General features: G+C 35.2%; 3 protein-coding genes across 3 annotated transcripts; all 3 read right to left on the reverse strand.

Moving 5' to 3' along the window:
* Positions 1 to 2,914: 2,914 nt before the first annotated feature.
* Positions 2,915 to 5,462, reverse strand: LOC130946379 (uncharacterized). The gene is made up of 6 exons (XM_057875105.1): positions 5,042 to 5,462; positions 4,694 to 4,960; positions 4,071 to 4,225; positions 3,729 to 3,834; positions 3,530 to 3,652; positions 2,915 to 3,430 (listed from the first exon to the last, which is right to left on the reverse strand). The coding sequence occupies exons 1-6, from the start codon at positions 5,231 to 5,233 to the stop codon at positions 3,293 to 3,295; spliced, it is 981 nt and encodes a 326-aa protein (XP_057731088.1). The 5' UTR covers positions 5,234 to 5,462; the 3' UTR covers positions 2,915 to 3,292.
* An 8,804-nt stretch (positions 5,463 to 14,266) lies between these two features.
* Positions 14,267 to 16,029, reverse strand: LOC130945154 (transcription factor bHLH96-like). The gene is made up of 3 exons (XM_057873849.1): positions 15,492 to 16,029; positions 14,714 to 15,145; positions 14,267 to 14,487 (listed from the first exon to the last, which is right to left on the reverse strand). Exons 1-3 carry the CDS (start codon positions 15,927 to 15,929, stop codon positions 14,380 to 14,382), a joined length of 978 nt encoding a protein of 325 aa, XP_057729832.1. The 5' UTR covers positions 15,930 to 16,029; the 3' UTR covers positions 14,267 to 14,379.
* A 35,860-nt stretch (positions 16,030 to 51,889) lies between these two features.
* On the reverse strand, positions 51,890 to 53,573 carry LOC130945467 (uncharacterized). The gene is made up of 2 exons (XM_057874180.1): positions 53,391 to 53,573; positions 51,890 to 53,218 (listed from the first exon to the last, which is right to left on the reverse strand). Exons 1-2 carry the CDS (start codon positions 53,571 to 53,573, stop codon positions 51,890 to 51,892), a joined length of 1,512 nt encoding a protein of 503 aa, XP_057730163.1.
* Between the last annotated feature and the right edge of the window lie 18,516 nt (positions 53,574 to 72,089).

Consider the following 72,089-nt stretch of genomic DNA (forward strand, 5'->3'; position numbering starts at 1 on the left):
CCATTGGGAAGGTATGAAGTCAGATGTGATGGAGTTCGTAAAAAATTGTGACGTATGTCAGAAAAATAAACATTCCACCCTTCAACCGGCAGGCCTACTCAAACCTCTTTCTATACCCACAAATGTACAAGCTGACATTTTTATGGACTTCATCAGAGGTTTACCACAATCTAAAGGGATGGACACAATTTTAGTAGTGGTTGATTGACTTTCCAAATATGCTCATTTCTACCCGCTTGCACATCCCTTCTCAGCAAAAGACATTGCTCTCTTGTTTATTAAGGAGGTTGTTTGCCTCCATGGGTTTCCATCCTCCATTGTCTCTGACCGCGACAAAATATTCATGAGTGTTTTTTGGTCCGAAGTATTCAAACAGGCTAGAACCTCCTTGAAGATGTCCTCTGCATATCATCCACAGACCGACGGCCAAACGGAGGCTGTTAACAAGTGCTTAGAGACCTATCTTCACTGCCTCACAGGCTCTAAGCCAAAACAGCGGTCCACTTGGCTGCCTTGGGCCGAATTCTGGTATAATACTACTTATCACGGGTCCATTCACATGACCCCTTTTCGAGCTTTATATGGGAGGGAGCCGCCTCCATTATTAAGAGGGGGCTGAAATCTACAGTAGAGGAAGTTAGACTACTAATGAAAGACCGTAATCAGATGCTCGATGAGTTACAATTTCAGTTGAATAGAGCCTAGAATTGCATGAAGCAAGCTGCTGATAAAAAGAGGAGAGATGTAACTTTTGAAGGAGACTTTGTGTTTTTAAAGATCCACCCATACATGATGCAGTCTTTTGCTACCAGACCAAATCAGAAGCTCGGCGCCAGATTTTATGGTCCATATGAAGTATTAGAGAAAATTGGTCCGGCGGCTTATAAACTTCAGTTACCACCCTCTGCAAAGATACATCCTATTTTTTATGTTTCACAACTTAAGAAGAGTTTGGGACTTTCAGTGGAACCCCAAAACTTACCTGAGGCTCTCACTGAGAAAGGAGAACTACTAGTAGAATCTGAACAAATTCTGGACAGCCGTATGAGAAACCAAGAAAATTTGGAAGTGTTAATCAAGTAGCAGAATCTTCCCGAATTTGAAAGTACATGGGAGCTGGCCGACAAACTGCAGTTTGCTTTTCCATCCTTCCACCTTGAGGACAATGTGGCTCTTCATTGGGGGGGGGGGGGTATTGTAACAAGCTAGGAGAAATAAAATCGGGATTTAACTCCTTTTAAAATTACTTATAGTAGAAGGAAAAAAGACATAACTGATTGAAACTTCAAATTATTGTTATTTCACATGTTTAGGGAAGTAGTTAGGATATGGATATTATAAATAAGAAAGCTGAAAAGCTTTTAGGTAGGGAATTAGTGGAGTGACTTTTTAGTAGAGAGTTTGGCCTCTCGAATGCCAAGTGAATCTTCTTTCAAGACTCATTCTTCATCTTTCTTTTTTGAATAATATTTCTTGAGAGTATCACATTAATATCTCAACCTTTTTCTACCCTATTTTCTATCTCTCACCTCTTATTATTCTAATTGTTAATTGTTATGCTACTGTATCTCTTGATATTCTGGAATTAGTGAGAAAACCCTTAACAGTATCTCTGCAATTTCATTCCCTGCACGACCACCCACGAGACCCTATAAAGAATATAATTGTGGACATATGATGGAAGATAAGTGACTTACCTTTCATTGCTAGTAGTGAACATTGTAAGGTTACCCAAAACAAGAGCATCCTAAGAAAGCACAAGGGAGTCAAGAATTTATACCAACGTTTATCGTTGAAAGGATTAAAGCAACAAGGTAACAAGAAAACACTAATACCAACAAATAGTTAAAGTACTAGTCTAGAGTCTTCACCAGTTGAAAACAACATATATTTATGTTTAAGATAAACTGATCAAGGATCAAACAAAAAGCATACACAATCATGTAATTTTCTACTTCATACAAGATTGTAAAAGATATTATAAACCAAAATATCACATTACAATGTCACATGTCCACTTCCCTTCCTTCCTTTCCTTTCGGCCCAACTTTAAACTATCTTACATAAGAGTCTTACAACAACATGCTATATTGACAAGATAATTTTTAACATAAAGCAAGAACAAGGTACCTCATATCCTTCAAATTCAGAACCTTCAATCACCACGATTGTAGGGAACATGGTCAAGAGGGAGCTGTAGTAGGCCTTGAGCCTCTAGCCAAGTAATCTTCAGCTCTACCAAAACTTAAAATACATTAAGTCAATAGATATGCATACAAATTGAATATATTGAATCGAACAAGTTTGGTGTTTAAACTGACATATGTTTTGGATAACAGGATTAATTGAAACTGTTCAAACCCTTCCTAAGGAAGGCTAATCTATTTGATTTTTTCCAAAGAAAATATATGCGCTCTTTAGTTGTAAGTAACATACTATTCATTGCAGAAACTTGGCCACAAACATAATAAAATTGGTCAAATCAAAGGTTTCTAATAGTTTGTTACAAAATTCCAGATTGGTGTTGGTTTAAAGTATGTGAACAAGCTATTGGAATCAATGATATAGGGTTCTATGCATCTGAGTCTTTTGTAGCTTCTGGTAAGTGAGAACAAATAATTCAAGAATAATTCTGTTTCTTCCTATCATATTTATTCATCTATGACTTGATTTGTTGCAGGGACGGAATATGTTATGGACAGATTGATACAAAAATGTAGTGAAAAAAGGGTGAACAGAAACCTTTGGCAATTTACGAAATATTTGGTAATTGCAAATGTTTTGAATGCCGCCCTAAAAACCGGCATCTTCAACAGATTTATTTCTGAATGCAAACTCAGTTTCTCAGCCACTTTCTTTATGTACACATCTTGCAAAGGAGGAAAAAAATCACAGAAGTTAAAGCTCCTAAACCTTAAACAAATGTAACTTGCCCATAATTTTATTTAAGTAACTTGCCCAGTTTTCAACTATGAAACAATTTAAGAATGTATATAACAAACCATAAAACCTAAAGCCACGTACTCAATAAGGAGTAGTTATGTTGAAACCTTATTGACGCACACACCCCATAGTCCACTTAGCCTTCCAAGAGAAGCAGTAAAATATTTTCATGCTTTCTTTTCTCTGACCAATTATGTTAGTAAATTCCTTTTTAAAACATCAATGGCAAGAATGAAATAAATCTTCCTCCCCGCCTGCATAGTGACTATTAGTATTACATACCAAACCCAAGACCGTTCTAATATTTGGGACACATACACTGGCAAATCACTAAAAATGGTCTATTTTGTTATTTCTTATTCATTCTACAATCTGGCGAGTTCATTCGCAAGGGCGACAATGGTTGTCGTGTTGAATCTATATCATCAAAATCAATCTTCCTGTCGATCGGGTTACTTGTTCTGGGACTAGACTTCCTCTTGTTTGACTGAAAACAAGAGTTAAACGAGAGATAATTAGGTCAATCATATAGTGCATATCACAAGTATAGTGAAAATGAATAAGACTGAATTTATTAATTTATTACCTTTGCAGATGCACTGCTGGTATGTTTCTCGCCAGAACTTGGATGGTTTCTTTCCTTGTAATGCTTCAATAGCACTTTGTTCTCTTTCTCCAAGGTGTTATTTTCATTAAAAAGTAATTTGACCTGTGCATACAAAGCTAGGTTAGATACTAATGAATGATAAACATCCAACAATTACAAAAGGTCAACCAATCATTACCTCCTCCTCAGCTTTGAGAAGATTGGTTGTCAGATGCTCCTTATCTTTCTCAAGTGATTTGACTTTGGCAACTAGTGACAAAACTTTCTGGCTTGAGGGCTTTAAGCTACCAAATCCATAGTAAAAAAATCAAGCTAAAAAAACTGAACTTGCAAAAATGAAAAGGTAACTTCAACAGTATGTGAGTCCAATATTCCAATACCATTTATGCTGCATGTATTACTAGAACGAGCCACGATATAACAGTTAAAACTGGCTACAGAGATTAATGACTAAAGAATTATGAGAAAAAAAAGGAAACACATATCAGAGAAGAATGTGTAGAGGAGGTTTGGGGCTCACCAGTCCCACATAGTCAGCAACTTCTTACAGTATTCATCCTTAGAATTTGCTTCCAAAAATGTGTATGTACAGTAATCATCTCCACTAGTAATAGTTGCCAAAAGAGAGTCAAGTAGATTCTCTTCCTCAAGTGTGAATGTAGAAGAAGTATCAGCCTTCATGGGAAAAGCAAATATACAGGTTAAACATTGCCAACCAAGGGAACTAGAACTAACAATTTGCAGAAGGTACTAGAGTTTCACCATTTAAGAACAAGAAAATTAGCTGATTTCAGTAAGATTGACTAGTACACATAGGTTGTATGACACATTGATAAAGCACATTAAAATGATCACAAGATTGTATCATTGCAGCAACCCAACTATGAATGAATGATCATTTAGCCACCAACCACATCAGAAATTTAAGGAACCATCCACACAATTATACTCACATCTCATAAAGTCACAGCTGCTATGATTGAAAGAAAAAAATGTTGTTCAGCACTGAAATCCCCTACAGTCCCGTTAATTAGCATTAAAATATTTTCTTGATTAGGATTGTTAGAAGGAAAAAAGCATACCAATGGCTGAAAGATTCAACAAAAAAATTCTATATATATACAAGAGAAAAGTATTAAGTACCAATTCATGGTAAGTCTTGTATTTCCTAATTTCTTCCTGCAACAACAGCAGCTCCCGCTCTAAATCTAAGACACGTGACTGAGCCTCCCTCGCCCTTCCATCGGCATCGTTCCCAAATTCCATTAACGCCTCTCTGTCGTGCTCAAACAGTACACACTCATTCTCCAAATTCTGGCATTTGGCCAGCAAATTCTCACACTCCATGGCCAACCTCTGATTCTCCTCAACGAACTTCTTCAGGGCTTGAGCATTCATACTCGATTCACACTGCTCCAAACCAAGAAATAAGTAAAAAATAGAAAACAGTAAAACTTATTTTATTTGGAGAGAAGATAATGAAAATGAAACCTTAGTTCGTTCGACGAGTTCGTCTTTCTGCTTCAATTTGGAGAGAAGATAAAGGTTCTGTTCTTGGAGTCGCCGTTCAGACTCTCGCGATGCTCGGAGCTTTGTTACTAGGGTTTTCGACGAAATCGGTAGACCCAAGCAATCATCTATGGTTTCTTTGATGTAATCATCTACCTCTCGCGGAAGATCCATTCTTCTTGTTTCTGGAATTTGAAAAATCAGTGTGCCGATGATTCAAACGAGAGAGTAGAAAGGAGAAGAGCGAAGAACACCAAAGCCCCAAATTCTAGGGTTTCTCTCAATGTGAGAGACGAACTTTCAAAGAGACGTTGAAGAAACTGATGTTGAAAAAGCAACAATCCTTGGCTGTGATCGGAGAATCAAACTCTTTCTGTCTCTGACATTGTTTTTCTCACTCGATTCAAATTGAAAATTCTAGCCGTTGGGACCACTTTTTTGTATCGCGGCTAGTATTTAATTTCTCTAAATTTTAGATTTTAAATTTTATTTTAAAAAATAAGGTGTAATTTTTTATTATTTATTTTATAAATTAAAATAAAAAAATAATAAAAAAATATTCAAAAATAAAAAATTACACTTTAACCTTTTAAACAAAAATCTAAAATTTAAAAAATTTAAATTTGCCTGGCTAAATTCAAAGGTAAATTTTTTTTTGGTGGGCTCTCATGGGTTCTTGGACAAAATGGGCCATCCATTCCACTCTTAATTATTGGGCTTAACAATTTTTTAAAGGCCCAATTATAGATATAACAATAAAAACTTTGAAGAACGTTCTCCCTCCTGAATCCTGACCAATTTTCCAAAATTTTCCATAGATATTACTAACAATTAATTTAATGATATCTCTTTTAAGATATGATACTAGCTACTCCTTGGAAGCTGTTCTAAGATTCTTCAACCTTTTAATGATTTAGAATATTCATCATTTCGTTAGAGAAAAATTTTCAATGTTAGTCGTCATAATAAAAGTTGTACAAGTAACCACCTTAAAGTAAAGGGAATCTTCCTGTCACAGCCAACATAATATAATATAGTCATAAGAAACTATTAAATTAAAAAAATATAGGTAAACAATAAAAATATTAAATAATATAAATAATAAATATATCAGATGTTCAATTTATTAAATGTACAAATAATTATTCAAAATTTTTAATATTAAGATTTAAGTACATAATTTGGGAGTGTAGTATATTTTTATTTTATTGGATCAATTTTAAAACTCATCATTCACGTTATTTACAAAAATTATTATCTATCTAACAAAGTCTCTAAATTAAATAACGCATATTACACATGGCAGAAATATATGCGTGACAAATACTATATTTTAGTTTTATTACTCGTTCCGACAATAACCTACCTAGGTATACTTTTTAGTTCGACAGTCACTCCTGTCTTGCAAATATACCCTCCAAATTTCCAATGGAAGGTTAAATCATTATTCCACCCTCTCATCTCAACAAGCTAGCAATTTTGTGTTGCAAATGGAAAATTAAACATAAAGACGTCAGCATTCAGCAACTATAATATATATATATATATATATATATATATATATGGGACCCCCGAAGGTTCAAAATGATCAAGAGCATATAGAAACTTATTATCACTGCTGTTGCCAAACTAGTTGCAATTAGATAACAATATAATAAAATAAAAGATAAATTATATTTTTTATTTTTAAAATTTGTTAAAAATTTTAAAAATATTTTTAAGTTTTATTTTATTTTAATTTTATTCTAAAATTTTTTTATTTATTTATATTAATGGTTATTTTTATAAAATTGTTATTGAATTGGTTATAAATTTTTTAAAAAATTAGTCATCATAGATATATTTAATATAAATTAAAAATTAATTTTTAAAATAAAATTAAAATAAAATAAAATTTAAAATATTTTAAAAAATTTTATCAAATTTTAAAGATAAAAAATATTATTTATCCTAATAATTTGTTTGTATTTATTCTGAGACACTACTTAAAATTGAATTGGGTTTGGGTTTAAACGTGAGGTCAAACATTTTTTATTGAAGGTTTTGATTTTTTTGTTGGTAAGATAGATTTCTCAGGTTCTACTTAGACACTAGTAGAGGTATATGCAAACAATTCTTATACTTAAAATAAGAAACCAACATTATTAGTACACCAAAATTTAAATTCAAATACAGTATATTAAGAAATATATGGTTTAATCAGTTAAGGTTTAGCTATGAATATAATAAGGTTAATGAAGGAGAAGTGAGGTCGCCTCTTAGAAAGGTTCTTAAGGCAAATAGTGGGGGCCTCTTTACTCTTACTAGTTCTTTTTTTTTTTTTTTTTCCCTGAAGTGACAATAAAATCTAACGGATCCTTCACGACTTCGATGTGAAAGTTTATTAAATTGGTTAATAGACATCATCATCCGTGTAATTTGTTTTGGTTTTAGCATTATTACAGTTTACGCCGAAATTAAAGGACAACCAATATATAGAAATTAAAGACCCATATAGTAGGGGGTGCATGGGTTGGATGAAACCGGGTTTGATGTGACTTAGATCCGGTCCGAAATATATATCGGGCCTATTTGTTAGATTCGAATTTGATCGTAGACCCGATAAAACTTATACACTTTCGGGTCACAATTATACCGGGTAAAAACTGGGCCATTAATATTTCATTACCTTGATACCTTCTAATAAGCTAGCATGTGAAAATATCCAAATTTTTAATACTCCAACTATTATTTGATATGGTAAAATTCACTTAGAAAAATATAACAAGAACCAACTCTTCTCTAAAATTAAAGCATAACCATAATCAATACTAATATTATCTAATAACACCAAATATTTAAATCAATACAATAACATAATATTATGCATTAGTCTAAAATCTTATGCATTTTAAACATAAAACATTAACTTATAGTTTTAGAATAACTAATAATATAAAATATTAAGGTTTATAATACTTAAACTCCACATAAGAATAGCCACCATCCATCACTAATAACACAAAATATTAATTGTGTATAATGATCGGGCCACCGGGCCGACTTCGGGCGACCCGAGCCATGGCTCGGACCCGACCCGAAATAATGACTGAATCTATTTTTGAGACCCTTACCCGACCCTAAACCCGATGAAATCACACCAAATTAACCTTTAAAGTGTTCGAGGCCGAGCCAGATCTTCAGACCGGGCCGGGTCATGTAGAACCCTACCATATAGTAGGTACCATATACAAATAAATAATCATACATATAAACTTGTCCAATACCCTATTCAATCTTCATGACAGTGAAATTTAATTTGTCTACAAGTAAAGAAAATTACCACAGCAGCAATCACGACATTCTCTTGAACTTGTCACATATTAATTAGCATGACAAAGACACAGTAGTTCATCACTACTGGTGATATGTATCTAGTCATATATATGTAGCGGTGGCACATTGCGTTATTCATAGTGAAAATGAAAGAAAAATATTCAGATTATTTTATTATCTGTTCTCACATTATATATTATTCTATCACTAGCAAAACATGCAAAAAAAACCAAGCTATTTAATGGTATTTTTGCTTCTTCAAGAACCATCCAGTCATCAATTTTCCAACTATTAAATGAATAATTTTGGATTTTTAATTGTAAACAATATCGATGCCAAATATATTGAGAAAGTTTAGGTAATTAACTAATTATTTTAAATAATATTAAAAGATAATAATATAAAATTATCTTATTTAATTTAATATCTATAATTTATGTATGTAATATTTATAATTATATTTTTATTACATCTAAAATTATTTATTGAAGATAATAATTAATAAATATAAAATAAAAATATCTAAACTACTTTAAATTGATTTTTATTGTCCTTTAATCAATATATAATTAATAATTAATAATAAATCGGTAAAGTTTTCTTTATCATCACTTTAAGAGAGATAATACATACTTCTTTAATTAGCTTTGTGATAAAATTATTTATTTATATAGAGACTATTTCGTTAAAAATATTAAAATTATCCTTTTTTAAAAGACGTTTACGTGTCATAGTATTATTGGACATCTTTATTAAATCGGTTAATAATTTAATTTTTAATAAATTAGAACAAAATTAATTTATTATAGCAACAATAATAAACCCAATTATTCGCATTATAATTATTATACCCGATTTGATCCGATTAATTTATATAATCTAAACCGAATCATATTTGAATTTTTTGATAAAAAAGATAAATATATTCCTGATTTTTATTTAAAAAGAAAAACAAAAAAAATCTATGATCCATTGAGTTATATAAATTGATCGGTTCGACCGAATCTGATAACAATTGAATTTATTATTACTGTTATAAAAAATTGATTTTATTTTAATTTGTTAAAAAATTAAAAAATAATCCATTTATTAATACGACCAATAACAATGCGACACATAAATGTCCTTAAAAAAAGATATTTTACGCGTCTTTATAGAAGCATCTTCTTATTTATATTATAGGAGACTTAATTATTTTTTTTTAGATAAACTACAAAACTATTATCAGTTTAGTGACTACTCATCACATGTGTATTTCTGCAAAAATAATAATTAAAAATTATTAAATAAATAATTATAGTTAATTAAACTATTTTTTCCATAAAAATACAAAGACAAATTTACATGGTACGGTTATTATCATATTTTCCATTCGATATGAATGCGTGCATTATATGTTCAATGTACAAAATTATGTTTACTATATATATATATATACACCCCGAGATCTCACTTATCTTCTCTTCTCACTTGCACTATATCCTTATTAATATATAATACAAGATTATTAGTAAAAGGAAAAATTATTTGTAAATAAACCACTTATTTTGACATTCGTCAAGTTTTAAACTAAAATATTATTTGTTTGTGATATATATAGGAGGGGATATTGACGTTAAAATTAGCTATTAAAATTAATTATTAATATAAAATATATATTAAAAATAAATTAAATAATAATATATTTATATATAAAATATATAGTGATTAATTTTAATTTGTTGATTAATTTTAGTAAAAAATAGTATTTTCGTTAGACATACTATATTACTATATATATATATTTAGTATATTTTGTTGAAATTATGAACGGTATATATTAAAATTGTCTTTGCGTAGAGGTGTACATGAGTCGGACCACACTGAATTTGACTTAATTTAGATTCGGTCTGAAATATAGACTGGACTTAATTTTTAGACCTTAACCCGACTCTAGATCCGATGAAATATACGCACCTTCATGCCGGGTGAAAATCAGATAAAAATCGAGTTTTTAGCATATAAAAATCACCTAATCTCCAACCATTATTTCACAATTCACATAATAAAATTCACTTAAAAATATAACAAGAACTAACCATTCTCTAAAATTAAAGCATAACCATAATCAGTACTAATATTGTCTAATAACACTAAATATTTAAATCAATACAAATAACACAATATCATGCATTAGTCTAAAGTCTTATGCATTTTAAACATAAAACATTAACTTATAATCTTATAATAACTAATAACACAAAATATTAAGGTTTTAATATTTAAATTCCACATAAGAATAACCATCATCTATCACTAATAACACAAAATATTAATTGTGTATGATGACTGGGCCACCGCCGGATCGAGTTCGGGTGACCCGAGCTATGGCCCGGTCCGACCCGAAATAATGACCGGATCTATTTTTGAGATCTTTATCCAACCCTAGACCCAATAAAATCACACTAAATTAGCCTCTAAAATATTCGGGACCAGAATGAGTCTTCAGGTCAAACCAAATCTTCGAATTGGACCGAATCTTCAGACCGAACCAGACCATATACACCCCTATCTCTGCGTGTGTGATTGGAGGAAATTAAATGAAATTGGTGACGATCTAAACAAGCAATTTTAGAACTTTTTAATTTCTTAGCAATGCCAATGTCATGGAGAACCCACAATGATACGAGATGCAATGCAACTAGATCCTTAATGATGACCGTTGACTCTTTGGGCGTAGTTATTATTTTCCTTTTGCATTTGCAAGGGTTTTGTGCCATATTCTGCTTCTTGTGAAGGTTGGTTGATCGAGAAAAATATCATTGTTTTTGTACCAATTATTCCAATGGACGCAGCAGAAAATCACGATTCCTATCTACCATATATACCCATCATTATTATAGTTGCATGGTGAAATCGCGAAGAAGAAGTAGACAGAGGTAGAAAAAGTGTTAAAAAGAATATTCACACGTGAAAGACCATATATATATAGTTAGTATAGTAGTACCAAAATATATAAAAGTATATATAATATAATATATTTTATGAATCAATAGGAAATTCTATGTTTTTTTATGGTTCTGCAGGGTACTTGATTATTTATACTGCTAATAATTATAATGGTAAGCAACTAAGCATATATATAGTAGGTTTGACTCCTATTTTGTTCCATATATGTATATATGTATATAATTTACTTTTCGGCCATTTGAAGTAAAAGCTAATAAGCTATAGCCACGCGATATAAAGAGGTTATTTGAATAATAATTATTAATTCATAAAAGGGTCAAATAATTTTAATAAAATTTATAGAATATGTAAAGATAAAGAAGATTGTACTATATATTTTTTTAAAAAGAATTATAAAAGATAAAATTAAATATATAAATTGAAATTATAATAAAATTTATATATTTTAATTTATTAAACTAAATTTATGAACCACTGTAAGTTTTTATTATTATTATTATTATAGATTAGAGTGAAAGAGTAATTTAATATAATTAATTGCATGTTGGAAGATTAGTTACTAAGTTATACTAATTAATCACAAATCATCATATATAGTGTTATTCTTTAGAAACAGTTTTGTTGTCTCTCTAGCATGCTTTTACTAAAAGAAATAATGTTGAGAAGGAATGGAACGGTACATACATATAGAAAACCAGCTTGAATGCTTGACTACAATAAATCAATAATTGCAATTTGCACAAGATATATATAAAATTATAAATGAAAAATACCATGATAATTAGAGGTGGCAACATATATCCTATTTGCGGATACCTAATTTGATTTGTATAGTAGGTAGGATAGGATGTGGATATGGTTCTTGTGTAGATCGAATAGGACATAGGTTTCTATTCGTAGCGGGTAGAATAGGGTGTGGGTAGGGTATAAGTTGAGCCTCAATCCTATCCGACTAACCCGCATCTTATATATGTATATAAAAATATGTTTTATAAACTAAAGATCTCTCACTAAATGTAAAAAATTCTTAATCACTAATAAGAGAAAATTATTGATTAATAATTTAATATTTTTTTATATAAAAATCAATTTTATTTTAAATTATCATCAAGTTATATAATAATATTGTATCTTTTTTGTAAGGGTTATGTTAGGTAACCAATAATTTTTTTGAACAACATGAACAACTACTAATCAAATCAAAACATACTACACCTCTAAATTACCCATCTAAATTTTAATATTAGAATAACCATCCGCAACTTAATGAAATAAACATCCTATATATCCATTGTTCACATTATTTAGTATTTTCATTATCTACTTATTTTTTTTGTAACTTGCAAGTAGAATCGGACACTTACGGGATAAGAATGAGTGAGGAGAGGATTGAGATATTATCAACCTGTAGATAGAATAAAATTAAATTTTTATAAAAATTTCAATCCATGAATAGAATTAAGATTGAATTCAAACACTACCTTATCTTATTGGAGACTACTTCGCTAAAGACACTAAAAATATCTTTTGTTAAAGACGTTTACATATGTCATGATATTATTGAACATTTTCATTAAATTGGTTAATAATTTATTTTTTAATAAATCAGAACAAAATCGGTTTATTATAGCAATAATAATAAACCCAATTATCCGCACTATAATTATTAGACCCGATTTGATCCGACTAATTTATACAATCTAAATCGAATCATGTTTAAATTTTTTGATAAAAAGACAAATATATCTCTAATTTTTATTTTTAAAAAAACAAAAAAACTCATAATACAGTAGATTATGTAAATTAATCGGTTCGACCGAATCTAATAATAATTAAATTTATTATTGTTATTATAAAAAAATTAATTTTATTCTAATTTATTAAAAAATTTAAAAATAACTAATTTATTAATATATCCAATAATAATATCACATATAAATATCTTTATAAAAAAACATTTTATACATCTTTACCGGAGCATCCTCCGAATTTATTGTCACCCTAATGATAGCTGCTCGTGACTAATACAGTAAAGTAAACAAATTTCTGTCCTGGAATTGCAAGGCACCCAACCAATATGTATGACTTCTCAAAATGCGTGTTGTTCTGTTCTGGAAGATATTAATATGCTCCAATTGCGAAATTTTGTGGTGTTTAAGTGCTCTTGTTATAATTTTTTAAAAGAAATATTAGAAAGTTATTAAAATTAATTATTTTTAATTATTAAAAATATATGTTAAAATATATTGTTTAATTATTAAATTAAAAAATTGAGTTAATAATTAAAAATAAGAATAAAATATAATAAATTCTAATAATTTTTTAATATTTTTATTTTTTAATTAAATTTTATATAGGTCTCTTTTTTTAATTTAGTTTTTTTTTTAATTAGTAAAATGAAAACTAATGTTAGACCAATTCACAAGAGTATTTAGAACATACAAAAAATTCTCCGTACAATTTGTTTCTTTCAAGAAATTAATGCATGAAACTTATGTTGTTTAAAATGAGCCACATGAGCAACAGTTTCCTCAGCTAATTAAATTCAGTTATTTTATGAGTCATGTTAGTATAAAAGAAAATGTTTGGCTAAAATCTTTTATTTTCATTTCAATATATTAACTACATCCAATTTTTTAAAAAAAATTAACAAAAATGAGATAAATTTCGGTTAATATAATGAACAAATTAAAATTTAGAAGACAGATCTTTCAATATCATTATTAACACGATCTTTACAAAGCTGGTTTGATAGAATTTTTATTTTTAAAATATATCTTATCAAAGTAAGTTTTTAAAAAATAATTTTTTAAAAGCTCCCTAAAAAAAAGATAAACAATAGAAAAAAGGAGCACATTAATATAAGGTAGTTTTGCACAATTGCTAGCTAGGGTGAACAAAAATAAAGAGCAAAGACATATAAACATGCATCCAACACCGCAATGGCCAATGGACATAGTCATATATATCCCAAATTACTCACAAATTAGAGAAATAGAGATTCTTTTTTCAAAAATAGAAATAAAGAAAAAGAGGGGAAATATGAACTTGGAATTCTAATTAATTTGGTTGAAAGATGATGCCTCTTGTTGAACTGCGCATAATAGTTGATTCACAGCAGCAGCTATTTCATCCACCGTATTCAGCTGGCACCCATCCTCTGCCTGTGTTCCAACCAATTCACACACATCATTTCTAAAATTACAAACAACAAAAATCATCTATTTCTTTTACATTTAATCAACACTAATCAATTTTTATTAGTATTTTTCAATACACTGTTAAATATATGTATGTAAAAAATAGAAAATCTTGTGCTCAACTGTTTTTAATCATTTTTTGACTAGCACAATTACTAAATTTTAGTGAATGAATAATAAAAAAAAATACCTTTACGCTAACAGAGTAAAGGACGAAGTCATGGAGAGTGGTAACATTAAGGTGGAGAATGGTGAGGCTTAGAGATTGGAGACCAACAACCATCTTCATCAGCTGCCCATGTCGTTTCTTTGATAGAATCTTGAGGTTCGCATGGCTGTCCACCATTGTCACTTCTATGTCCGCCACCGCCGCCGCCCACTGTTTCTGTTGCTGCTCCGCTGCCATCGTCTTTCCCTGATGATGACCACGAGTTGTGTACTGCGGAAACGCGAAGAATTCGCCAAACGGCGATGATTGGCCACTACTATTCATTCCGGCGGCGCCACCAGCAGCAGTAGTGTCGTGGTGGTTGGGTTTCTTTTGACCCTCCATGGACTGCAAAAGCTGCTCTAGCTCCTTCACAAAGTTAATGGCGCCTCCAATAATAGACGCTTGGTCACCCTGTTTTTGTAAATAATTAGGATGGTATTAATTATTGGATAATAAAGAAAAGAAAAGTATCAAAGTATGTATGGCGTGTAGTAGTAATTTCCATGTTTGATTAGTTGAGAACTCGTGTCATGTCAAGTCAGGTAAAGAATGATTAAGGTGTAGAAGTAGAAAGAAAGCAAATTAGTAAAGAGATTCTTTTTCTTTGTTATCCCAAAACTGGAAAAAATAGATAGAAGCATACACCGTTAGACTTTTTTATTGTTGTGGTGAGACTTCTTTATTATTGTGATGGGTTAAGATATTATTGTGATGGGTTAAGATAGAAGAATGGTTTAATAAAGAGAAATTTACTGACTCTTTGAACATAAGAAGGAGGCATCAAAGAACGAAGGACGGCGAGGTAGTCGTTCATCTGTTTGCGGCGGTTGCGTTCAACAGCAATGTGAGTCATCCTCTGGTTCTCGATGTCCTCCTTGTTCTTCGTGGTTTTGGTGCGGCGGCGTTTGCGGCGGCCAGTGGTGGTGGGGAGAGAAGGTTGATCGACGGTGGCAGCGCAGCAGTCAGGGGAGCTGGAAGAAGTGGCGTAGTGGTCGTTGTTGGAAGGAGGAGAAGAAGAGTCGGAATTGTTAGTTGCTTGGTTTTGTTGAATGATGTTGTTGTTTATAATTCCGATGAGATCGTGGTGGTGGCTGCCGAGAAAGGATGAGTAGAAATAATCCTTGGTGGTGGTGGTAGAAGAAGCATATGATGAGAATAATGGGTCTTGTGGAAAAACCACAGCCTCTAGTGCCATTTCTATAACATAAAAAGAAATGAATTGAAGGAAGATCAGATCAGAGGAATCAGAGGAAACAGAGGGTTGATGATGGATATGAATTGAAGGAGAATCAATATATAATGCACACCAAGCTAATTAAGGACCAAACAAACACACCCTTTTATCAACCCCAAACCATTTACAACCACCATTATTACTTTACCAAATTTATTATTATTATTATTATTATTATTAGAGTTTAGCTATCATGTATCATAATAAGAACACATATTAAAGTTTCTACTAATAGAAGATTTTAGATGGAAATGAGTTATAACTCAAATGATCTTCTCATACTCATTTAAAGAGTTATGTATTCAAATTTTTCTATCTTTGGTAGAAAAAATAAAAATTTTTAAATTTTTTATTTTAATAAATGTATTTGAAACTAAATTTTTAATATTTTTGTATAAAAAATTTCTTAATCCATAACTTAAACTTATGTCCTTAGAATATATATTAGCCAAATTTTTATTATAGTAGTAATTAAAGAAAAATAGTTAATTTTTTTTATCTATTTCGCTATTAATTAATAAAAAAAGTCTTAGAAATTAATGTTATAAGTTAATATTTAATATAAAAATTTAAAAATAAAATATTTAAAATTTAAATTCAATAAAACTCAATTTTATTGACTTTTATTATAATAAATTTATTTAACAACCTTCTATGGTGCTGTTGTTGGCTGAAATTAGTGACTCTCGTGTTGGTTCAGTGAGATTATTACTCTAATTAGAAACTCATAACCAGCCAGCTTCACATTAGCATTTTGGTTATTAGAGCATAAGAATAAAAATTGTGCAAAAAATATAAAATAACAATCAAGTTAAATATGAGACCCTTTTTAAAGAAAATAAATATTGGAAAATGGAATCAGCAAAGCAACTTGAGAGCGTTGATGTAAAAATGAATTAAATTAAATTAAATTTTTATACAAAATGTGGTATAGAAATGAAATTACTAATTATTATGATTCACATCTTATTATTATCATAAAAAACAAAAAGCTACAGAGCACTGCACGTGAGGTTTTCAATGTAGACCACCTCCTTGACCATGCTGCAAACTCAACCACTGGAGTCAGGAAGACACAAACACAGAGAGATTCTCGTGGCGCTTTCTTATTAAAATTCCTTAATTTTTGTGATTGCAACTAACGATGATGGGTTGGTGCTTTTTTTTTTTCTTTAGTTTAAAAATATCCCCTTTGTGCCATCGTAAATAATTGAGAATTTTTTATTTTTAATATTGGAGTGGTAACGGTGTTTTTCGTAAATGTGGATTGTTGGAATGTTTTACTCAAATGTGGGATCGTTTAACTAGAGAAGCAGAAATCGGTGCGACCGATTTCTGAGAGGTACACAAATCGGTGCCACCGATTTCTGGGAGACACAAATCGGTGCCACCGATTTCTGGAAGGTATATAAATCGGTGCCACCGATTTCTGGGAGGTACACAAATCGGTGCCAGGGATTTGTGTTAAAAAAAAATTAAAAAAATTTAAGTACAGAAATCGGACCCAGCGATTTGTGTACTCCCACATTTTTTAAAAACACCAAAAATTACCATGTTAAAGTATATCACCACTTTTTTTTTCCATAACAAAAAAAATTAGCCTTGAAAAAGGTCTCAGCAACATTGTCAGCTAAATCTGCATTACATTACATGTACTATTTCTGTCATCTTGTCCTTATTTTTAAAGTAGTTGTATATATTCAAAACAACTTCCTACCTTCCTTTTTGTTTCCTATGTTATAAAAATCCCCATTTCCTTCCATGCTATGCTTCATTTTTATCTTAATCTAGCAATTATTTTTACCAAAGTCCGTGTGAACAAAAACAAAATAAAACTCTATGTAGAACACTCAAACATACATTTTATTCTTAATAGTTGCTTTTGTTGTCGAGTTTTTTTCAATTTGATAGGATAAGAACTAATTTATCGTGAATTTGAATTTTATTTAAAAGTTTATCAATGAAAAAATGTGTTATTATATATATAATGCGAGATTTTATTTTTAGTAGTTAATGCAAATAATTTGTAACCACGCTTAGGTGGAGGTACAACTAGTTCAATATGTAGGTATTCTCTTTAAGATTATTTTAGAATAACTTTTTTTGATAGTTCAAACCTTTACAAAAATCTAAGTAAAAAGTAAAAACATAAAAATCACAAAAATCAGAATATGCACAAGAAAAGACACATTAATAGGATAAAATTAAAAAAACACAACACAATATTACTAACATAAAAAATAAAACGAATGAAACAAGAAACAAGAAACAAGAAACAATGCCACTGCAACTCCAAATAATAGTCTCAATGCTCTTCTTGATTCAGATTAAATTTCCCTACTTTTTGTAAGTAGTGTAGTGAAAGAAAGTTTTGAATTAACGAAGTTGTCTTTATGCGATCTAAAGATTACAGATTCAAGTTATGAAAACAATCACTAATATAATTATTAAGTTAAACTACGTACATTATACTCTTTGAATACGATTGACCCAGCATTAACGCGTGATATTTGTACATAAGACTATATTTTTTCTTTTCAAAAGTAGTATAGTGTCTTGATCTTGAGTGAAATAAAAATCACTTATTTTGATGTACTTATATTATTACAAATTACAACCTTTAGATTATTAATTAAAATAAACATTTTCGATCTATATAACAATGAAAAATGCAATGCAAGAAATGAAATATTTTACGAATTAAAATGGATGTGTAGTTTCATTTGGTAATAATGTGGTCGGAGACTGAGACATGAAAAAGAGAAAGGTGACGAAAAGCTGGTGATAACTTTCAGATTCTGAAGAAGATGCATGAGCATCAGAAGGAAGAAGGAACGAAAGGTTACGTTGGAAAAATAAAAAATATATAATGAAAACAGCAATCAAACAGCATAGGGTGCAGGCATGAAGACAAAAACTACAGAGATCAGAGAGGAATCCATGTGACCACACAAATAAAGAGCCACTCTGTAATATAATCTCCTGCTACTACGAACCATCATCATCATTTTCTTATTTTAATTATTTCAACACTTCATGCAAGTATTAATTAATAATTTAGGATTTTTTTATTTAAATATATAAGGTATTAATATTATTTACCGCATAAACGCTCAGGAAAAAAAATATGTTCTTCACTTTTTTAAATATACTACTGACATTAAAAACGAGATAGTTATAAACGTATTTTTTGTTAATAATTAATAATATTTTAAAAAATAAAATAAAAATATAGATATTAAGTTTTTATTCTATTTTTTGTGTATTTTGTTATTTAAATATTTTTATAAAATTTTAGATCAAATGTATAGACAATTCATCAAATATAAAAATTGTTTACCATTTAAAAAAATATTTTTTTTAATATTTTTATCACGTTTTTAAATTATTTGATTATATTTTTTCGATGATAAAATTCAAGTATATTTTATTAACAACAAAATTATTCTAATGCATTTTGATAATTTACCCAAATTTTAAACATGAATCTTAGCTTGTTTGCTCACGAAACAAGTTTTCAAATATTTTTAAACGTACATTCATAACTAATTGCCAATGAGATAAGTTTATATTTTGCAGCACGATTTGGATCAATTTAAAAAAAATTGATATAATATATTTTGATTTAATTTGTATCATAATAATTTTATTTTTATTTTAAGTTTTATATATTTAATTTTATAAAATTATCTTATAAATAGTGCACATCAGATACGTTTATAATTATTTTATTTTTTAAGGTTAATGAAATAAGTAATAAAAAATAGGCTCTTCTACTCTTACTTGATTTTATATAAGCCAGGCATAAAAACGGTAGCTCAATCCTAATTATCTGAGTAATTAATTAATTTTTAAGATATTTTTTATTTTTTTAAAAAAGAGATATCATCAATTTTTTTTAAAAGGGAAACAATTATCCACTAATAAACGTGGAACTACTTTAAAAGGTAGTTCAACATTCTATTATAAATACATTGGTACCTTCAGGCATATTTAAACCCAATCTATTAAAAAATTTGTTAAAATTCTTACTAAATTAGGCATCGGAGTATCTTGCAGGTACCACCCCCACTTCCTTACGAAGAACACGGACGACAGTACCTTAACGCTTAAAGAAGTCAGACGCTGCCATAAAAGGAGTCTGAACCTTACGTCTCGGCCCAATAAACAACTCAATTTCAGGTAACTTTCGAAACATTGGCGTTGTTGCTGTAAACCTGGGAGTCTACGCCCACACATGGCGGAAATCAATTTGAGGACGGTCACACGGTATCCGAATCGGAACCAAAGCCTCACAATGATGATCGAATACTTGCATTACCTCCACCACGGGATAGAACAAGTATCCCCACGGGGAAGAAACGTCAGAAAACCCCCAGCCACGGCAAATTCACTCGGAAGTCTACCGACATGAGGACGAAGAACCTCCCAATCCGATGGAGATATTAGGACTAGTACACGGGCATCGCGGCCGATTGGAACAACTCGAGCAGGAGGTTAAATGACAATGAGAAGCAGAAAGAGAATTACGAAAAGAAGTACGACAATGAAGAGAGTTGGAGGAAAAGCTCTTGAAGTTAGATGCCGACCTTCGAAGTCAGAGCAATCGGATGGATCGGGAAGAAAGCCTTCTCAGAGGAGATTATCCGTTCATTGAAGAGATCATGCAAGCCAAGGTTTTCAGAAACTTTAAAACCACTGACATGAACTTCTATGATGGAACCACCAATTTGAGACATCACCTTAGCAATTTTAAAAGTCGGATGTACTTAGTTGATGCGTTCGATGCGACTCATTGCAAAGCCTTCCCGACAACACTGACAAAAGCAGCAATGAAGTGGTTTGATAACTTACCACCTAAGTCAGTAACTTGCTTTGATAAAGTTAAACATGCTCTAAACCTCTTAGGAGTCAAACAAGAAATCGAGGAGACACTCCGAGATTATATAGGAAAATTTAACACAGCTTGTTTGGAAATACAAAATTTGCCTCGTGAAGCAGTAATAATGGGTTTGGTTAATGACCTTAGAGAAGGGTTGTTCTCCCATCAATATCCAAGCGACACCCAACTTCTTATATGAAATACAAGAACGGACTGAGAAGTATATCAATATAGAAGAGAATTTCTGACTTAGAGAACCAGCCTCAAGATCAAACTCTATCTACCAAGTTCGGGACAAGGAGAAGGATACTAAGAAAAAGGAGGAGTATAACTCAGAGAAACCTTGGAGATACCACAACTACACTCCCCTCCGAGTTTCTCTTATCGATGTTTAGAGGGAGATCTGTCACACTGAAAAGCTTCCGCCTCCTTGCCCCATCAAGCATAAAAAGGCTGAAAGTCAGATAGAATATTGTGAGTAGCATAATTTATATGTGCATTCTGTTAATGATTATTATGACTTAAAAAATATTATAGAAAAGCTGAATAGGAAAGGTTGGTTAGAAAGGTACCTGACTGAAAAGACGAACGACCAAAGAAAAAGAAAAAGAGATGACGATAACGGAGGACGACGAGATCGACCCTCACAAACTTTTGAGAGGCACATACACATGATAAATGGAGGATTTGCAGGAGAAGAAATTACTAAATCCTCGCGTAAAAGGCATCATAAAAAAATGTACTAAATTGGGGGAGATAATAAAATTTCCGAGTTACCAACAATCTCATTCACCAAAAAAGATGCACAAGGGGTGACATCAAGTCACGACGACCCTGTGGTAATTACAATGATCCTTACTAATGCTAACCTACATAGAACTTTAGTTGATCAAGAAAGTTCGGCTGACATATTATTTTAGCTCGCTTTTGACAAGTTTAGGCTAGAAGAAAATGATTTGAAAACGTATCCAGATAACCTTTTTGGATCGGGTGACACACTGATCTGACCTCTTGGTTTTATATCGTTGTACACTACTTTTGGTAAAGGCACAAGATCCAGAACTTTAAGCGTTGACTACATCGTGGTCAACGTCATATCCACTTACAATAATTTAATAGATTGAACCACTTTAAATTGACTAGCTGTAGTTATCTCCATACCTCATTTATATATAAAATTCTCAACTACAGAATGAATTATTACTGTAAAAAGAGACTAGAAACTAACAAAAAAATGTTACAAAAAATTTTTTAACATAAAAAATAGTACAAGTGATAAAGAAGTCAATATTATTGAGTTTAGCAGTATTCGAATTTAGAAACAACTACGTCTCCAATCCAAAAAAAAAAAGAATAGAAAAGGTGTAAATCTTAATTATTATTTATATAGCTAGTTTTATTATTTATCTTCCATGTTTGTCACACGTAGAAAATCTTAATTATTATTAACCATTTGACCACATCTCGATAAGACATTCTCAATGTTCTCTTCCCTATTTTCTCGGGTATACCATAAGAGGAATATCACAAATTACCATTCTAGCTAATTAATTAGTTTTTAATTTGTGTTATTCCATGCATCTATCGGTGTTTAATTAACTAATATAGTAGTTCCACGGCTAATCTTTGAAAGACGTGTACAGAATGATTAATCTATTAAAGAAAAATCCAAACCCCAACTGGCATTCCTTTGAATGTATCACAAAATATAGTAGATTATAGGATTCGATGACTACTTAATTAAGTCTTAACTATAGAGCAATATAATTAACTAGCTAGGTTAATTAAGATCTGCTGGTACTACTACATAGATATACTACTAGCTCTCCAAATAATACTACTGTTAAATTATTACTATAATAGAACATGAATTTATTATTTTACTAGGGGCTTAATTAGAAAACTATTATACTGTTAGTACTCTCCTTTCTCCAATGAATGCTTTATTAAGAAAATATAATTATATATATGGATCAAACTCATTCATATATGCGTAATTTATTATAAGCTTATAAGTATATTTATCATTTGGTCTACCAACAGAATAATTAGCTCAATAAAGAAGAAGTTTGTCTTTTGTGCATATATATATGCGTAGAATAGTTGTTGGAGATATATAATTTGAAGTTTTGCAAATCCGATCCCGTTCAAAGATTTTAATGAATTTATGATCGATAATACAGTTCAATATGAAATTATTATGAGTCACATGCAATGATTCGTCAAGTACTCACTCGGATCTTATAGGATATAAAAATATCATGAAATAAATGCCTTATTGTATAAAACTCATTTAGTATTATTAGCTAGTGAAAATTAATTAGTATCCTTATTATAGGAACTAATTACCCAAGAGTTATTCTTCTTCAACAGCGGAATGTTATGTATTAATTCATACTTGCTTGATTATTTAAATTTTTGAGATGTCAAATATGGATACGTAACCCTATTCTATGATCTATAAAGAGTAAAGAGAGATATAAGGGATTTTTGTCGTTTTGTGTGGAACTCAACACACGGCTGCACCTAAAGTCCTCATACCTAATGAAAAACAAGAAGATAATCTAGTGTGTGTGTCCCATTAATAACTCATCAAAAAAATGTCTCAGTTGCTTAATTGCATGTGCTTCCACCATAAAACACGCTATAACCACCATTAATTATTATTATTATTATTACTATTATTATTATTATTATTTCCAACCGCGGTATCCGGCCACAAGTACATATAATTTATACTTCATGCCCAATTTATTAAACTCCATTTGTTAACACTTACAAGTTATGAGATACTAACCAACTTGAGTTGGTCGAGTGGTCAGCTCACTCGTCCACTTAAATAAGTGTCGGGAGTTCGAATCCTGTCTTGTGCATGCAGCAACTCATTGGCCAACGACAGACCCTTAAATGGAGCTCAGATTCGTGACGGATTAGTCCTTAACCTGTCGGGTTGGGGAATACCGTTTGGGTAAACAAAAAAAAATTATGAGATACCAAAATAAGTACATATTATTATTATTATTATTACTTATTATTATTATTATTACCGGCGAAGTTTATACTGTCGGATTTAATTCGATGGAACATCCATCGATAATCATAGTACTGGTGGAATCTTTTTATTTTTCCGTCAATAATTCCGACGGCACTCAATTTTTTTTTTTGTAATGAACACTATTACACTACTATAAGTCATCGATGGCCATTATGTTCCCTGATCGAATTTGGAAAGTTTTCAACTGTATGACCGTTGGTGCTAGAGATCTTTGTTCAACACATTCCAACTCTATATCAATTTGTAGACACATTCATTAAACCTTTCTTGGCACCAGTATTTCTTAAGTTCAGAAATTTGCTAAGAGTTTTTGAAGTAGATCCTTGAGAGATCCTTAGTTTAAAAGGGCATGTTAGTGTAGTTGATATGAGACTTTCTCTAATTAATTTATTGTTAAAGTTGTTATGACAGCTCAACAATTAACTAGTTACACTCTAACCAATTTGTAATCACACACATCGTATTCACTCATCAACTATATGTTTGAACTGTAAACGATGTAACTATCATTGATTCAATCACTAATATAATGCATCACAACATCTCTCTCTCTCTCTCTCTTTCTCTCTCTCTCTCTCTCTATATATATATATATATATATATATATATATATATATATATATATATATTATTATATCTTATTTTTTTTCTTGATTTCTCAAGCTTACTTCATTATCAAGCTACTGATACCTTTTATGTTATCAAAACTAGGCTCTATTCTTATTCACGGAGAATTTCACATCTTCTGCAATACAAAATTCAATTGTTCAAGCTTCACAACTACGATCAACCACTTTAATAATCTCAACTGCTAATTTTTTAGCAAACATCAAACTCGATGAAGGCAATTTTAAAGCATGAAAGCGTCAAGCACTCACGTGCATCAAAGCCAACAAGCTACATAATCGCATCACTACACTATTAATTCCATGAAAGTTCAATTCAGATCAAGATCGAGTTGAAGAAAAGGTCTCGTAAGAGTTCAAAAAATGAAAACAATGAGATGAATGTTTGGTAGTTGAATGCTCTCTACTATGAGTGAAGTCTTTATGAACAAGGTAGTAGAACATGAATATGTGCATGAAATCTGAGAAGCATTGGAGGAATACTTCACAGTCATGCTCAAATCAAAGATAAGGATATTGAAAGTTTAGCTCAAAATGATCAAAAAGCAAGGTGCAATTCTTTATCTTCTCTTAGTGTTCCATTGTTGAAAGACGAAGAATATTTTGAATGTGTTTTTAGAGGATTAGATGAAGAGTTTAGTGTCTTTATCACTATAATTAACTTAAGAATACACTAAATTACTATTAATGAGTTTGAATCATAATTTCTTGCACAAGAAGAGATAAATAAGAGGTTTAGCAAAACATATTTAATTATGGTCCATGCAAACTTAGGGCACACGGAATCAGGCTCAACCAAATAGTGCCTTTCATTAATAAAATTAACATTCTTAGTAATCCTATCAAAAAAGTCAGCCACCAAGTAGAGTTAGCCAAAGTTTCTCTCAAGCATTACTCACTACAAACAGCTGTAACATAGGATAGTGTCTTGATTCAGGAGTCTCTCACCACATCACCTTTGATCTGATGAACTTAATTAACAGCTCAAAGTATGGGGGACTGAGCATGTTTTGAGGTAATAGAAAAGATATGAGTATTGCCAATATTGAAAAGGTTTATCATGCATGCATCTATGTTAAACAAAAATTTCAAACTCCAAAATTTGCTTCATGTACCAACTATTTTAAAAAATCAAGTGATTATCTCAAAATTTGCACTAGACAATAGAGTATTCTTTGAATTCTAACTTTAGTTATGTGCTATAAAATACTAGGAATCTAAAAATATTCTGCTAGAAAACAAATTTAAAAATAGATTGTATAGATTTGATAATATTCAAATATTAAGACTAATTTAAAATACTGAGAAAGCACAAGTCTTTGATGCTGAGAAAAGAAAAATTTGTACAAATATAGTAGTGAATAGAGTGTTAAATGAAAAAAAAGAGAAAAAGTAGCAACAACGTGCTAAAAAATAAAAAAAAAAAGAAATAGAAAGAAAGAAAGAGAATAATAGTGATAGTTAAGAAAGTAAAGTTACATATAAAATTGTTGGTAGCAATGCAAAATAAGTCAAGAATAACAGTAGCTATAGAATGTGTAATAGGACTACTGAAAATCATCTAAACATGCATTTTATTATTGCTACTGCAAATAAATTTGATATTTTAATGCAATCTTTAATTTTGATGTTGTGAGTGCCTTAAATGCAATATTTTGTTCTGATGATGTTAAATTCAATTCTAATGTTTTTGGTGTTTTAAATTTTTTTAGCACTGTTATCATTCATGATGCTACAAATAACAACCAAAACTAGAAACAGTTTCCAAACCAACCAAAAAACAAAAGTCAACATTGTTATCATTTATGGCACAAAATACTTGGCCATCCCTCTAAAAAAATCACCAAAACAATACTCACCAAGCACAATTTTTTTATCAAGCCAGTTCTAACAACATACCTACACCTCATTAACCTTGCACAATCAACAAAATTCATCAACTTTCATTCCATCAATCACAAACTCAATACACAAAATTCTTAAAATTAGTGTTTTCTAACCATTAATTGGAGATTAGCACCAATAACAAGCAGATGAGTCTTTAAATATTAGGCATGCTTCATAAAAGCCTATAGTAGATACACTTATATTTTCCTTCAACAAACTATCTCAAACTTTTGCATCTTTTTTTTTCAATATATTAAAAACAAATCAATTTACACAATTAAAGCACTACAAACTAACAATAGTAGAGAAGACCTATCTAAAACCTTTAACCAATACCTTAAAGATTAAGAAATCCAACACAAACTTACTTATTTTTACACACACCAACAAAATGGGTGTTTGAAAAAAAAAGATAGGCATCTAACAAAAACCTCACTCATCCTACTATCCCAAGCAACTCAACCTCTCTCTTTTTGGAAAGAAGCTATTCTAACCTCAACCTACCTCATTAATAAATTGCCTACCCTTCCTATTAGATAGACTCTTCAACATCTCCCTAGACTATAATACACTAAAATTTTTTTTGCTGTGCATGCTATCCTTGATTAAAGCTATAAAACATATATAAATCTGATCACCGATCCATCAAATGCATCTTCATAGGTTACAACCTTGACTATAGAGGTTACAAGTGTCTATCTTCATCAAGAAAAGTATATATTGTAAGAAATGTCATTTTCAGGGAGCTTGAATTCCCTTATCCATCACTATTTAAAACATAACATATCTTGCTAAACACCAAACTAGAAAAATCAATAACCGTACCACGAATCACCTACACATTTCAACCGTCATGCATGGACATCCATGATAAATCTTTCACTAATACTAATATTGTATCTGATTCATTATAAACTACACCTATTCAAGTCATTCGTATTAAGTTTGGAACTGGTATTCTTGAAAATGTAAATTCTTTTTGAAACTGTTCCATTACATGTTGAAATTGGACCATATATACAATTACTGCTAGTGCTACACTTCAAATCATACCACATCAGTTCAACATCTAGCCCTACAATGTTCTAACCACTATTCAGAATAACCACTGCAAAAGTAGAATTACCAAACCAAGAGTGTTCACTGCTTTCTTGACTTTAGAATCAGATTCAACCAACAGTCTTCCAAGGTCAATTGCTCAAGCACTCGTTACTCCACACTAGAAAAAAATTATGGAAGAAAATTACTCATCACTGATGAAGAACAACACTTGAAAATTAGTTGATCTACCTCAGAACTTGGAACTAATTAGCTACAGATGGATATTCATATTAAAAAAGAACCCTGATGGCACCATTCAAAAGTATAAGGCAAGACTTATAACAAAAGACTTTTATAAAAAACAAGGTATTTATTATGACTAGATCGTAAGTCTTGCAATGAAACCAACAATAGTTCAAATCATGCCCGGTATAGCACTTGTAAAGTGATGGAAAATTCACCAATTCGATGTCAATAATGTATTTCTTAATGAGAATCTTCATGAAGATGTGCATAGGCAGCAACCAGAAGGATTCACTTCTTCAAATTCACAACAAGTTTGCAAGCTACAAAGATTTCTTTATAGAATGAAGCAAGTTCCACAAGTTTAATTCACAAAACTCAGCTCTTCACTACAAAAGTTTGACTTTACAAGTACAGGATTAGATATTTCTATTTTCACAAAATTTAATATATCTTCAGCAATCTACATTCTAGTCTATGTAGATGGCATTTTAGTGATTGTAAATTCATAATCTAATATTAATTAAATCACTCAAGGCCTAACTGCACAACACCTTTTCTCTAAAGAGTTAGGTAAGATGAACTACTTTTTTGGAATTGTGGTTAAGCACAAAACCAATGGAACAATGACGTAAAATTAAAAAGAGTACATAAAAAATATCCTCAAAAGAGTTAAAATGAGTAATGTAAAACTAGTGTCCATTCCAATGACCTCCTTCCTCAAGTTTTTGGCCTTGGCAATCCTACACTGTACAGGTTAATTGTTGGTGGTCTACAGTATGCCACAATCGCAAGAATCTCCTTCTCAGTTAACAAAGTTGCACAATTTCTTCACAATCTTTTTGAGTCTCACTAGAAATTAGTTAAAAGAATTTTTAAGTATTTTTCAGACACAACATAACATGATTTGAGGTTCATAAAGCCCACAATTTTCAGAATCTATGACTTTTGTGACTCGAATTAGATTAGTGACATTGATGAAAGGAAGTCAACTAATGGATATAGAATCTGTCTCGGTCCAAATTTAGTATCTTGGGTAAGCAAGAAGTAAATTGTTATAGTATCAAAGTAGTACAAAGACAATTTTTAGAGACATTTTAAATACAGTGACTGAGATAGTTTGGTTCTAGAACCTACTCACTAAAATCAGAGTACCATGCTCCACTAAGCGTGTGATTTGTTGCAATAATCAAAGTGCAATTCTTTTATCTGCTAATCCAATTTGGCACAATAGATCAAAGCACTTTGCTTTCAACAACTTTTTGTAAGAGGATATATATGTCACTAGAAAAGAGATTTTTGTTCAATATATTCCAGTTCAGGATCAAATTGCAGACACACTCACTAAACCTATCTTAGTAACAGCATTTTCCAGATTCAGAAACTTACTAAGAGTTTTTGAAGCAGATCCTTAGGAAACCCTTGGTTTGAGAGAGTATGTTAGTGTAGTTGATATGAGCTTTTCCTAATTAGCTTGTTAAAGTTTTTATGACATTTTAATAATTAGTTAGTTACACTCTAACTAACTTGTAATCACATACCTCACACTCACACATCAACCATACATACCTACATTGTAAATAATTGTAACTACCATTGATTCAATCACTAATACAATGCATCATAACATTTTATTTTCTATCTTTTCTCTCTTTTATTCTTCTTTTTTATTTCTCAAGCTTACTTAATCTCCAAAATATTGATACCTTTCGGTCGGTAATGGACGATGCCGTTGATAAATTGAGGAGAAATAATTTTTAGAAGGACACAATTGTTAGATTGTTGGTAATTATTGGATAGTTTATGAAGCAAACGACGCAAAAAATGTTGGCAATGATACAAATGATGGTTAAGTCGTCGCTAAATTTACTAACGTCCCTCACATTGGTAATTTTATTCTATAATTTGTGCAAATAAAATAAAATTAATTTTTAAATAAATTATCAACCATTCAAGCATCGATAATTTTATTTATTAATAATTAATTTTCTTAATATCGAAATAATTTATCGACATTTAAACTGTGATAAATTAGTGAAGGATACTCGATGATTACATTTAATCATGTTAAAAGTTTAGGGTTTATTAACGGCATTGGATATGGGTAATAGGTAATAGTATCACATTAATAAAAGTAATTAATTTTCAAACCTACTATTTCAAAAGCCTTTTTTTTAACAACGAGCTCAAATTAAGCAAAAATAAATAGAAAAAACAAGATAAATGAAAATAAAAGATGCAACCCATTGTTATTTTCGGTTTTGCATCATCAACATAATATATAGGTCAACACCACTCCATTTTTGGTATTTTTTAGATGGTAATAATATCCACAATTCGTAACTCTTTGTTATGTGAAATATCCTTTGATTATATTTCTTTCCAACCAAATATTTTAAATAACGATAAAAAATTCAATCAACTACTTTTTTCCATCTTCATTTTTATAAGACAATTTTGTCTAATTCTCAAAATACAATTTAATTATATTTGAAACAGTCTAAAATCTATTAAAAATACTTAATCAAGCTCACCATATATACCTACTAAATAATCTCACAACTAAAAAATAAGTAATAAATATTTTTCAAATATTTTTTACATAATACAAAAATTTTATCATCCTAATCAATAATATATAATCTACACAATCTCTCTTAATATGAACTCTATCAATTAATATTAATTAAGTAAATAATTCAATACTCTTGATAATACAAATCATTTCTATATAGTTTCAGTAAAAACTATAAGTTATGTCCTTTGAAAGCAGGAGCGGAGCCTGGTATAAAAAAGGGGACAATAACCCCCTAACTAAATAATTTTTATATAAAAAATTATTTATTTTACCGTTTAATCCTCCTAATTTTATTTTTTTTCTCTCTTCTCAAGTTATATATTGTATATATGTTGGTTTCCTCCATGAAAAAAATTTTAGTTCCACCCCCTGTTTGGAAGAATTTTTTACTTTAAAATCTGCACACAAAAATTAATAAAATTATATATATATATATATATATATATATATATATATATATATATATCACTTTTTCACATAATTCGATTTCTTTTCTGTGTACAAAGTCATCTAAATATTTCACTTGTGGTATAGGTCATAAAAAAATTTTTTTAAGACAACAAAATTTATTATTTTTGACTAATATTTTTAGTTATTAGTCTACTTTTTTTTATTTAGCAATTCAACAATATATTTTAATTCATACTTTAAAACATTGTTAGCTAACTGATAACAAAAATAATAAATTTTATTGACTCTTTAATATTCTTTTTTTTGTACCGATAATTCATTTGAACTAAAAAAATTTATTGATGTGCCGAACATTTTCTGCATTATTCATGCTGGCGAAGACAGTAATATAATGGCGACAAACGTATGGTCAAGCATCGGAAAAACATATGGTACGGCTGATGAGTATAATTATTTTGTGTGTATATATATATTCCCTAAATTAAGAGAAATTTCCTCTCTGATCTCTAATAATGTGCTTAGAGTTATTTATCCTTCTTTTAACTTACCATATCTCCTCTATGAAATTATACCAAGTTTTAACAACTTAATACAGTTCTTTCTACATATTATCCTACACCAAGATGTTAATTAAATTTGCCAACGAGTTATAATTTAAATGATATAATTTTTTTGTATTTATTTAGAAGTTGTGAGTTTGAATTTCATTTCTAATTTTAAAAAAGAATAAATTATCATTTGTATTTATGAAAGATATAGACAGTTAGACACTGACAAGTACCCATATAAGAATAAAACGACAATTGTAATTATAGAAGATGATTTATGTGTGCCAAAAATATCCTAACAAACCAATTGTATAACTAACATCCGAATACTTTTGGCATATGAAGATCATTTTTCGTGGTTATAATTATCGTTTTATTCTTATATAAATACATTTGTCAGTATCTATATCTTTCATAGATACAAATAATAATTTATTCGTTTAGAAAAATAAAAAGTTGATTAAGCACTCTAGCTAGCTAATAGCTATGTATACATGTGTGTGTATGATACATCAACACATAATTTCATTGCAGCAGTGCAAATAAAGTTAAGAAAAAGCAGATTCGCGATGGTTCATGTGGCAGTCAGCATCGTACAGACGCAATGGTATCATCAATTGTCTTTGCAGAGATTCGCTTGTTATTAAGCCTACTTGACGTGCCACAATATTTTCTCATCTCATTCTTCGCAACAAAATAGTCTTACTATACTATTTTAGTCTACGCCTAAATAATTTCAATCACATACTAGGCCTGCTAATCATCATAATTATATATTATATTTACAATCATTCATGTCATTCATAATTATAAAAGTCTAGAGCGTTAGTTTGGGTGTTTCATTAGAGTTTATTAGACTAGATTAGATGAGATTAGAGCCTACGTGTGCCTCTAATTTAATTTAATAATTAGCTGGATCAAACTTTGCTACCTACAGTAACACGTGCCTTCGAATTCTACAGATTGCTTTCATTCACTTGAAGGCACCAATGATTGGTCATAAAAGAATTCTTGTAAAGTATTAGGTAATATTATAATAATTAGCTATATTACATATACATTAAAATCAACCGCTAAAATTAATATACACATTAAAAATAAATTAAATCATTTTTGTAACATAAATATATTACTGATTAATTTTAGTATATAAATAATATTTTTATATAATAATTTTTAATCTCCTAAACTTTTTCCTTCTTTTGTTAATATTCAGGGTAGAATATCATAAACCTGCTACATTCACATTACTATTGGAAATCGAATAATTTGAGTCATAACACCAACAATTGAAACAATTACTATTTGTGGTTGATTTTATGGTTAGTATTAATTAAAAACCAATGATACATTATTTTTCATAATAGTATTATAAACTTTTTTTTTTTTACGAAATCCAGATATCTTTTTGTTAAAAGCAATTTTAATTCAGGATTTGAAATATTATAACGGCCATATATATGGCTTTTCATGCAAAAAATGGACTCAAATTTAAGAATATTAATTAAGAAAAAGAAGTATCTACTTAATTAGCCGTGTGTTATATGCATTCTCAAAATATTTTTAGTAATCGTCTTATAATTAATAATTTCAAATTTAGAAAATTTTAAATACATAAAATATTAATATACCAATTTTTTTTAATTAAAAACTATATATAGCATATTTACTCTATATAGTTTGAAATTTAGTTTGAAAGTTAACCTTTTAGTATTGGATTTAGCTTGACCGAGTCACTATCACCCGGATCACATACAATATCTATTAATCACTGTTGGTTTAACACTTTTTATTACTTTTTTAATTTAAAAAATACTATTTATACACTAGATATTTTTGACATCTGTATAAAAATATAATATTATTAATTAATTATTTTTTTATTAGTAGAAAAAAAAGAATGCATGTTTAATTATTAAGAGAATACTAACGTCAAAACAGTGTTCATTATAGCTAGCTTGATAGAAAACTTATGTTTCCAAAAACTACTATATAACTAGAACAAAATTAAAATAAATATTTTTTTAAGAAAACTATTATATTAAAACTATTATATTATAAAAATAATTCATCTTACAAAAAATAGAAAAATGTCTTGTCAAAGTCAAACACAATAGTAATTTAACATAAAAAGTTAGACATCAAATTTTAATCAATAATCTTTTATTATGGAGCACTTTCCTTTAACACTAACAAAAAAAACAGTGAAGGTTCTTCCACTTTTTGTCCTTCAATTTCTCATAATCCAAAAACAAATTAAGAGAGAAATGTTGGCTATAGTGAGGAGCTCTCGACTATCAGAAGACACCACACATCCAACTCAAAATTTTAAGGTAATAATTTAATGAATTTTTTATTTTATAAACTCCTCACTCTTTTTTATTTTTTTTATGTGGAACTACTAACTCCTCACACTTGTAACATTAACAAAAAAAAACTGGGTAACGCCATTGTTTGGTTGTGCAAATGATGATCAAAGGAGCCCACAGCACTCCACTAGATTAATATATTTATTATTATCGAAAGGGAACACAAAAAACAAAGGTGATATGATGATGATAGAACAAATCAATTTTGATTAATTCCAATTTAAGCAATTGGATTGTTGTGCTTTGTGTGGGCATATAAGCGAGACAACGTTGTCCTTATGCATAATGTGTTTTTAAGAAAGTCTAAGATGTAAAGGTGTAAACGCCATAATTCAAACGTCACTTATCACTTTGCATGTCGCCACGATGCTGATTTATCAAGACATTCACCGAACAAATGCAATGAACTTATGAATCTTATATGCCTTAAATAAAATGTTCTCTGTGCTAATCATTTGCTTCAAACGATAAGGCCAGGCCACATGTATTAAAATCTTGAAAATAACATCATTATAATAATATATATTCCAATATCCTTAATGGAGTTTGAACATGAAACAATTATATCCACAAAAAGTATACGAAATTAACGTTAATTCAACTCATTTAAAAATTAATTAGCCAATAAATAAAAAGAGATTAAAAAAAATAAGAAAAAATCATCCAAAACTAAAAACAATAAAAATATCTAAAATTTAAATAAAAAAATTTATAAGTAAAATAAAGTAAAACAAATTTAAAATTTAAAATTTAAAATTTAGAATTTAGAAAAATATTTATCTAAGATTTTTAGAAAAAATATAAAAGGTAATTATTTTTAAAAAAATTACGATGAGGATGTAATTGGACTTTTTAACTTTTAGCCAAATAATTAATTATTGGTTGGAGTTGGCTAATTTTTTATTGATTCTCTTATGAGTTCGTTGTATATAATATATAAAAAATATAAGAATTAAATTTTAAGGAGTGAATATTAGTTAACTTTTTTGTCGTATAATTATTTTTTTATTTTTATTTTAAGAGAATTTAAGATATAGAATTTAAAATTTAGGATTTTAAGCTAAAATTATAAGGTTTAAAATTAAAAAAGAAACTATAATATAATATAGGGTAAAAGACGCATTTAAGTCAGGTTGAGAAATATTTTACGCAAATCAGTCAAAATGAAAAATTTTTCAGCATTCAACCAATGATCATTTAAATGTAATTCGAATCAACATTGTTCGAACTAGGAACATTGAAATTTGCATGTAATTCGAATCAAGTTGGATCGAATTACAATAGAATAATTCGAATTATGTCGATTCGAATTAGCAGGGGAATGTGACACTAAGGAGTTCGAATCATATTGATTCGAATTACACCTGATTTATTTAAAAAATTAATAATTTAAAAATTAAAAAAATATATTTTATTTCATACATTAAAAAAAACTAACAAAATATTTAATTACGAGACTTCTTTAAAATATTAATGAGCTATCAATTTGAATTCCATACAATACTCTTTTGTCCATTTTTAATAGCTCATGAATATTTTTTAATAAAATTTTTTAATAAATTTATTTAAATTATACTACAAAAAATATTTTATTCTATGCAAAATAATTTAAAAAAAATGGTTTAAAAAATGTTAGGAGTATTATAGAAATTTGTAATGTTCTAATGACTTAGGTAAATACATGTATGTACACAAATTTTAAATAAAATACTCTACATAGTCAATAATAATTTAGAAATTAAAAAAATATTTTATTTTAAACAAAATAATTAAAAAATATATTTTATTCTATACAAAATAATTTTAAAAAAATGGCTTAAAAGATGTTATGAGTACTATAAAAATTTGTAATATTCTAGTGATTTAGGTAAATACATGATAAAAATATATTTTCTTTAATTTCTAAGTCATTAGGACATCACAAATTTTTATAATACTCCTAACATCTTTTAAGCAATTTTTAAAATTATTTTGCATTGAATAAAATATTTTTTGTGGTATAATTAAAATAAATTTATTAAAATAAAATTTGTGATGTCCTAATGACTTAGGACGTTAAAGAAATACTCAACATAATTTACCTAAATCACTAGAATATTACAAATTTTGATAGTACTTGTTCCGAGGGTTACCTGAAACTGTAGGTCGATCTCGATTGAGATCTTCACTGACGTGTCCGGCAGGTGTATAGCAACCGAAGCTGGTGTGTCCGACTTGTGGGACTGAAAGTGCTGCTGATCCTTCATCCCCGAAGGGTGGGGGCACTTGCAAGGGACTCCGATGCTTAAGTTAGCAAGGGTATTAAGCAGGTATTGAGTAGAATCAGAGTTTGAGTTATACCTGGGTGCTCCAGCGTATTTATAATGGTGAGATGTGACCTTCTGTGGATAAGATAAGTTAGTTATCTTATCTTATCTTTATCTTATCTTTAAGTGAGGTCATCTTATCTTTTAAGGGAACCGCCCTTCTCTCTGTAGGCTTGGGCTGCCTTGGGATTTGGGGCGTGTTCCTCTATTTGGGCCCTTCTTTGGGCTTTCCGGGGGACTTGACCGAACTCTTTGGAAAGAAGTCGGGTTGTCCTGACTTGAAGAGGTCGGTCGCTTTGTCTGTCGAATATCCCGGGTCGGTCATCTCGACCCAGGGTATAAACAGTGCCCCTGCTTGAGCTCGGTCTTCTTTTTTGAGGACGAGTCTTTGACTTTGGTCCTTCTTTGGTGAAGCCGAACTCAAGCATTTTGTCGATTTCTTTGTAGCAGTCTTTTGAATGTAGAACGTTTCCTCTAAAAGGCGCGCGCTTTTATATCGGCGCTTTGGGAATGTGCGAGGGTTTAATGCCTTCTTTAATTTTAGCATTAATTTCCCCGTTTCCCTTTGGCTCTTTATTTCGATTTTGAAAACCTAGAAACGGTTTCTCTCCTTTTGCCCTTTTCGTAACTTCTTTTCTCTCTTCTCTCTACTCTCTGTTTTTTGTTTGCGCTTTTGCTTTCTTTGTGTTGCGGCATCGTTTGACATTTCTGGAGCCTGGAATCTTGCGTTTCTTCCTGCGACATTGCTCTTGTTCGCGTTCTTTGTGAGAAGGCATTCCCAGATTTCGTCTTCCATCTTCAGCTTCTTTGAAGCTCGCTGCTCTTTCCAGGTTGGTACTAGCTTTCTTGCTTCTTTCGTAGCTTCGTCTTTTAGTTTTTTGGTGAAATTCTGATTTTGCATGTTTGAAAGTTTGAATCTTTTCGTGGTCTTGTATTTGCTTGTCGCTGTAACATGTTTTTCCTATCTTTCTCTTATGGATTTTCTTGGAATTTCCATCGATGCCTTCTAGGGTTTTACTGTTGCTTCTGGTTGTTTCCTATCTGATACTGATAGAAAATCTGCATCTGTTTCTTACTTTCGGAGATTGCTTTTTGTCTGATCTTGAAAAAGGTTGCATCTTTAATGGTCTCTGCTTGGCATGCTTGATGTTTGGGAATGCTTTTTACTTGGTAGACTGTAATGACTTTTGTGTTTTTCTTTGATGAAAAATGTTTGCTGTTTTGAATTCTTTCTGAGAAATGCTGGGGTGCAAGCTGTAGATCTTGCCTGGAAGCCTTGCTTTGTTACTGCCTCCAAATAATGCCTCAGGACTTTGGTTTGAGTCTTGGGGTTTTCCTTTTCTTGTTTCTTCGCCTGTACCGTATTGACCGAGTTGTTTTCTCCCTTTGCCGGGATGTTTTTAGTAACCCCATCTTCTTTTCTTACTTGTAGGATTAGTTGACCTCATGTCTTCTCGCAATAACGTTGTAGAGATGTCTTCCAGAGTTTCCGAGGGGATGTCCGATTGGCTGGACTCCCTTGTTTTGTTGTGTGTTTCTGTTGTGGATGCTGAATTTTGCACAGAGCTGAGGAAGCGCCATAGGATTTGTGGTAACAATGCTCGTGAGGAGGATTACGAGCTTGTTGCTCCTGATTCTGATGAGAGAGTTTATTTTCCGACTTCCATTGAGAGGGAGCGTCCCTTCTTCTATGCCTATGAATACTTCTTCAGCCAGTTGAACGTTACTTTTCCTTTTACTGCTTTTGAGACCGACCTGTTGTGGTCGTGTAATATTGCTCCATCCCAGCTTCACCCTAATTCCTGGGGTTTTATTAAAATTTTTCAACTTCTCTGTCGTGAATTAGATGTAACACCTTCCCAGACTCTTTTCCTTTATTTGTTTATTTCCGCCAAGCTTGGCGGTTCTTCAAAAAAGAAGGCTTCCTGGGTTTCCTTCAGGTCCGCCCAGGGCCACAAAGTTTTTGCTATGTATGATGAGTCTTTTAAGGACTTCAAGAATTACTTCTTTAAGGTTCGTGCTGTCGAGGGGGCCCGCCCTTTTTTTCTTGACGAAAATGATGAGCCTTCTTTCCCTCTAGAGTGGCAGAGGGATGTGAGAGTGTCTCGTTATACTTGGGAGATGCTTGATGATGTTGAGCGTGTTTTTGTTCTTGTTCTTGAGGATCTATGGGGGAAACCGCCCCATCTTGATACAAAAAGATTTTTGAATGACCCATCCTTGGTTTGGACTGTTTTGGGTATTTGTCTGACTTGTCTCTTATACTTGTTTCTTTAATTTTTTCTTCCTCTTGTTTGTGACCGTCTTTCTTTGTTGTGGCTATTTCTGTATTTGTAGAGATGTCAAAGAATAACGACTCCATGAAGGCTTTTAAAAGGGCAAAGAAAGCAACTGCTGCTTTGAACATCTCGGCCAAAGTGGTCGGCGAGGGGTCTTCTCAGATCCCAGTGAAGCCTCCTATGTCGAGTGCTTTCAGGCCGAAGAAAGTAATTCCTACTCCTCGGTTTCATCAGTTCGATCCTCCTCAGACTTCTGCCGTTGCTTCTAGTGTCCCTCCCTTAAAAAAGCAAAAAACATCCGAGCCCTTTAATCTGGATGCCCCGGACTTTGATGCTATCGAGTTTGTTGACCAACAAATTGCTCCCTATGGTGGGCTTTCCATGGACGACGTGTCTCTTCTTCAGCATCTGGATTTTATTACCAAAAGTAGTGTGAAGATGGCTCATATGGGTGCGGCTATTTTTCGAACAGTTCAGGGGATCCCGATTCATGCCACAAAATCCTTCATGGAGGAGGCCAAGTCAGAATTTGATCGGATCAAGGGTCTGAAGGATGAGTTGGAGGTGAAGTTGGCGAAGGTGGAGAAGGAGCTGGAGGGTGAGAAGGCCAGCTCTATTGCCTTGGCTGCTTCTTTGAAGTTGGCTGAAGACATGGCACTGAAGCATAAGGATAGCTATGTCTCGGCTTATAGGGAATTGATGCATCTCCGGGAAGATTTGGAAACTGCTCGGGTTAATTATGGTGAGCTTCAGGGTCATCTTGTGGGCAGCGTAACTGCTGCCTCCGAGAACCTGATGGAGCAGTTCCGGATTATTGCTCCTGATGCCGACTTGACTCTCATCAGCCTGGACAATGTTGTGAGGGATGGTAAGATTGTCCCTGATGACCAGGATGATGATGATGCTGACCCTCCCCCAGTGCCTTCTCTTAAAGTATCGACCTCCTCAGTTCCTCCCGTTACGTCCGATCCGGATTGCCAGGTTCTGAACCGGGATGATGGAACTGTAGATGCTGTGCCTATTCAGACTTGTCCTCCTTCTCCTCGTACTGATGCTGCCGGGAAGGCTCCAGATCTTGGTCGATCTCCTTTAAATATTTGTGTAAATAGCTCAGTTTGTGGGCTTTGAACTCTTTTTTGTGAATGATGTTTTATTTGACTGTTGATACTCCAGTTGCTATTTTTAGCAACTTTATTTTGAAAACAAAATGGTTTCTCTGAGGTTGATTTTGGTGGCCTCTTGAAGCTTTATCATACTATGCTTTCATTGTGCTTTAGCAGGGTATCTGTTGGAATCTTGCTGCTTGGCCTCTTTAGATTGCTTTCGTACTTATTGTTTGTAGCTTGGATCCTTTTGAGGTCGTGACTGTGGGGGGTCCGACTTATTTCTCGGTTTTCTCACTTTTGTTTGTATTTTAGCGCCTCATAACCGATTTCTTTATGTTGGTCCCCTTCTGAGTTATTTTTTTAATCCTCTTTCCTAGACCTTGTCAGGTCTCTTTAAGGGATTACTTTTATAACTTATCTTTGTAGGAGACCGACTTCGTTAGGTCGATCTCTTCTAAGTTGTTTTTGTAATCCTCTTTCTTGGACCTTTGTTAGGTCTCTTTCAGGGATTACTTTTGCAACTTGTCTTTGTAGGAGACCGACTTCGTTAGGTTGATCTCTTCTAAGTTGTTTTTGTAATCCTCTTTCTTGGACCTTTGTTAGGTCTCTTTCAGGGATTACTTTTACAACTTGTCTTTGTAGGAGACCGACTTCGTTAGGTCGATCTCTTCTAAGTTGTTTTTGTAATCCTCTTTCTTGCACCTTTGTTAGGTCTCTTTCAGGGATTACTTTTACAACTTGTCTTTGTAGGAGACCGACTTCGTTAGGTCGATCTCTTCTAAGTTGTTTTTGTAATCCTCTTTCTTGGACCTTTGTTAGGTCTCTTTCAGGGATTACTTTTACAACTTGTCTTTGTAGGAGACCGACTTCATTAGGTCGATCTCTTCTAAGTTATAGCAATTCCTCTTTAATAGGGTTGGCCAGACCTCTTTCCAAGGATTCGCTGATAACTTGGGTTGACTTGGTCCGATTTTTTAGTGTCGGCCAGTCTTTTTAAGTTATTATATAGCAATCCATAAGACCTTGTCAGGTTCATTTTGGGATCACTTTTGATAACTTCTTGAATTATTCTGTGTTCATCTTTGTCGATTTGTAGATGGTGGTTTCTGTCCTGGTTTAATTGACCTTTAGGTGAATCGCGTTTTCACCTTTGTCGGTTGATCATTCCTATCGAGATCGTATAGTGAATTTGTTCTTCACTTTCTATTCGATGCATTGCTTTATAATCGGACGATGAATGCTTCAGATTAATGCGTCTTGAGAATTTGTAGAATATCTGAAATGTATTTTATTTAAAGAAAGTGCAAATATATACAGGCGGGAGTTTTTCATACCCTTAAGTCGGATTAAATCTCAATCTTGATGCCTCATTAAAAAACCTTTTCAGGAAAAAGAATGCATCTTATGATGAGACCTTTATCTAACTATAGTACCTTCTTAGGTTACAGGCGTGCCATGATCTGGGGAGTTCTCGTCCCTCGAGTTCGGACAGTCTGTAGTAGCCCTTCCCAAGTACTTCTGTGACTCGGTAGGGTCCTTTCCAGTTAGCTGCCAACTTTCCTTCTCCGGGTCAAGTTGTTCCGATATCATTTCGGATTAAGATGAGATCATTCTCAGCGAAACCTCTTGGCACTACCTTTTGATTATATTTGGAAGCCATTCGCCGCTTTAGTGCTTCTTCTCTGATCCGAGCTTTCTCTTGAATTTTCGGAAGTAGGTCGAGCTCTTCTTTTTGAAGTTGGGAGTTGGTTTGTTCATTGTAGTGTACTACTCAGGGAGACCCTTCCTCAACTTCTTTTGGAATCATTGTCTCCACTCCGTATGTTAATCGAAATGGTGATTCGTTTGTTGTGGAATGTGGAGTTGTTCAATACGCCCATAGGACTTGTGGAAGTTCCTCGGCCCAAGGTCCCTTTGCTTCTTGTAGTCTCCATTTCAGCCCGGCCAATATGACTTTGTTGGCTGCTTTGGCTTGTCCATTGGCTTGGGGATATTCGACAGAGGTCAACTGATGTTTTATGTTCAAATCGGCTACTAGTTTTCTGAAGCCTGCATCTGTGAATTGGGTGCCATTGTCCGTGGTGATGGAGTATGGAACCCCGAACCTTGTAATAATGTTCCTATATAGGAATTTCCGACTTCTTTGAGCAGTGGCGTTAGCTAGGGGTTCTGCCTCGATCCATTTTGTGAAGTAGTCTACCCCTACTATGAGGAACTTGACTTGTCCCAATCCCTGGGGAAAGGGTCCGAGAAGATCGAGTCCCCACTTTGTAAATGGCCAGGGTGAGGTCACGCTGATGAGCTTTTTCGGCGGGGCGATGTGAAAGTTGGCATGCTTCTGACATGGTGGACATGTCTTTACAAATTCTGTAGCTTCCTTTTGTAGAGTTGGCCATTAGAATCCCGCCCGTAGTACCTTTTTGGTGAGAGCTTGTGCTCCGAGATGAATGCCACAAATGCCGCTGTGTACTTCCTTTGTATTGGAGGTCGGTACGCATTTTAACAATAGTGTTGAGATCCCCCTTTTGTATAGGGTGTTGTTTATGATAGTGTAGTACTGTGCCTCCCTTTTTATCCTCTTTGCCTCCTTTTCATCTGTAGGGAGCGCTTCTGTTTTGAGGTAGTTAATTATGGGGGTCATCCATCCTTGATCCCGACCTGTTATGGCTAGGATTTTTTCTTCTTCCGATATTGATGGGTTCTGTAGTATTTCCTGGATGAGGCTTCTATTGTTGCCCCCTGGTTTGGTGCTGGCTAGTTTTGAGAGTGCGTCAGCTCGGGCATTTTGCTCGCGGGGTATGTGGCAGATCCTATATTCCCCGAGTTGTCCGAGCTGTTCTTTGGTTTTATCCAAATATTTTTTCATGGTAGGATCTTTGGCTTGGTAGCTTCCCGTTATTTGTGAGGTAACGACTTGTGAGTCACTATAGATGTTGAGTTTCTGAGCTCCAACTTCCTTAGCCAGCTTCAAACCAGCTAATAATGCTCCATATTTTGCCTGGTTGTTTGAGGCCAGGAATCCGAATTTCAGGGAAAGCTCAAGTTGGGTTCCTTGGTTGCTTTCGATTATCACACCTGCACCACTTCCAGTTTTATTCGAGGAACCGTCCACGTATATGTTCCACTCTATGGGGATTTCCGTGGTGTCTGTGAATTCTGCAATAAAGTCGGCTAGGTATTGTGATTTGATGGCTGTCCGCGTCTCGTATTGGAGGTCGAATTCGGACAACTCGATTGCCACTGTAGGATTTTTCCTGCTAGATCTGTTTTCTGCAATATCCCTTTTATGGGCTGGTTGGTCTGAACTTTAATGGTGTGCGCTTGGAAGTATGGGCGAAGTCATCAGGATGCGAGTATCAGAGCGTAAGCAAATTTTTCGATTTTCTGGTAGTTCAGCTCTGACCCCTGTAGTGCTTTACTAATGAAGTAGACGGGTTGTTGTCCCCTTTCATCTTCTCTAATTAGTGCTGAGGCTATTGCCCGACTTCCTACCACGAGGTACAGTATGAGTGGTTCTCGCTCTTGTGGTCGAGATAGGATGGGGGGCTGTCCCAAGAATTCTTTGAAGTCTCGGAAGGCTTGTTCACATTCCGTTGTCCACTCGAAGTTCTTTCCCTTCCTTAAGGTAGCGTAGAAGGGGAGGGATCTTATTGCTGACCCTGCTATGAATTTGGACAAGGCCGCCAATCTCCCATTGAGTTGTTGTACCTCTTTGACGTAGGTTGGGCTTTTCATGTTGAGTATGGCCTGACATTTATCTGGATTTGCCTCGATTCCTCTTTGTGTGAGCATAAAGCCCAAAAATTTACCTGCTTCCACTGCGAAGGTGCATTTAGCCGGGTTGAGTCGCATGTTGTGCTTCCGTATGGTGTCGAACACTTGAACCAAGTCGGTTAGTAATGTTTCTTCACTTTGTGTCTTTATCAACATGTCATCCACATAGACCTCCATGATTTTTCCGATGTGGTCTGAGAAGACTTTATTCATTAGCCTTTGATACGTGGCTCCCGCGTTCTTAAGGCCGAAAGACATTACGATGTAGCAATAATTTGCTTTTGGTGTGAGAAACGAGGTTTTTTCTTGATCCGGTGGATACATTGGAATCTGGTTATAGCTTGAGTATGCGTCCATGAACGAGAGATACTTATATCCTGATGAGGCATCTACGAGAGCATCGATGCTTGGGAGTGGATAAGGGTCTTTTGGGCAGGCTTTGTTGAGGTCTGTGTAGTCAGTGCACATTCGCCACTTCCCATTTGACTTTTTCACTAAGACGACGTTTGCTAGCCATAGTGGGTATTTAACTTCTCTTATGAACCCTGCCTCTAGTAGCGCTTGTACTTGTTCTTCTACAGCCTGAGACCGTTCTGCCCCGAGTTTCCTTCGTCTTTGTTGTACTGGCCGGGATCCCGGTTAGACTGCCAGCTTGTGGCTCATTAGTTTGGGATCTATGCCTGGCATGTTGGCAGCTTTCCATGCGAAGAGATCAACATTATCTCGTAGAAACCGTATTAATGATTCTTTTGTGTCTCCTTTCAGGATCGTGCCAATATTAGTTGTTTTGTCCGAGGTATCTCCGATCTTGACTCTTTCTATTTCTCCTTCGGGTCGTGGGCGGAGTTCTTCTCGCCTCTTTCGTTATAACAGCGACGCGCCATCTTTTGATCTGCTTTTATTGTAGCTTTCCCTTCTGCAGTTGGAAATTTCATACATAGGTGTGGAGTTGAAACTATTGCTCCGAGTTGATTTAACGCTGTATGACCTATTAAGGCATTGTAGGCTGAGCTCACGTCGACCACGATATAGTCTATCTTAAGTGTTCTGGATTGGTTTTCCTTTTCGAAGGTTGTATGTAATGATACATATCCCAGTGGCTGTACTGGGGTATCTCCAAGTCCGAACAGGCTGTTCGGGTATGCTCTTAGCTCTTTTTCTTCTAAGCCAAGCTTGTCAAAGGCAGTTTTAAATAAGATGTCGGCGGAGCTTCCTTGGTCAATTAATGTACGGTGGAGGTTGGCGTTTGCCAATATGATTGTGATGACCATGGGGTCGTCGTGTCCTGAGAAGATTCCGGATGCATCTTCTTTGGTAAATGTGATTGCTGGGATGTCTAGTACCTCTTTCTTGCCTTCGACGTGGTATACTTCTTTGAGGTGTCACTTGCGGGATGATTTAGAGATTCCTCCTTCAGCAAATCCGCCATTGTATCACGTGGACATGTCTTTCCGGTGTGCGGGGTGATCGTTCAGATCGTCCGACATCTTCATCCCTTCTTCTTTTTCTTGGTTCTTCGTCCCGATTGGCCAGGAACCGATCTTGTTTTCCTTCCCTTACTAATTTCTCTATGATGTTTTTCAAGTCAAAGCATTCGTTGGTGGAATGTCCTCGGACTCGGTGATACTCACAGTATTCATTCCGATTTCCTCCTCCCCTTTTGCCTTTGAGTGGCCAAGTTGGGGGTATTTTTTTCGTATGGCAGACCTCTTTGTAAACATCTACCAAGGATACCCTAAGAGGGGTGTAGTTATGATATTTTTTTATTTTCTCCCCAGAGCAATCTTCCTTCTTCTTGGATTCTTTATCTTTATCTCGGTAGGCGGACCCGAACCTCAAGGTTTTCCCAAGTCGAGAATTCTTCTCCATGTTAATGTACTTCTGCGCCCGTTCTTGTACTTTGTCTAGGGATGCTGGGGACTTCTTTGATATAGATTGGCTAAATGGTCCTTCTCGTAGGCCGTTTATGAGGCCCATGATGGCAGCTTTTGTTGGTAGACTTTGTATATCCATGCATGCTTTGTTGAATCTTTCCATGTAGTTACGAAGACTCTCCCGATCTCCTTGCTTGATTCCTAGTAGGCTGGGTGCATGTTTGGCTTTGTCCTTTTGTATGGAAAATCTGGCCAGGAACTTTTTGGCCAGGTCGTCAAAACTCGAGATGGATTTTGGAGGTAAGTTGTCGAACCATCTAATGGCTGTCTTGGTAAGAATTGTCGGAAAGGCTTTGCAGCGAACTGCATCTGAGGCGTCAGTGAGGTACATCCTACTTCTGAAGTTGCTGAGATGGTGGTTGGGGTCCGAGGTGCCATTGTACAGAGTCATATCCAGAAGTTTGAAATCTTTTGGAATTTTGGTCTTCATAATTTCCCGGGGTGAATGGATCTTGATCTTTGTGAGAGCTATCCTCTGGGGTGGATCGAGTAACTTTAGTTTTGAGATCAGCTTCGAATTTTATAAGCTTATCTTTTAATTCTTGGCACCGCCTTATCTCCCGATGTAGATCCTCTTCTTTTTCGCGTTGATGTTGGGCTTCTTTCTCAAGTTGCTTTAATCGATCTTGAAGTGCTTCTATTACCCCGGGATTTGATGAATTTTTGTCCCCATTGGATTCCGGAGTATCTTTAAGTATAGCATCCATGTTCTTGTGCGGCGTTCTATCTTCCAAACCTGAGTCGTGGTCGTTGTCATGGTTGTCCGCCATCGTGTTGGGATGACTTCCAGGTTCCCCGGTAACGGCGCCAATGTTTCGAGGGTTACCTGAAACTGTAGGTCGATCTCGATTGAGATCTTCACTGACGTGTCCGGCAGGTGTATAGCGACCGGAGCTGGTGTGTCTGACTTATGGGACTGTGAGTGCTGCTGATCCTTCGTCCCCAGAGGGTGGGGGGTACCTGCAAGGGACTCCGATGCTTAAGTTAGCAATGGTATTAAGCAGGTATTGAGTAGAATCAGAGTATGAGTTATACCTGGGTGCTCTAGCGTATTTATAATGGTGAGATGTGGCCTTCTGTGGATAAGATAAGTTAGTTATCTTATCTTATCTTTATTTTATCTTTAAGTGAGGTCATCTTATCTTTTAAGGAAACCACCCTTCTCCCTGTAGGCTTGGGCTGCCTTGGGATTTAGGGCGTGTTCCTCTATTTGAGCCCTTCTTTGGGCTTTCCGGGGGACTTGACCGAACTCTTTGGAAAGAAGTCGGGTTGTCCTGACCTGAAGAGGTCGGTCGCTTTGTCTGTCGAACATCCCGGGTCGGTCATCTCGACCCAGGGTATGAACAGTACTCATAACATCTTTTAAGCCATTTTTTTAAATTATTTTGTATAGAATAAAATATATTTTTTAATTATTTTGTTTAAAATAAAATATTTTTTTAATTTCTAAATTATTATTGACTATGTAGAGTATTTTATTTAAAATTTGTGTACATGCATGTATTTACCTAAGTAATTAGAACATTACAAATTTCTATAGTACTCCTAACTTTTTTTAAGCCATTTTTTTAAATTGTTTTGCATAGAATAAAATATTTTTTGTAGTATAATTTAAATAAATTTATTAAAAAATTTTATTAAAAAATATTCATGAGCTATTAAAAATGGGCAAAAGAGTATTGTATGGAATTTGAATTGATAGCTCATTAATATTTAAAAGAAATCTCGTAATTAAATATTTTGTTAGTTTTTTTTTAATTTATGAAATAAAATACATTTTTAATTTTTAAATTATTATTTTTTTAATAAAGTTTTTTATAAATTATTAATTTTTTAAATAAATCAAGGTGTAATTCGAATCAATATGATTCGAACTCCTTAGTGTCACGTTCCCCTACTAATTCGAATCGACACAATTCGAATTATTCTATTGTAATTCGATCCAACTTGATTCGAATTACATGCAAATTTCAATGTTCCTAGTTTGAACCATGTTGTTTCGAATTAGGTGCAAATGAAGTTCGAACAATGTTGATTCGAATTACATTTAAATGATCATTGGTTGATTGCTGAAAAATTTTTTATTTTGGCTGATTTGCGTAAAATATTTCTCAGCCTGGCTTAAATGCGTTTTTTACCCTATAATATATGTTTGCATACTAAAATTAGGGTAAAAAACCTAAATAAACCAATGGGAGGATTTTGTTACCCAAATCAGCCAAAATAAAAAAATTTTCAGCAATCCACCAACGAACAAATATATATAATTCGAATCAACATGATTCGAACTGCAAATGCAAGTAATTCGAAACAACTTGATTCGAATTACCCTTGAAAGGAATTGCATGTAATTCGAATCAAGTAGATTCGAATTTTGGAGGGGTTAATCGAATTGAGTTAATTCGAATTAGTAGGAAAACGAGTGTCAATAGAGTTCGAATCATGTTGATTCGAATTATGTATTGTTGGTGACCATAGGTAGTTCGAATTAACTTGATTCGAATTACTTGTTAGTTGCCTATATAAGGAGTTCGAACCAAGCTCATTCAAATCAGTTTCACTTCCACATATCCCACCAAATCCTAGAGAAAACGACCCAGAATCTGTTCGACACAGACTCGAGTGGCAGATTAACGCGATGGGAGACTATCCGGGAAGGCTGTATCGTTTGGATGGAGTCGCTCACATCCCCGGGGTGATCAACGACGAGGTTAGTGATTTTTAATATTGGTATATGTTTAGTTGTTTTTAATAGTGGTATATGTTAAGTGATTTTTGTTGTTAGTATATGTTAGTGGTTTATTAAAGTGGTATTGATAGTGGTTTATTAAAGTGGTATTGCTAGTGGTTTAAGTAAGTGGTTTATTACAGTGGTTTATATGTGTATTGGTTTTTGATGGTTTTTGTTAGAGGTTAACGTAGGTGGTTATGGTAGTTGTTAATTTGAGTGGTTTTGGACGGCGGTTTATGTAAGTGGAATTGCCCTTGTTTATGGGAGATTATGATTGCGATATAAATAAAATTTTAATTTAATTTGATGAAAAAAAATTGATATTAATTAATTAAAATGTAGGTATTTTAAGTGTAAAATATAATTAAAATTTCAGCCTTCATTTTAAAAATTTTCAGTTCATGAATTTCTACATTTGGAAGATGCTGAAATACTAAAAGTTAGGAACAGAAATTGAAAATTTAAGAATAGTTTTTAATTTGTTCTAAAGATGCGGTCCTTTTATTGCACAGCTCGGCGCTGCATATCGAGTATGCGGCAGCAGCAGGAAATGCGACTGGATGAGCGATACGTTCTGTACTTGCAGATGGCCGGATTATACCATCTTGCAAGACTGAACGACAGATGGTTCCGATTAGACGAGCCACTTGTGAGTGCATTCGTCGAGCGGTGGCGTTCGGAGACGCACACTTTCCATATGCCGTTCGGGGAGTGCACGATCACACTACAGGACGTGGTGTACCAGTTGGGGTTGCCAGCGGATGGACATTACATGAGTGATTGCCTGACGGATTTTCATGTATACATACAGGATGGCCGGCCAGCTTGGCAGTGGTTCCAGGAGTTGCTCGGTGTGTTACCCCCCTGAGCCAAATTCAAAAGTTCACAGTGAACTGCAGCTGGTTCCAGGAGACTTTCGGAGAGTGCCCCGAGGGGGCCAACAAGGAGACAGTTAGGCGCTTTGCCCGTGCGTACATCATGATATTGTTGGGCACCCAGCTTTTTACCGACAAGTCCGGCAATCGTATTCACATCAGATGGCTACCGTACGTGGCTAGGCTTGAGAAGATGGGTGGCTACAGTTGGGGTCGGCGGCGCTTGTATGGCTATACCGTTGTATGTGCCGAGTGGCCAACAGACATATCGCGAAGTTAGCTGGGCCGTTACAGTTACTTCAGTCCTGGATATTTTGGCGGTTTTCTAAATTTCGGCCTGATGGGTTTGATGCGTTCAGCTGGCCCCTGGCATCCAGGTACGACTATCTCATTATATTATGTTTAAATATTTTATGAATTTAATTTATTACCTGTAAATGTTATTCTACCTCGTCACATTAATGATTAACTTGATAAATTAACGGCCTTTTCAGGTGGTCAGGTTACAATCCTGGCGTTAGCGAGAAGGGACCTCGGGTTCAGATGACCCGGCTGAGGATCGACATGTTACAGCCTAGGGATGTGAGTATGCTAAGCTCCCATGTTTAGTCAATGTAATTTTACGTATACCTAAATAGATCTTCTAATGTATTGGGGATTCTTTTTTCAGTTTATCTGGATGCCATATAGCACAGCTGAGGTGGTTCAGGTGGTCCATCCGGAGGTGCTGAAGCCTCGTCATACGGCTTTATGGCGTTCTGTCACCTCGCTGATATATTTTGCTGTGGTTGAGTGGCACCAGGTTGATCGGGTGTTACCATAGTTTGGAGGAGTACAGGCTTACCCCCGTCCAGCCCTGAACATCGACTTCTTGATGTCGAAGGACGGTAGAGGAGGTGATCATTGGTTTCTGTCCCAGTTACAGCACTGGCATCTTCACTGGGAGACACGTGCGGATCACATCCTTCGATTTGACGTTGTGCCGGACCCGGGTCCGACACATGACTTCTTGGAGTGGTGGCGTCAGCACGGAAAGAGATTTTTGTTACCGGAGATGTTCTTGGGGGATCCTAGAGCCACTCCTATTCCAGGTGAGGCTACACAGAGGGGTGTCGGAACAGTTCCCGACATGGACATAGTTGACGACGTTCTCGATAGGCTACGGGTTGATAGGAGAGCTCGCATAGGGACACGGCGTAGTGACCGGGAGTGGAGGTGGCTTGACCATGCTATAGAGGAAGGTGAGCAAGCAGAGAGGGGTCGTGGACGAGCACGGCGTTGTGGCGGCCGACGGAGAGGGGCTGCATCGCACCATATTCAGGGTGATCATGGTGACGATGCCGTTGCTGGGGGGCTGCTCATGGTGGTGTTATACCCGATGCTGGCGGAGCTGCTGGAGAGTTACATGGGTCGCATATGGGAGATCCTATGGCTCATGTTGACGCTCGACTGGGAGAGGGGCCTCTCGAAGATTACTTTGTCGGTGTTTCCGGCGACGATCATACGCTACATGAGAGTACACCACGGGTAAGTCTGGGTACCATGTATTCAGACTTTCTTGCCGGGGATGGTCTTGATGCCGAGTACGGTGGGGACCACTTCCTTGAGAGATCACAGCCATCATGCAGGAGGATGAGGCTGCCCGTCGAGTTGGTCAGACGTCGGGGTCACAGGCACATTTAGATGTAGATCTGAATGAGCCTCCTTCCGTACCTCAGACTGAGCATTTTGCCCTGGGTGGTACACCACCATCAGCAGTTTGTGCTAGATCACAGTCAGTTGTCAGGCCTTCTTCATCCCGGCCGTTACACATCCAGCCACCCTAGGATGATGAGGAGGATGACATAGAGGATGAGGAGCCGCTGATCCGGAGAGGTCACATGACAGGGGTTCTTCGACGTTGCTTCACGAGATCGCACCTTTTTAGATGATTTGTTTACTATGTTGTTTGTTACTTCATTGTCGGTGTCGATTGCTACACCCTTATCTTTATGTATTTCCGTTATCACTGTTGTATCGTATGGTCATTTACTTTATCAGATGATGTCTGTATGTTTATTAGTGGTTAGACTGTATCGATCACTTTGAGAACCATGTTACTTTGCTTATTCATATAAGTTCCGTTACTTACCTTGCGAAATCCTTTAAATTTATCCAATCCAGTTTAATGTTTATACTACGTACTTTATCATGGAATAATAAATTTTTTGGTAATTCACAGTCGTTATAAACAACTGACATACAATGCATTTGCAACTACGACATTTTTTCCATTACAAAACTAAAACTCCAACCATAGGACACTAGTAAATCAAACAACACAAAACCAAGCCGACCCATCTATGACTGTTCTCCCTGGCTACCTCCGACCTGTGGGTAGCTCCGACGAGTGTGTCCGGGTTGCCGACATAAGCAGCATCTCTTAGGCCGATTTGGATCTGCCTCGTCCATGTTCGTCCGTATCCGAGTAGACCTGGGACGACCCTCCCTTGCACGCCTCTTGTTTGGGTCTGGAATTACCGTTGGGCCATCATATGGCGGCCAGAAACCTTCTGGGATTGGAGGTCTGAATCCCATCTGATAAACACTAAAAACGTTACTGAGTCGATAGACAGGGTGCACGTAGGAGTGCCAAATGACTCGTGAGTAGGCACAACATGCTAGTGCGTGCAGACAAGGGAAATGAAGTGCCTGGAAGTATCCGCAATCACATGTCTGAAATCCGAGTGAGACCCTGTAGCTACCCAGGGAGAAAGAACCAGTAGGAGTGGTCTCTGCGACGGTGTACTCAGAGTTGTCCCTGTCATACAAAGTAACTGTGAAGCACCTTGCCGTCTTCAAGTTGGCCTCGATACATTTAACAAGATGTTGACTGAATTGTTGTCCGGTACCCATCTGCGCTTGCGCCTCTTTTCCCTTGCGCACAAATAGTTCGGCCCACCGACCATACGTTGCTTTCACCAACGAGCATACCGGAAGGTTCCTCACACCCTTGAAGATTGAATTCACACACTCAGATATATTTGTCGTCATGTGACCGAATCTCCGGCCCTCATCGCAATACTGTGTCCACAATGAGTACTCAATCCGGTTTGCCCAATCACACATCGCCGGATCTTCCGAGCGAAGAATATCAAACCAGTAATGGAACTCGACCTCTGTCTTAGCATAGGCAGCGTTCACGAGAAGCCTCCTTGCGTCTTTACCCTTGAAGGTGAGCTCGAAATTTGCTGCTACGTGCCGAATGCAGAAAGCTCGGTGTGCAGCCGGAGGTAACTAGCCCCCGTCGGGAGCCTCAAGGGCGGCCTTGATGCCGTTATGCCTGTCAAAGATAACGAGCAGACCCGGCTGTGGTGTAACGTGCTGACGGAGGTGGGAGAGAAAGAATGACCAAGACTCAGCATTCTCACCCTCGACTAGTGCGAATGCAACAGGGAGTATGTTGGAGTTCCCGTCCTGTGCAATTGCAGCAAGTAGAGTACCCCTATACTTTCCATATAGATAGGTCCCATCAATACTAACCAATGACTTGCAATGACGAAATGCCTCGATACACGGTGGAAAAGTCCAGAACAGTCTGTGAAAGTATGCCTTAGATTCGTCCAGCTGTCCCCCAACTCGAACAGGGCTAGTCTGAAGAACTGCAATAGAACCAGGCATCGTCACCTGCACTCCTAACACCCACCTTGGGAGCTCGTTGTAAGACTCATCCCAGTCACCATAAATGAGCGCAACAGCCTTCTGCTTCGCCATCCAGACCCTCCTGTAGGTCGGCCTGAACCCATAGTGCGAGGCAGTCACATTTAGGAGCACCTTGATGCTAACGGATGCATCAGCTCTAACCATTGGCATAATGAATGCCGATATCACATGATAATCCAAACTCCTATAATCACTGGAGATAGAGCTGGCGAGACAAGTATGCGGTCCATTGTACCGTTTGACCTCCCATATGCCCTTGCGCTGCCGGAGACTCAGCTGAATCAACCATGTGCACCCATTCCCGAACTCAGAACACTTGCCAACGTAACGGCGATAATCAAACTCCAAAACCTTGTACTGTACACCTCGGCGGATGCTGTAAGTCTTCACACTTAACAGGGCATCCTTCTTATCCTGAAATTGCTGACCAACCTGGAACTCTGTCATACCAGCTGACCCTTCTGCATCTCTTGCGCCAAATCCTGCAACCTCACAAGGTACCCCCGGCTGCCTCATGGCATCCAGGTCCAAAGATGAAAAATGTGGAGGGTACTGCTGTGTGCCAGAGCTAGAGCCACCACCGGCACCGGCAGGCTCACTGGCTCCAATATCATCGGCACTATCATCACCAATCATATCCGGCTCGACATCATCGTCCTCTACATCTTCAAACAATTCATCTCCAGCCTCAGTCGGTGCAGCACAGTGTACAGAGGTAGGTACAAGTTCCGCTGTTCCAACCTCGTCGCCAACACTGCTGTTGAGATCAACAGCGAACGAAGGGGAGGCGACAGGCGGGGCGGGTGGCTCGTACGCAGGGACTGAGGAAGATGCAAAGGCAGGACTTGAGCTAGAACCGGCAACCGTCGCTAAAGTGTTGGTATTCCGGTTCGAACCCCCGAGCTGGACACCACATCAACCAGCTTTGCCAACAGCTCTGGTGTCCGCACTTCGAAAAACTGCCGGCGACAAAGAAAAATGACCTGCAAGTCCTCATCACTCCCGATCGTGAAGCAATCATACTTCACAGTATCTTGGAGCACCGTATTGGAATGTGATAGAAAAATTTTTTAACCCGTTTAACACCTTCTAGACCAAGTTTCTGCAATACCGACCTAGCAAGGTCATCATAACTCGTCGTAGAACTCATGATAATACAAAGAGGATCCTTATCGGTGAACTTGACACCTGACCGAGTTTTCCTCTTAATCGATCCTCTGTGGTGAACCAACACTATAAAACTGTCCTCACCAGCCATATGACCCCTCAATATTGAGAGCAACTCACGTTCATCACATATATATACAGGTCTGGAACACACTATTTCGAAACAACCTAATTCAAACTATTTATATATAATTCGAATCAACATGATTCGAACTCCATTGAGACACGTTTCCCTACTAATTCGAATTGACTCAATTTGATTTACCCCTCCGAAATTCGAATCTACTTGATTCGAATTATATGCAATTTCTTTCAAAGGTAATTCGAATCAAGTTGTTTCGAATTACTTGCATTTGCAGTTCGAATCATGTTGATTCGAATTATATATATTTGTTCGTTGGTGGATTGCTGAAAAGTTTTTTGTTTTGGCTGATTTGGGTAATAAAATTCTCCCATTGGTTTATTTAAGTTTTTTACCCCTAAAATTAGTCACGGTATATATTTAAATATATATATATATAGTTTAATTTATTTTTAATATATATTTTATATTTTAATATATATTTTATTTTGATAGTTAATTTTAGTAATTAATTTAGTATACAGACTTAACATGATTGTTTTTTCTATTCATATTCGATTTTTTTTAATTTGTAACTACAAGATTATATTATTATTTAGATAAAAACTATACAAGAATTAAGTTGAGTTGGTTTAGTGGTTAGCTCATTAGTCTGTTTAAATCAGTATTGGTGGTTCGAATCTCGCCTTATGTATACAGCAACTCATTGGCCAGCAGTAAACCCTTAAATGAAGCTCAATGCTGTAACAAATTAGTCCTTAATCTATTAGGTTAAAAGATACCGTGATTAAAAAAAAATTTTACACGAGAGGGGCTTCTGGCAAAGCTGTAATACTTAATTAGAAAATTAACTATATGAAATTAAATGAACAATTGATTCTCTGAAGTTATAACCCTCACTTTGATTCAACTTATACGGTTATACCTGTATATGATGCGAAAGGGACATCAAAATTTTTTAACCACTTTCCGCTGATATCAGATTAAAGATTGAAATACAAAATTATTGAGCATAATTTAAAAGATTAATAATTAAATTAGCTTCTGAAATATAAGATGTTTTTTTAAATTTGTTTTTAACAAATTTTATTAATCAAATTAGTCATTTAAATATTATGAATAATTATATTTCTTCTTCAATTATTTTATTAATAATTTTTGTCAATAATTAATAGTATATATGACACTTAATATGTTTAATTGAACTTAATTAAATATATTTTGAAAATCTATCAATTTAATCGTTAGGTCAAATTAAGAATAGAATTTATCTAATTTAAAAAATTGAATTAATAAATTTTTATAAATATATTTAATTAATGTTCAATTATTAGACATATCAGTTATCAGGTATCATATATGTTATCAATTAACATTTCACAATATTAATCGTTTACAGAAATTGTTAATAGAGTGATTGAACAACAAATATAATTAATTTTTAATTTTTGATGGACCGAAATGAATTAAAAAAATTTGTTATCTTTCACAGATTAATAATTTGAAATACTATTACAGTATATGTGGGTCGTTTCAACGCGGCTAAAAGGTTTAATTTCATCAACTTGTTGAAACTTTTGGGATTTTCTTATCTGACCGAGGTTGAGAGCAACTTGATGATTATTGCAACTTGGATTAAGATATTTCAAATATTTTGGAGCCGTAAATCAAGAACCTTTTCTGCATGCACTAGCTAGATATATAGCTAAGAAATTACAAGCCCTGTTTTAATACCAACAAAAATTTCAAATAGTTTTATAATGACAACTACCTTATAACTCACTCAATTATTATATTGCTCCAAATCTTTTAGGATTAGTAGCTATAATAATCATGTTAAATTTCATTACTTCTTTGCCGTGTTATACACACTATAAAATATATAAGTACATAAAAAATTAAATATCAAATCAATTACATGTATAAAATATATATATATTGTGTTTTATACATTATAATTCGACTGAATAATGAGGTTAGATTCGGAAACAGTCATAAAGAATGTTAGTACGTACTTAGTTACAATAATATTAATTCTCTCTCATTATTGCAATACCACAATGCCATTTTGTTATGCTTACAAAAAACACGTATGCTCAAGTTGAAGAGTAAGTTCTAAGTTTTAAAAGATATAGTCATAAAAATTTATAAATATTAATTTAAGTTGTGGAGTGTCTTCTATAAATATTCACACTTTTAGTTTTGATTCGACGTATATTTATCCTACTAGAAAAATTGAGTGTAACATTCTTTTGGATGAGTTATACTTCAAAAATTTATCTGAGCAAAAAAAACTTTAAAAATAAATTAAATAATATATATTTAATATATAGTGATTGATTTTTTGGATGCTAATAGTATTTGTGAAAATCTTAAAACATGATTATTCGTAACTAATTTTACAATGTGACACATCGAAACACATCGCATGAAATATAATACAAAATTCTGATGAAAACTGAAAATGCTAGACTTATTAATACATTTATTAGTGTAGGTGGAAGCTCAGGTGCAGTTGACTTCATGTGAAATTGATACCTAAAAATCGTTAAATAATTTAATTAATTTGACTAAATTTTCATCTAACAATTTTCAGGTATCAATTTCACATAAGTTTTTACTGTTAGTGTCCCTTCTTAGAAAATAAAAGTGTAATGTATATAATGTCAGAATGCATCAGAATTATGATACACATATATTCTATATGGTGTGAATTGGAAGTGGATCCTCCAGTGAATAAAAAATTGAATGGTGTGCAGTATTTAATCTAACCATTCATCACTTTCTCTCTCTTATTTATTTTTGGTCCCACTATTAAAATCAAAGGTGAGAGATTGCACTGTATTTTGTCAAGTGTTGAAAAATCTGGAGAGGATCCATTTCCTCTCTCAAGTGTAATCGTAAAGTTGATAACTGAAAATTGTTAGATAAAAATTTTGTCAAATCATTCAAATCATTTAACAGTTCTCAATTATCAACTTCACACTTTTTACCATTCTATATTGTAGTCGGTGAGAACCGACATGCGTGCGTTACAAAAGGAACTCAATAACACCTGGGCAGAATTTGAGAGTTTAAAAATGAGAAGAATATTGGAATGATATAGAGCCAAAAGAATAGAATAGTGGAATATTGAGGATGAGGAGTGGGTACGTAGAGACAAAAATTCCCATGAAAACAGCGTCATGTAGTACACACAAGTTGACACTACGATTCACCTTATTGTAATGGACAACAAACATGTTGGTTCCAAGCAACAATTTACTCTCACATATATATACGGTTTTCTTGAGTTTCTGATGAAGACGGTGCAGCGCAAAGAAACCGCTTCTTAACCAAAACCAGGGGCCTGCATAATCTATACATAGATTATAATCTCTCCATGTTAGTTGCGTCATATTTAATTATAATTTTTAATTAACATGATTTGCACTCCGTATTGCGACATTGCGTAATGGCGTATACCCAAAAACCTATTCTTAGAGGTAATAACTTTTAATATTTTTAGCTATTATTTAAAAATAAATTATTTTAATTCATGTGAGTAAAATTTTAATAAATATAGATAAAAATTTTTGATGACTAAGTATTAGACAAAAATAATTATATGAATAAATGATTATTTATATCCATGAAAAATGAATACGCTTACATATATACCCATACTAAATTAAAACTAAATTTATATTTACACAAGATGTCTTTCATGTGACAAAAATATCATATTTTTAGAAGGTTGGAGTGTCACGCATGTAGGGTATTTTTGTCACACAAAACATCTTATGTGATTACAAGTTTAATTTTAATCTAATGTGAATACATATGTCAGTATTTTCATTTTTTATAGATATAAATAATCATTTATTTATAATTATATTTACTGACTACGTAATATTACTCAAAAATTATATTATAAAGGAGTACTATGTTTTACTATGCTATTTTCAGCACAATATATTTGCATCGCATGTGGTTAAATTTGTCACCTAATTAAGATTAATGAAAAAAGTAGTTAACTCTTGTCACAATTTGATCCATTAATCCTTGAATTTAACTTAAAATTACAGTCTCTAAAGTACAAGTCTGTAAAAATAAAACCCTAATAATATAGAAATAAATAAACCCTAACTATATATTGGTTTGTAATCCTTTATTGTGGAATTGTTTGACCTCTCTTGGAACAAGAAAGAAAGCTCATTGTTTCGAGAACATCATCTATCGAAGTTGAATGCCATTAGCAAACTTAAGCAGCAATGATTTTTTCTTTTTTTTTGTTATGTTAAGCAGCAATGACTAACTCTAGTTCGTAGCAGTTAAAATTTTTTTTTTCTCTTTTCGGTCTTTGTGTTTTTGGTCGTATTTTTCAGGTTAGCAGTTTAAACTGTTTTTGTTCAGAAGCAGTTTAAAGCTAAACCAAAAATCGTTGTTTGGTTAGATGGTAGAGGTCAAGGACCAAGAAAGAACAAAAACCTAAATAAAGGGTAAGTAAAATTGCTGAATTGGGCCCAATAAATAGGCTCAATATACATATATGTTTTCCTAATATGTAGATTCTGTGATTTAATGTTTTGACCCATAAAAAATGTTGTATGAGCCCATGTAACCTCAGAATCTGGACCCCTTGAGATAAGTCTTATTTTTAATGGTAGTTCTATATTGACAAAAAAAAAAAAAGGTAGTCCTATATTGTTGAGGTCATTCTTGTCCCCACCTTTTCAACATATAATATTTTTTTTCGTTTTTATTTTTTAAGAGTATTTTTTTTTCACATTTAAATCAGTCGATGATATTTTATTGACTAAAGTGAGAATTAGATAGGAGAGAGTACATCGTTTTACCTAGGAGTACATCATTCTTTTACACTTATTGTGATTGAAACCACCGTCATAAGAGGTGGCTATGTCCGTGGAGGACATTCTCGTTCTCATAAACCACAAAGGGAATCGAGAGAGCTCTGCTGTACCTCAAGTATTAATGCAGTTCTATTTTCTTCTATTCAATTCTCTCTTATTCTTATTCCAAGATATTCATTCGCACCCAAGAACATGATGAATGTGATGATTAGATAACCCTCATTATCATTCTCACTTATGAACGCACGTGATTGACAACCACTTCCGTTCTACATGCAACAGAGCTTGAATGCGTATCTCTTAGATTCCCCAACAGAATTTTCGTGGTATAAGTTAGATAGATGGCGGCATTCATGAGGATCCGGAAAGTCTAAACCACATGAGGATAGCTAAGAAGGTAAAAAAAAAAAACAGGGGAAGGGCAAAGCTTCTCAAAAAATACATCTATCAAGGCAAGAGAGGAAGATTGGATGATGGAAGAAAATGGAGGAACTGTAACTGAAGGAGTCTCCAGAAGAACTTTCAGTGAAATGGTGAAGGAAGGACGCTCTCCAGTGGCAATAGAGGAGGATGATAGTTCTTCAGAATCATATAATTCTAATGAAGAGATGGAGGAGGATGGAGGAGGTAATAGAAAAGTAAACTACCAGAGATTAAAGTAGAAAAAATTAATGGTATTTTCAACTTTGTGATAAATGAGGCAGCTATGAAGAATCTCAGACATCCTTGGTGGGATACTTTAATCGTAAAGCTGATGGGAAGAAAGGTTTCTCTACCAGTTCTTACTAGAAGGCTAGAAAGCATGTGGGGAAAACAAGGAAGCATAGAGGTGATAGACCTTGGCAATGATTTTTTCATTGTGAAGTTCTACTCCCAAGAAGATCTTGATTATGCTTTGACAGAAGGACCATGGAGAATATTTGATCATTATCTCTCAATCCGATTCTGGAAGCCAGATTTCAACTCTATCGAGACAACTATTGATACGGTGGCAGCTTGGGTGAGACTCCCTAAACTAGCAATTGAGTACTATGAGAAGGATATGTTGGAAAGGATTGGTAATGTTGTGGGAAGAACACTCAAGGTAGACTCTAACACAGCCGATAAATGCAGAGGAAAATTTGCATGACTGTGTGTAGAGTTGGATCTTACAGAACCTCTTATTTCTCAATACTCCATTAATGGAGTAAGATACCTAGTGGAATATGAAGGGTTATATGACATATATTTTCAGTGTGGCAGAGTCGGCCATGAGAAAGATAAGTGCCCTTTAAGGATGCCGACGGAAAAGGAGAAAGGGGTTAAAGCGGCGGCAGGAGGCTTGGACAGTCAGGGGAGAGGAGGAGAAGATGAACAGCAAAGTGCCCAAAAGGGCAAAGAGGTCATTAGCAGAAATAAGGAGGGTAAATCGGGAAAAGAGAATCCACAAGATCCCTTTGGACCGTGGATGATCGTACAACGACAACCACGAGGCAAGGGGACAAAAAAAGGTGATGCTGTAGGGAGTAGTGGGGGAAAGGCGTGAATGGAGAGAGTGGAAAAAAGAATATGGAGATCGTGGCTGGTACGAGGTTTGCAGTGTTATCTGCAGAGGGAGCAAATGCTGAAGATGACAATCATAAGGAGGCAGAGGTGGCCACCCTAGTAAAGACAAATCAAAAGGATCCAGGGAAAAACCCCTAAGCAATTCCTAATAAGCCTATTAATGTGACCCTATCCAGCCACTTTTCGGGCCGTAACAATACCGCAACCCAATCATCAAAGACGACACAAGTGAGACCCACAAGCCCAAAAAGCTTAGAGAACCCTTTAGCCACTAACCAGAATACCCCCAAGATCCAAAATGAACCTATAAGTGACCCACCCAGAACACAACACATGACCCTTACACCAGTCCAACAAAAGAAACCTCAAAGTCTGAAATCCAAAAATCCAAAACCCTTAAATCACAACAGTATCACTAACAGTTCCCAACAAATCCCAAGCATGAGCCCTATTCATCAACCAGACTCTCCACAAGGCACGAGGGAAGATACAGTTGTCCCAGAAACCGCCCTCATGGAGGAAGACCAAGTTGTGGCTATGGATCCAGAACCGCCAGACCCACATTCTATAGGCTCAGATATTATGCTAGAAGCAGCATTAATATTTAAGGAAGAGAAGCGCATACAGGCATTAGAGACACATGAGGCAATAGTCGAAGAAAGAGATATGGAAGTTTATGGTGTGGGATTGGAGAGCCACCTTGTAACTACGGAAAGAGTAGAGAGTACATCCCTAGATGGGGATAGGATGGTGATGGAGCAGTAGTTATGAGTCTGTCTCCGTCTAATTTTTCTTATGATAGTATTTTCTTGGAACTGCAGGGGAGCCGTGAGTCTGGCTTTCACCCGCTCTCTGAAGGAATTTTGTTATTCTCCAAGAAACTAGGTGTAGCGGTGATCAAGCGTTGAACATCATTAGAAGGCTTGGTTTTGAATTCTTCCATATTGAGAATGCCGTTGGATTTAGTGGCGGCATCTGGATTCTCTAGACGGATCCTAATTTAACTGTTAGAATTATTCTATCAAAAACCCAGTTTGTCCACTTAGAAATTTGGTGCAATAATCAGTTCAACTGGCTCCTCACCGCGGTGTATGCAAGCCCCCGAGAGAGACTTCGAAGAAGTTTTAGAGAGGAGATGATTGAGGTTGCAGCGACAGTCAACAAAGAATGGCTTGTGGTGGGAGACTTTAATGACATTGCTTGCATGTCTGAAAAGAAAGGAGGAGGGAGGACAGATGCCAGAGCTTGTATAAAGTTCAAAGAGTGGATTAATGCTTGCGGACTGATAGACCTTGGGTTTGTAGGGAGTAAGTTTACCTAGAGAGGCCCTCAATGGAAATGGATGGATAGAGTGTTTAAACATCTAGATAGAGCTCTAGCCAATGCGATATGGAGGACCAGATATGGAGAGGCTAGAGTTGATGTCCTTACGAGAACCAATTCGGATAATCACCCTTTACTAATCACCTTTGAACCTCATATAGTTCAGAGAAGAGAAAGGCCTTTCCGTTTCGAAGCCATGTGGAACCTACACCCGGAGTTCAAAGAGTGTGTAGAGAGTAATTGGAAGAAAGACGAGCCTTTGAATACAGCGCTGCGGTATCTAACCAAGGGGCTGAAGGAGTGGAATAGAGACGTCTTTGGACATATTGGGAGACAAAAGTGTATACTTATCAATCGGATAAGGGGCATTCAGAAAGCAAAGGCCTATGGACACAACCCCTTTCTAGAAAGATTGGAGAAACACCTTCAACAGGAATTAGAGAGCATCTTGAAAAGAGAAGAACTTATGTGGATGCAAAAGTCAAGAGAAAGATGGGTGGTAGAAGGAGATCGAAACACGAAGTATTACCACACCAAAACCATCATATGAAGAAGGAAGAACAGAATTTTGAAATTGCGAGATGACAATGGTGAGTGGATAAAAGATGAGGAGGTGATAGCGCTACATGCTATAAACTTCTTCAAAAGGGTGTATAAAGAAAATGAGGTATGTCCACACTCCTTGAATATCTCTCATTCTTATCCTCCTATTGCTAAAGAGATTAGAAGCAGCATGGATTTGCCCCCAAATAAAAAAGAGATAAAGAATGCTTTTTTCAAATTGGATCGCTTAAAGCACCAGGAGAAGATGGTTTTCCAGCGATCTTTTATAAAGATAATTGGAATTGTGTTTGTCCCAATGTGTACTCCATGATTGATATATGTTGGAGTGATCCAAGTTGTATAAAGGAGATGAATAACACTCTTATCACCCTTATTCCCAAACAGTCTACCCCTGAGTTTATCACTCAATTTAGGCCTATATCCCTTTGCAATGTAACTTATAAAGGGCTGTCTAAGGTAGTGGTGGATAGAATCAAGCCGAGTCTTAAAGACAGAATTGCTCCAATGCAGTCGAGTTTCGTACCAGGGAGAAAAATACATGATAATATTTCAATTGCAAAAGAGATAATGCGTATTATGCGAAAAATGAAAGGGAAGCAAGGATTCATGGCAATCAAATTTGACTTTGAAAAAGCTAACGATAGAGAGAGGTGGTCCTTCCTTAATGAATGTCTTGCTGAATTTGGAGTGACGAATAAACTAAGAGAAATAATTATGAATGGTGTTACTTCGGTCTCTTATAAGTTACTCTGGAATGGAGGAAAATCGGAAAGTTTCACTCCATCGCGGGGGTTAAGGCAAGGGGACCCGACATCACCCTATCTTTTTGTGATTGTGATGGACAAATTATCCCAGATTATTGAGGAGTATGTTGAGAAAATTTTGTGAAAACCCATCACAGTGGGAAGAAAGGGACCAGCCATCTCACACCTCTTATTTGCGGATGACTTATTAGTGTTCGCAGAAGCGAGTGTGGAGCAAATCCGACTAGTAATGGAAGTCATAAATAAATTTTGTGAAGTATCGGGGTTAAAAGTTAATACCCAGAAGACAGCTATTGTTTTCGCTAATAATGTAAAGGAAGAAGAGAAAGAGATGATAAAAAGAGTCTGCCAGTTTCAATAGAATCAGAGTCTGGGCAAATATTTAGGTTCCCTGATTACCAACGAAAAAAGAGGCAAGGAGAACTTTAAGCATGTGCTGCAGCGGGTGCAAGAAAAATTAAAAGGTTGGAAAAGCCAATGCTTATCCCTTGCAGGGAGAGTTACATTGGCAAAAACAGTGTTAAACCCTATAGCCTATTATGATATGCAACATGCCAAGCTACTCAAAGGGATTTGTAATGAAATAGAGAAGGCAATCAGAAGCTTTGTTTGGGGAAACAACAATTCGCAAAAGAGAGTACACCAGATTGGGTGGAGTACGTTGTGCAAACCAAAACAACAAGGTGGATTGGGATTCTGTAAGCTACAAGAGATGAACGAGGCCTTCTTGATGAAGATTGTTTGGCAGTTATTTACAGAACAGGGAGCATTATGGACTCAAGTTGTTACCCATGACAAGATGGGTTTGATTGAGGAGCTAGAGATCATGAACAATACCACTAAACACTCACCTATTTGGAAGGAGTTGCAGAGGGTGTGGATCAAAATGAAAGATGATTGTCATTGAATCTTAGGGAATGGAAGAAGTACACACTTCTGGAAAGATCGTTGGCTAAAAAGTGGAAAATACCTTATTAACGAAGCTATGATTGACATCCCAAGAGAGTGGGAGTTGAGCACAGTTAAGGATTTTGTCAACGATAGAGGAGCTTGGAATACCGGGGTGCTTGAACCGTATCTTAACCATGACATTATTGTGGAACTAATCAGCACAGAACCACCAAAACTGAGCGGGGAAAAAGATACTCTAAGTTGGAAGCTAACATCAAATGGAGAGTTCTCCATTGCATTAGCATATAAGAAACTCATAACGCAACAGGAAACAAATAACAAGATTTGGAATACTATTTGGAAATGGAAAGGTCCAGAAAGAGTACGTACCTTCATGTGGCTCACAATTCATGATAGGCTGATGACAGCAAAGAGAAAAGCGAAGATGGTGGGATCCTCTGCGTTTTGTCACAAATGCTCACAAGTGAAGGAGACAATCCTCCATGTATTGCATGACTATCCAAGCACTTCCAGACTTTGGGCCAAAATCATACACCCAAGTGTGATAGCTCCCTTTTTCACTATGCCTATTGAGACATGGTTAGTCTTTAACATATGCAATGATCTAGGGAATAACCAGCAATTCAAATGGTTAGATTTATTTATGATTACCTGCTATTGGCTCTGGAAGTGGCGGAATCAGGAAGTCCATGATAAAGGTGCCAAACCTGTGAACCAAGTTTCATTCATAAAGGATAGAACTGTAGAATACAAAAAAGCTTTTATGAAACGCAGCCTCTTCAACGAAAATAAAAAGTCAATCATAAGGAACTCATCATGGATACCACCACAACAAGGGTGAGTCAAACTTAACACCGATGGGGCCGCACAGGAATGGACAAGCAAAGCGGGCTGCGGTGGACTATTGAAATCGAGTAAGGAGAATGGATTGGAGGCTTTCGTGCGAATTTGGGAATGTGCAATACGGTCCAAGCGGAGCTGCAAGGGGTTCTACATGGTCTGAGAATGGCTGCTGACTTGGGAATGCGAAGAGTGGTTGTTGAAGTTGATGCAATGGAGGATTATGAGATGTTGAAAGATCACACTAAAATAACCACTTGTCATAGTCAAGTTTTAAGAGAAATCCTGAGTTTGATTAGGAGGCCATGGGAGATCTCCTTCAATCACGTGGGAAGAGAAACAAATAAATGCGCCCATTGGTTAGCTCAAACCAGCATTAAGTTTAAGGAAGATTTTTGCTTCTTAGATTCTTCCCCCTTTGAACTTCTTCCGTTACTGAGTGATGATGCTAATGGGATCACCTTGCCCTAAAATCATTAAGTAATATTTTGTTTTTGTTCTCTTGGGCTTAGGCCCCATTATCATACCAAAATAATAATAATAATAATAATAATAATAATAATAATAATAATAATAATAATAATAATAATAATAATAATAATAAAAACACTTCTCAACATAGAATTGAATCCCCCGCCGAATGAAAAGTAATTAGTACTTTGATTATCTGACTTAAATAGGAAAACTTTTTTTATGAAGGCTAGAATAGAGTTAAAAAGTGAAGACTTTTATTAAATTTATAGAAAAGATGTTTTTGATAAACATCATGACATAAATGTCTAAGAAAACATAGATCAAATAGTCATTACTTTAGAAAATATTGTTTCAACTGAATTAGCATTTTTTGCAACACTTCTCCAAAAGTGGAGCTTCATGCTCTCCAAGAATAGAGCTGTACTGCTTCGACAAGCGGAGCCATTAATCAAACAACTTTTTAAATCTAGTTTAGTTATAAATACGAAGACAATCACAAATCAACTAAGGGAGACGCAACAATACAAGAGATACAACTCAACAAGGTAAGTCATGAATGGTATAAAAAATGTAAGCATGGAAGGAGATATTCTAGATTTGTAGGAGTTTCCAACTCAACAAGGAGATAACCCAGACCAGAAACTAGTTGGTCGAGTATTAACAGAAAAGGTGTTAAATACGGTCACAGTACGTAAAACGATTTTCAATATGTGGGGAGATTCACAAGGACTGGTGATCACCAATGCAAGACCAAACTCCTTCATTTTAAACTTCAAAAGTCAGGAGAAAACAAGAAGAGCGTATGATGGTGGACTATGAAGAATAGAAGGACATATGTTGAGTCTGCAATGGTGGAACTCAAACCTGTCCATTGATGAGGTAAATAATAATCAGCTTCCTATTTTGGCTACCTTATGATAAAATTAATATAAAGAATGCTGAAAAATAGGAGCCATAGTAGAGAGAGTAATAAGTGCTAAAAATTCTTTTGTTGAAGGTAACATGCTCATATCCTTTTTTAGGGTCAGAGTGGAAATAAATGTTCAAACACCTTTGAAAATGGGATTTTGGTTTAAAAGAGATGATGCAAGTCATTCATGGGCTGAGTTCAAATATGAAAAACTGTATGATTATTGTTATAAATGTAGAAAATTTTGGCATGATAAAAGAGCATGTATTGAGGAGCTGGTTATGTCATTAGTAAACCCAGAAATTCCTAGATATGGACCAGAACTTACAACTCCAGGGCTGAGGTCAATAGAGAATGAGGCAAGAAAGGCAGGGATTTAGGAGGAGAAAGGAAGAACACAGCAACTGGGTGGAGGAACTATGGGAGGCGCGTGAGAGAAGTTTGCAAGGGAGAGAGTGGCGGAAAAGACAATCACAAAGAGAGAAAGGGGAGTCAAATCAAGGGAATGTAAGAAGTTCTCAAGCCAGTGCCTCTACAAAATCTTGGGTCAGATTAGCAAATTCACAAGAGCAAATGGGAAGGAGATAAGTGGCAATATAGGAAGTTCAAGGTCAAGATGAAGGGGCTGATGATGAAGAAATGAACGATGATAAAGAAGAAGAAGAACTAGAGCAGGAAAATAACAAAGCAATTGTAGTGGTCAAGGAATATGAAACAGAACTTGCTAGAAGAATGGAAGAAAATCTGAAACTCAAAAGAAGAAGAGAAAACGACGAGTAGGGACATACTGAAAATTTTTTAAAAGGAGAAGAGGAAACTGCGCAGGTGTGGAGGGCTAGCAAGAAGAACAAAGTGGTCAGAGACTTCGTGAAAGTGACAACTAATGAGAAAGAATCACATATCAGAAGAGCCAATTTGGGAAACTCAATGGATGAGGAGGCGAGCCTACACATGCCCCCAACTTAACCATGAGTGTGATAAGTTGGAACTGCTGCAGGGTTGCGGCCCTCGCGACAGTTTCTGAACTACACAGCATGTGCAAACAAATAAAGCTTGCAATAGTATTTCTAAATGAGACTAGAGCTAGAGAAGGAACTATTAAGAAGTTGAAAAGAAGGTTGCAGTTTGAGAATGTATTTTACATAGAATCCCGGGGACTGTCCGGAGGGCTATGCCTTTTGTGGAATGAAATATATAATATTGATATCTATTTTGGTGTGATAATCATATAAAATCCCGAATTGACGATAGGAAAGAGAAAATATGGATGTGTAATTTTATCTATGGAAACCCGTGCTTTGGAAGAAGAAAGAAGCAATGGAGAGCTATCACAGCGAATAATTGTAATGAGGGAGAGCCACAACTATTCATAGGAGACTTCAATGATATTTTGAGTCAAGAGGAGAAAATTGGTCTACATCCAAAGCCACAAAGCCAGGTAAGAGAATTTAAGCAGTTTGCAGATATGAATTAAAATTAACTTGAAAAATTTTCTCGTTGTTCCTCCCACCAATACGAGAAAATTTTGAGAATGAGAGAGAAAGAGAGAGCGAGAGCGAGAGCGAGGGGGGGGAATACAGAGTGGGGTATAACTAGAGATTTATAGAAAAATGATCGTAAGGTTTGGAATCGAGAAGAGTTCTTACGTTTGGAAAACGATTCGTTCTCTGTTTTCATCACCAATATGCCACAAGATGTCTCCAAGAAGGAACTATTTCAGTTGTTCCAATGGACGGGGCGAATCAACGACATCTATTTAGCTCGAAAAATGAAAAATGAGAAGGTGTATTTGTTTGCGTTCATTCGATATACAACGAAAGGGGGGTATTGAAGGCTATAGCAGAAATGCATCAAACAAGTATAAGGGGAAAAATAATCTCAGTAAGTGAGGCTGAGTATAGAAGGCCAATAGAAGGAAATACTACCGGGATACGCAAGGGTGACAATGCAAGACCTGAGATAGAGAACAGGCAAGCTTGGAAAGGGAAAAGTTCGATACGAGTGGAAGAAATGAAGAATGATACATCTACCAAGGACCCGCATGGAAATGGTTGGACGAAAAAGGTTGAAGTTCCAATAGCAAAAGAGAATTTTGACTGGCTGCTGAGGAGTCTGGTGGGAGGAACAATGACGGCAATTAACTTCATATCACTACAGAGAGCGATCAAAAAGAATTTTCCTCAAGTTGTTGAAGTTAGAGAACTTGGAGCATATAAAGCCTTGCTAGTTTTTGACACTGTGAAGAATGCGGAAGAAGCGTTTATATTCAAAATGAATTGCTTCCTACAGTTCTTTCATAGTGTATGGAGATGGGAGGAATCGGAACGTAGTGAGACTAGAAGAGTCTGGCAGGAATGTTTTGGAGTACCGCTACATACGTGGTCAGTGGAGACGTTCAACAGGATTGGCGGACTATGGAGAAAAGTAATCAAGTGTGATGAAATGACGGCTTCAGCCTTATCGTTCAGTTCTGGTCATGTGCTGACTGATACTTGTGTGTTTGATATTATCAAAGAATGGGTGCATATCACCGTCGGTACTAGTGGCTTTGATGTCTTTGTAAAAGAGGTGGGACATGAGGTGTATGGAGATAATAGTTTACTGGAGAATGCAAATGTACGGGAAAAAGGTGAAAGTTAAAATTCACAGTCTGGTGGAAGGGTGGTGACGGCAGCGGTGTGGGATCTGGTGACCGAGATCATCATGGAACGGAGAACTGACAGAGATGAAGACAAGGGTAGAATGGTAACATCAGATATTTTTTTGAACGAATGCAATCAAGAAAATTTAAAACAGCATCAAATGCAAATGAAAACGGATTCTTTCAGAATAAATGGAATTAATGGCAACACTGTTTGTGTGGGATTTGATAATTATGCTGGGGCTAATTCGAAAAGAACGAATACGGATATTTGCATTGATGAGGGAAGTGGGTCCAAAAGAATGGAGATACGTATGCAAAGTTGGAAATGTGGGGGTCTGGGCTCCAATAAACAAGCGGCCCACGTACAAGGTAGCAAGCCTTGTCTCCTGATGGATCATACAGGAGTTGGGCTGGCTGAGAAGAAACAAATGTGCTGTGCGGTTGGACCACAAGAGATCGGCCAGGTGGATGGATCGGGTCAGGAACACAACGGGTGCGTCGGGTCGGGTCATGTGGAACGGTCAGTGAACGTTGCTGGGCTTTGTGACACAGGCTGCTCACTGCAGCGCTTTCCATTCGCTGCTCACGCCGCCTTGAAGGAAAGCTCCATGCGTCCCTTTGAGCTGACGGGCCTGGACTCAGCAACGCGTCCTTCTGGGCTGTCGGGGCCTGATTCTGCGATGCGTCTTCGAAGCCAGCGGCCAGGCAACTGTGACGCCGTGGTGGAGAGCGGGTCAGCGAAGGTGAATTAGGATCGCCATGACCAAGGTGAGGCAGGGGAGGAGTCGGAGGGAAGAAGGGTGGACCAGGGGACTCAAGGAAGTGACAGGGTGCAATTCCAGAAGGACAAGAGTAATGCTGCGGAGATCGGGGAAAAGGATGAAGCTGTGAAAAATAAAGATGTGGAAGGCAAGGACGCTGAAGAGGTAGGATCTAATGCGGAAGAAGAAGAAACAAATCAGGACGCTGACCAGAGAGGCCTGCAGGAAGATCATTTAGCCAAAAATAAAGAAACATGGAAGTTAGCTGTGGAGTCTGGTGCAGTTTTTTATGATGAAGAAGAAGATCTAATGGCAATTGTACAAAGTCAGAATGAAGCTCTGGCGGCGAAAAGAAAAATGGCAAAACAAAAGGAGAAAGCAAGAAGGTGTAGGCCCAAACAACATAAAAAGGTGTGTAATATTTCATTTAAATAATTTATAGTTTCTGGAATATTAGAGGTTTAGGAGGGGATGGAAAATTGAGTATGGTGAAAGAGTTGAAAAAGAAGTTTAAATTGAATATGCTAGGATTAATTGAAACTAAGAGGGAGGTAGTAACTAAATTTGATGTTGGTCAGCTGTGGGGTTGTGACACGGTGGGATGGGAATATGTGGAATCAGTAGGAGCCTCTGGCGGTTTATTATTAATGTGGGATGATTTGCTGTTTAAACGATTGAACTGCTATAAAGGGATGGTTGGCTTTGTGTGCAAGGCGTGCTGATAAAAAATAACTTTAACTGTGCATTCTGTTTGGTGTATGGCGCACATGTTCAGAATGAGAAACTGATGATGTGGGAGGAGTTGTGATATATTGTGGGTCTGTTGCAGGTTCTATTTTACTTTATGGGAGACTTTAATGAAATACTAAAGTTGGAGGAAAGAAAAGGCGCAGTTAGTTTACCGGCTTCTGCAGAAGACTTTAAGGAATGGGTGTAAGATTTACAGCTAGTGGATCTACCGCTTACTGATCAGAAGTTCACATGGTTTCGAGGTTGTTCTTGTAGCTGAATAGATAGGGTTCTTGTCAGTTTGGAGTGGCTTGAGGAGTTCCCAGATACTCGTTTGAGAGGAGGACCTAGAGGGCTATCAGATCATTGCCCGTTGATTCTAGAAGATGCGAGACTTAGTGCTGGTCTAAGACCATTCCGAAGCTTAGACTGCTGGTTCACACATGACGGGTTTCTGAGGATGGTGAAGGATGAGTGGAGAAACTTGGGTGATGAACAATTTACTAGTAAGTTGAAGGCATTGACGGTTCCGCTGAGGAGATTGCACAAGGACAATTTCGAGGACATTGACAACAGGATAAAGAAATTCGAGGAAGAAATTAAGAAGATTGATGACGTGGTTAGTGTTGGCAGTCATGATGGAACATTGGAGGCTAGAAGGAAGGCTCTTGTGACTTGCTGTGCGAAGTGGTATGCCAAAAAGGAGATTCATTGGAAGCAGATGTCCCGCTCTCTACATGCTAGGGATATGAACAAGAACACCAGATACTTTCATAATATAGCATCGGCTAGAAGAATGAACAACGGAATCGAGTCCCTGGTAATTAATGGTAGAGTAGTGAGGAACCATGCTAGAATAAAAGTTGCAATTACAAGAAACTATAAAGAACTATATCGACAGGAGTTCTATCCAAGGGTTGGAATCTGTGATGGGTTGGTAAGGCAGATTAATGAGGAGGAAGCAAAAGAGCTAGAGGTGATACCATCACCTGAGGAAGTTCGAGAGGCAGTTTGGGATTGTGGGTCCAGTAAAGCGCCAGGTATTGATGGCTACAATATGAATTTCATAAAGAAATGTTGGGGTGAGATTGGCCAAGAGTTATTTTGGAGTTTTTCCAAAGCGCAAAGTTACCAACAGATGCCAACGTAACATGGGTGGCGGTCAGTAATGCCAGGTTTAGTGGGAGAGACGCAGTCTGCGTTTGTCAAGGGTTGCAAGATACATGATGGTGTGCTCATTGCTTGTGAGATGGTCCAATGACTGAAGTCGCGTAAGAAGCAGGCGGCAATTATCAAACTAGACTTTCAGAAAGCTTACGACAGAGTGAGATAGAGTTTTGTGGATGAGGTGCTCCAAAAAATGGGTTTTGGCCTTCGGTGGAGGGCATGGGTGAAGGAATGTGTGACCGCAGCATCAATGTCAGTGTTGATTAATAGATCACCAACCAAGCCGTTCTGGATAGAGAGAGGACTGAGACAAGGAGATCCGCTGTCTCCTTTTCTATTCATTCTGGTTGTCGACGTATTGCATAGGATGGTGGGTGAGGCAATCAGAAATGGGCGCATCTCTCCACTGTTGGTGGGTAGGGACAACATAGAATTGTCGCATCTCCAATTTGCGGACGACACAATTTTATTTTGCCCACAGGATACAGAAACAATACTGAACTATAAGAGGCTTTTGCGTTGCTTCAAGTGGATGTCTGGTCTGAGTATCAACTTCGCGAAGTCAAATCTGATTTCGGTTAACTGTGAGCAGGACTGGGTGATGAATATGTGTGGTTTGTTGGATTGTGCCGAAGCTACTTTACCAGTCAGGTATTTAGGAATTTCGTTAGGTGCAAACCCACGGTTGGTGAATACATGAAAACCGATCATAGACAAGGTGGAAGATAAGCTTAGTTTGTGGAAAGCTAAGTCTCTCAACAAAGCTGGCAAGCTGATTCTCATAAAATCCGTCCTGAATAGTCTGCCGGTTTACTACTTAAGCTTGTACAAAATGCCAAAAGCAGTTACAGACAAGATTATCGGGGTACAGAGAAGGTTTTTATGGAGTAAAGAAGATGGGAAAAACGGTATACCACTTGTGAAATGGGAGATGGTGCAAGCTCCGAAAAAGTTAGGCGGCTTGGGGGTGGGGGATGCATTGATCAGAAATACGGCGCTTCTGTTCAAGTTGTCTGTTCTTGTAATCTCTTGAATCCTT

Source organism: Arachis stenosperma, chromosome 8, assembly GCF_014773155.1.
Source record: "Arachis stenosperma cultivar V10309 chromosome 8, arast.V10309.gnm1.PFL2, whole genome shotgun sequence".
In the NCBI taxonomy this organism is placed as follows: Eukaryota; Viridiplantae; Streptophyta; class Magnoliopsida; order Fabales; family Fabaceae; genus Arachis; species Arachis stenosperma.

Excerpts from the sequence above, each read along its gene's own strand:
- LOC130946379 (XM_057875105.1), bottom strand. The coding sequence starts at position 5,233 with ATGGATCTTCCGCGAGAGGTAGATGATTACATCAAAGAAACCATAGAT. Across the intron at positions 3,835-4,070 it reads TTGCTGACTATGTGGGACTG|CTTAAAGCCCTCAAGCCAGA; the intron begins GTGAGCCCCAAA and ends TGGATTTGGTAG. Across the intron at positions 3,653-3,728 it reads TTCTCAAAGCTGAGGAGGAG|GTCAAATTACTTTTTAATGA; the intron begins GTAATGATTGGT and ends TTGTATGCACAG.
- LOC130945154 (XM_057873849.1), bottom strand. The coding sequence starts at position 15,929 with ATGGCACTAGAGGCTGTGGTTTTTCCACAAGACCCATTATTCTCATCA. Across the intron at positions 15,146-15,491 it reads CTCCTTCTTATGTTCAAAGA|GGTGACCAAGCGTCTATTAT; the intron begins GTCAGTAAATTT and ends TTACAAAAACAG. Across the intron at positions 14,488-14,713 it reads TTTACTCTGTTAGCGTAAAG|GCAGAGGATGGGTGCCAGCT; the intron begins GTATTTTTTTTT and ends GTTGGAACACAG.
- LOC130945467 (XM_057874180.1), bottom strand. The coding sequence starts at position 53,573 with ATGGCTGGTGAGGACAGTTTTATAGTGTTGGTTCACCACAGAGGATCG. Across the intron at positions 53,219-53,390 it reads GTCTAGAAGGTGTTAAACGG|CTCGGGGGTTCGAACCGGAA; the intron begins GTTAAAAAATTT and ends TGTGGTGTCCAG.